Raw genomic sequence first — 72,089 nt, 5'->3', positions numbered from 1 at the left:
AGTCTCTGGACTTGGTCAAACTGGGGATACTGTAATTAATATGAAGAATCTGACATGCTTTAGGGCAAAGGCACCTGAGCAGCAAGGTTCTAATTTGGAAACATCTACAGGTTTTTGTTAAGATATTCCCATGGATGGGGTTTTAGCTTAAAAAATTGTCTCTCACAGTAATGAAGTCATATGACATTTTATTTTTGGTACAAAGTGCAGAAAAGCTGTATACTTGTACATAACGCTCAGCTTTATGAGGCTGTACATGAGTAAGAATGGCCTTGCCATCATCATCGTGCTCTCTCTGGTTGCTTAACTTCTCACATACAATCTCAGAAATTATTTTGGGCAAAGGAATTTTTCCACAAGACAGAATAAAAAATAATTATTAGGTCTTGTTACTTGCCCATGCCTGAGTTACATGCAGTTACCTGCATGCTCAGCAGCAGTTCAAATAAAAGTACAGGAAACATTTAAGTAGTGGCCCCATCCATCGGCCAGCTTAATTTTGTGCAACTACTGACATATCTTCCAGAAATCCAAAGTTGTCTTTTCCTGGGGCAAGACAAATTAGACTTTGCTATTTTGCTAACCCCAGACTCTCTGTTACAACCACATAAGTGGCTTGTATCTTGTATTTTCATAATTTGACTTAAAAGCATGCAAATCATCACAGCAGATTTAAATACTTGTCATATGCTCGTAGCTACATCCATAGCAAAATCTGTTGTCTAGGTTATCTTTAATACTTAGCAAAAGAAATGGACATTGTAGGGCATGATTTCAAACATCTATGTCTATATTGTCTAAACAAATAAGTTACAGGCTATGCTCTCAGATAGAAGGATCTTAAATAAATAATCACTCTACAGTGTCTGTAGTTAATTTCACCTGCTAATCAGCAATGGACATACACATACTGAATCTGAAGGTGGCAACTTCTAGGCTTAGAAACAACAGAAGTAGGTTAATAAATACTCTACATTGAAACAGATCAACTAAATTCTTTTGCTGTTCAAACCTGATGCCTGGATATTCTCACTAAGTCACTGTCCATATTAATTTTCAATTACTTTGCATAAAGAATTGTTTGTATAGTTATAGTAACCAGAACTTCATAACATGATGTGGACAGCATGTTCACTGGATGATTTTACCAGATATTTAAGTAGAGCCCTCTCAGTAGAAGAACAACTACTGCAACTCATTTAAGCTACAGAATGAGAACTATTTCAAAAGCATGCTTTGGGCCTGCAACAAGGGTTGCGAATAAATAAGGCTGTATTTCAACAGGATCATGAGAACAGGTGGCTGCTATATAAGCCACAGTGTTTCCCAGTCAACTGGGAAGTTATCTGAAACTATCAACTTGTTACCATTTTTAAGTGGACACAAAAGCTGTGAGACATTGTATGGTTTAGTGGGAGGTGTCCCTGCTCATGGCAGGGGGGTTGGAACTAGGTGATCTTAAGGTCCTTTCTAACCCTAACTGTTCTATGATTCTATGATTCTAGGTTGCCCAGGGAAGACGTGGATGCCCTGTCCCTGGCAGTGTTCAAGGCCAGGTTAGATGGGGTTTTGAGCAACCTGGTCTAGTAGAAGGCGTCCCGGCTCATGGCAGAGAGGTTGAGCTGGATGATCTTTAAGGTCCCTTCCAACCAATCCGTTCTATGATTCTATCCATAGAAAGACCACAGTGACATCTGAACAGAAACATTAAGACACCAGACACTTGAACAGAGTTGTCTGTTAATCTGGTTTAATTTTGAAATTGGATTGCAACCTGGAACTGACCAAAGATTACAATGAAGTTTGTTCCCAGGGGCATGTGATGGGAGAGGCTGCTGCATACAGTTTGTTCAGGATAGCTAGGCAGGTTTTTTGTTCTGGTGGGTATCTCTGTTTGTTTTTTTCAAATAACACATTAGACTTTGCTCAAAGTTAAACACTTTCCTCACAACCTGGGAGGAGCTTTTCTTGTTTTGTTCCTTTCTTAAAAAAAAAAATCCCAAGTCACCAAATCTGAATTCTTAGGATCTGTATGAAAAAGATATTATACTACCAGACATTGCCGATCTTCTGTTAAAAGCTATTGTAAAGAGAAATATAAACCCTCATGCCTCCTTCCCTCTGTTTCTTACATTTGCAGGAGCAATTTGAAGGTTTATATTTATAAATATTAATGCTGCAATTACATTTGCAGCATTAGATGTTCTTGTGTTCTGGTCCTTCCTACTTCCTAGAGAGACAGTACATCTGCCAGCATTCCCTGGTCTTCCTTTCCCAAAGACCCGTATTCCAAATCTAAAGAGCATGTTCCCACCATCATTTCTCCATGTGTCTTCTGGCCTATAGCTTTACCAGTCCTCCTTCTTTGTTTTGCTAGGAAAACACATGTGGCGGTTCTCAATAAAATGTTATTTATATACATATAAAAATATACATTTTAAACCCCCCCAATTTTAACCCCACCCTTATTCTGAAACACAGCATCACAAACCGCTTCAGCTTGTCATTTAAAGAAGGGAAAGCCTGAAAAGTTGTCTTAATTTATTCCAAAAGTAAGGTTAGTACAGAAGTGAAATAAAGCAATAAGTTACAGCCAATGGGTCTGTATAATTAAAATTTTATGTACCACCTTAACAATCCCTCTTCTCATATTTATCCCCTATGTGTGCATTGGCCACAAACATTTACATAGATGATAGCTAGATATTAATCTTTCCCTGAAATTGTTATTGTTCCTCTGTCAGTATCATAAAATTCTGCTAAGCCCAACTTGCCAAAACACCACCTAACCACAGGCACTGAGGTCTCTGTTACCTTCTTTCCCATCAATATGGAGAAGCACCTGGAATTCGGATTCCTCTCTGGAGATGCCTTTTGGTTTTGAGGCTTAAAGTTAACATAACTAGGGTGATTTAACATTATCTCAGCTAAGGTTACTTCAAATGAGGGACTTCAAATCTATCCCTATAGGGTGGTGGGTTGCACCAAGGCCAGCTTCTTGCAGGGTGCTTTGTCAAGGCATGACAGCTGCAGCAATCTGATGCATGGTGTGCTGTTTCCTCTGCTGCCACTCTTTCTAAAGGCAATATTCATCCTTCCACTCAGAAATGAAAATGAAAGCTAGTGTGTGACAGAAGGTACAGTATGATGCAAAGCCCTTCATGTCATAGCAAAAACAGCTTATAGACAGCATGCCAGTGATGATATCATTCACAGACAACAATTAATTTGGAAACTGGAAGGGAGAAGCCAATATCCCTAGTGTTACATGATTTTGTACTGAAAGGCACTTGCATAAATGTACACATGCACAGGAATGGAATTAAACGCACTTAGTTTTGGGGCTGAACACAAGAAAATGTACAGTTGGGAACAACTTTGCTTTGGTCAGTAGACAAGATAACTTGCTTTATTCTTGAATTTGTTATTGAACATGCATTAACATTTCCTGATTTTTGCAGACTTAAGCAGCAAGCTGGATATTAACAGAGGGCTTTTTTTCTCCTTGAATGTGCATCTTTTCTGAACTATTTATTGCCTTGGTAAAAAAGAAAACCTTAAATTACTATTAAATACACCTTTAACTGAACCAAGGATACAATGTGATGAGCAGCTATGTATTCTGGATGAACTCTGAATAGTTGCTTGCAGTCACATGTTCATCCCTTCACCAAGACAATCTACTGGACTTCAGGGAGCATATATATATATATATATATACACACACACACATATATTGCGCTCTGTGTATATAGATGCTGCATATATTACTGCTTCCTTAAAATAACAAGCAGAGTCATGAAAAAAAAACAAAGATGAAAGACGTAATTGCTTAGTTTGAAAATTAAACATATATTGAGGTGGAAGAAATTCCCATTATTTACTTAAGGCCTGATCCAAAGCTCTTTAAAGTCAGGGGAAAGAACATCAACTGCACAAGGATTCAAACTGTGACCCTACAGCTCGATGTTTCAGAAAATTGTCTGGGAAAGGAGCACAAAAAAAGCCTACTTAGAAGTGGGGAGGGAAGTGGCCTCCTTGATTATCCCAAACCATTTTTACCTGTGGGACAGTCTTGATCTTAGCTTACAAGGACATGCATTGTTTTATCACATCTGTGCAAGAATGATCATTCTAAAACACATTCTAAAACACACGTGGATCAAGTGTAGGAAAGAGCTAGAGCAGGATATAAAGCAATTTGGGTAATATTTACATGAATGCTGTAACTAGGATAGGGCACCTAAAGGAGCTGTTTGTGACACCTTCAGACGCTCTGTCTCAGCCCATTCTGCAGCTCAGGCCAGTGGTCTTTGTACCACAGGTTTGAGGGCATCGCTGGTACACCATGCGCTTCTCCAGGCCCATGCTGCTGAAACACAGAGAAATTATCAGTCCAAAGGAAAACCAATACTTCTCAGGATTTCCAGCATTCTGTCCCATATTGTCTAATATTTCCACTGCAACTAAGCAGCTCATCCAAAATATAGGATGAGACCTTTTTAATGATAACATTTTTCCTCCATATATAATGACATTTGGGTTTTTTTTGTCTTTTTGTTCTTATGTGTGTTCTCTATGAGTTGTAAATTAGAAGATTCTCTTTACTAACAAGTCCATCCATTATTCTGACTGTATATTAAGTTACCATTAAGTTTAGCATACCATAAGACTGAAGTCCAAATATTACCTCTTGAGAACTGATGCTATGTGACACCAACACAGAACCCTCCTATAGACATTTTAATATATTGGAGAACATATAGCTTTCCATTTGAGATCCAAGAGAGACAAAATCTGAGTTGAAAGGCTGTAACACGCTTGAACAGAAATCCTAACAAAATGTCTCTTGAAGCTTTCTCCTCCTTCACTGCTACATTATTTGCTCAATGACCATTGCAGATCATGGCTCTGCTGTCTGCAATCAAACCAAAACAACTTGCAAGTTTATCAAGACTTTGTATAGTATGTATCCTTGGTCCTATATTTCCCTCAACAAAAAAGTACAGCAAAAATAGCACTTTAGCCACCATTGATTCAAAAAGTCTGGCTCTGTGTAACTGACAATCACAAATTTTAACCATTAATAAAATTTAATTTGTTGTATAAAATTATGATAGTGAACTTTTCCTGCCCTGTTTTGATTGTAAGTCATCTGAGGAAAGAATAAAGAAGGAATTTAGTGTTTGCTTGTAAAATCACTGGAAACAGAAACCTGAGCCAGCTGAAGTCTTACAGCAAAAAAATTTCCTCACCACCATATTGCTACTGTTTAATTGTTTATTACTTTGAAAATGTAGTCCCAATAGTAATGTTAAAATCTGGTTCTATGCCAACCAAGGCACACAAGGTAGAGTTGGAAAAGATCCAGTTAGTTTACAGCATTGATTTTGCAGTGTCAAGCAGCAAATGTTTACTCTAAATACAAAGACATCATAATATCTTGTTTAAATTAAATGCTGAAAATATAAACAGACTGAGACAATTTTTTATTTTTTTAATATTTAGACTCATGGTAGTGGAAACAGCTTGCAATATATGGGTAAAACTAAACAGATACAGTGATATTATTCTGGGAAACCTAACTTTTACCTTCAAGAGCCCATGTCCTGGCAAGCCAGCTGAGAAGTTCATCTGCTTAAACTTCAGAAACCAAATTTAAAGAAAAACTTCCAAGAAAAGAAGTCAGCAATGCAAAGCAGGTGTGGGGAAACATCAGCTTTTGCATAAAGAGCAATTTTCACAGGAAATATAGGCTGTTTGACTGCCAATTCTATTTACAGTATCCTCAGGTTTAGGCCCCCTCCATATTTTTACTAGAAGTACCCAGAGTAGTATTTGGATGCCCAAATCAACTCCATAGCTTTTTAGAATGTAAAGGAGTCTCCTAGGAGACAGCTGTGACATTTCTCTCAGCTCTTGATCTCAAAAGCCTAGTTACAAACAAAGATGTTGTTCACCACTTCTAGTAACAATTCCTTCCCCCAAATGCTGATATTACCATCGCCACAATTTTCACTACAGTGCATCAGAGCATGGTGACTTGTACTCTATATGCAGAAAGCAGCATATTCTTTGAACATCTATTTTTCTCCCAGGTTGAACAGTGTGCTAAGGAGTTCTTAATGTAATGTCATGTTCTGCAGTGCATTTCATTCAACATGTTTGGCACACATTCATTGGTACTTTTCACTGAGCTGTGGCTTTATTTATTCTCAAGTTGCTGTTTTACCCAGCTCCTCATTCTTGCCCTCCTTTCTAGGATAAATCCTAAAGGAATACCAAAAACCCCCACAATCACTCCACAGTCTTATTATTCTTCTCCCTGAGCCCTTATCAGATGGCTGGTGCCTTGCTGGGAATGGGCAGTACCATCCCTCAAAGGTAACCATAACTCACATGAGAAGCTGGGCCGAAGCAACTCCTCCAAGCTCCAAAACCAATGCACACAAAGCAGCATGACCAAGACTGCAAAAAGCCACTCTCTACCCTGCAGCAGTGCACCTCTCCCAATGCCTTGTGGGTCTGCGGCAAGCAAGTCTCCTGTGTAGTCTCTGTGTCTCTAACAAGTTATTACATAGCCTTGTCAAAAGCAGTGGGTCTATTTTCTGTTTTGAATTTAATAGTGTACCCATTTTCTCTACTTCTTTTGGGCAAGAGAGTATATTCTTTTGCATGAAGGCTAGCACATTTTTATAATACTTAAGAAATTACAAGACAAAGTTACATATTTTTAGGTTAGATTGTATTTTGGAAAAGAATTCAATCTTTTCTTAATGACGTTACTAGAAACATGGCAGTACATGAAATGGAATGTAAATACCTGAAATTTTTTTAACCATATTATTTTTAACCATACCATTCTGAATGATCTGAAACTGCTTTCCAAATTGATGTATGAATAACATGGCTTAGCTGCTAAAGCCACAGGAGAAACTGCTGTACCACAAATGGATTAGCACAGCTTTTTTTCCTGACAGAGTGTGTTTGTTATGAACTCTTCAATAAAATATTGTATTTCAAAATACTGGGCTTTAAAAAACACATTAGCAAAGGCTCAGTCTCTGTCTTCCAGCCAAAAAAGTCCTCCAAACTGTTTAGAAGGGGGTATTGTATTTTTCCTTGGTTACCCAAAATACAGTATTCAAAGACAGCATTATTCAGAAGCTATCGAGTGGGAACAAATGTCTCTGTCTTCAAGTCCCAGATGACTTTGATGACATTAAGAGAAATGTAACATTTCAAATTGCTCCGTCAAAATCAATTCCTATAAATATGTTCTTAGCATTATAAGAAGTGGATATTTGAGCCTGTGTAAAGAAACCGCTCATAATAGAACACAGAAAAGAACTTACAGAGGATTCTTCACAGTGGCCGCTGACTTTACAGAAAAGTGAGTTTAAGATTCAGGAATGGAGAAGGAAGGCAAAAGAATCACGGTATATTGTTATCAAACATTGCAACATCTGCTGAGTCCAAGGTACTGTCATTTTAAGCAAAAAATATTTATTTGGATTGAGAGAGAAGATACCTTTTGTGGAGATGCACCCTCATCTTAATCTGTGCTTCAAACACACAGGCTAAAGATTACCTTCAGTACTGTTGCTGCAGAGACTTTGGTAAAGCTGCCACAGAAGGTTGCACAGACTGATTACTGAACTCCCATGGCTGCCTTTGGCTGTCTTCTGTCCTGCAGCACATAAAGATGTTTAAATCTGTGCTATGGGAGGCCAAGGAGTTGCCCAATGCCAATGCAGAGTCCTGACATTCTTGCTTTCTTTCTTACCTTGCGTGTGCATAGAGGCAGGAAGCTGACTTGACCTGCAATTATAGGGGTTTATAGCTTTCTTTCAGCACACCAGAAAATAAATCAAAGTCAAAAAATCATACTATTTCAGCTTTTCTTATAATAATCTTCTTTACTGGTTGACAGGTACTAGAAAAATAAAAAATAAGCCAGATTTCATAGAATTGCAGTGTAATGCAGAGTGCTCTATCAAAATATAACTCAGTAAAGAGCAAAGACCAAAACTGACTGCTTTCTTTGGATTTAAAATATGCAAGCTACCACAGTTTATACACCCCAACAAAGTAAAACGTTGAAAAACAGTGTTTATTTGCAAGCTTGTAATGTTGCAGGTGAGGTGACACATGAAGTTCAGTTCATGCTCCCACACTTAGTTGGGTCAAGCTGTGAGTTTGCTAATCACACAGTGACACCCACAAAAGACGTTTTGGACTTGTGCTGAATTTTGGTTGGTTTTTTGGGTTTTTTTTAATTATTTATTTATACATAGCACCCTGTGTTTTCCTGCTGTTCTTGTTTAGAAGAACAGTATTCTTCTTGCATTGTGATTCAGCATTGTTCTTGTATTGCTGATCTGTGTGCACAGCATGAATCAAAGATGCTGAACAGAGGCTAAAACAATTTGAATAAGTACCAAGACATGAACAATACTAATACTTAGTCCTGCAATATTTTGTTCAGTCCAGTTTGATCCACAAAGCAACCATTATTATAAGTTTAGGAAGTGACTGGTGTAATTCAAGTAATTGAAGTTATACATGAGCTTCAGGGCAATTGTACTCTTAAGGGCAAATAGAATTTTCTGACACTGCATCTCTTGTGAGAAGCTGCATTTAACATCCTCACTCCCCTTAGGATACCCTGTGTCTTTGAAAACAGGAAAATACATTTATTGATGTAAACAACCTCCCCTGTTCCCTTCACTAACAGGAAGGATTAATAGCTAATCATATTTTGATATTAAATTTAAGAATTCTCTGCAGGGGTAGAAGTGCATAGTCAGTTGAAAGTGTCAAGATGGAGGGGAAAAAATGGAAATTATCTATTCAGCTTAACTCAAAACCAATCAGAAACGTAGTTCATGTCTGTATTACCTTAACTATTAAGCAAAGATCAAAAAATCCAAACAAAACCATGGAATATTAGAGACAGACCTTCCAAGGTGCTTCCAAAGATGCATTTGTTAAGGCTGTACACGTGCACACTTCTTGCCCAAAAAAGCTCATGATCAGATAGATTGAAACAGTGCACACCCCACACACAGCAGAAGCTGATTTTTCATTTTAATCAGCTAACGCACAAGCTAGAGCACCAAAATGATGTATTTGTATTTATTTTTCTTTTCAGTAGAAAAAACATAATTGAAGCCAGAATAAGCTATTGAATATTCTACTTACTATTTTTTACATTTAATTGACAAAATTAATATAAGTACATTGTACCTTGTCTGGGTATGTCTCACAAAAGAAAAAAAAGACCAGAGGGAAATGCTGGCCAGGGAAGTAAATCGGACTTTTCCAGCCTCATCAAAGTCAGGCATGGGTCATAATCTTAATGCAGAAGAAATGCTGTTCTGTAATAAGTATGCTGCACAGGACAACAGACAAACAGGATATAAAGAAAGATGAAAAGAAGTTAAATCCTGAACATGCTCTTTTATAAAGGAACTCATCAAGTTATTTATAAAGTTTTGTTCATAGATTTAGACTTTAATTTCAGAATTTGCTTTGTGAATGAGAATTACAGTTGAAGAGCTGTGAAGAAAGGAGTCGCCTTGAAATTGTATGAGGGAATAGATACAAGATTTCTCCATCTGCTTGCTTGTATGGGGTCTCAGTTATTTTTCAGTAAATAGGTAGCTTGGCCAATTCTCATTTTTCCTGTAATTTATCTCCAGTTAAGGCACTCCCTCTCTTTTTTTTTGGTCTTCCTTTTAAACCCTTTTTAGTCACCAAGATTAGGACTGGTTTTAGTCCAACCTTATGAGAATGCTTTCATGTTACTTGTATTTGTATGCAGTAATTACAAAAAGATTTTCTTAACCCTTACCCACTGATCCCTAAGAAGCCTTAAGAGCAGCTTTTCCATGAGAGAGTCCAGTCAGCTGTACTTGCAGACCACTTTCTAATGTTTTTTCACCTTATGTCATTTGGACTTCCCTTTCCAAACAGATACATTTCAGTAAGTGGCTCATTAGCATTACATAGGAGAAGAATCCTTATTTTTTTTCCTTTTAAAACCACCGTATCCTTAGCTATCTATCTCTGGTGTTTGTACTGATATTACAGCCACTTCAGTAAATTGAAGCTCTTCCACAGATCTCTACTCCAAATCAGCGCCAGCCTCAATTCTTTGGCTGAGGCAAATGCCAGACGTTGTTTATACAGTGGTAATCAACATGGTAAATTTAGAATATACCAGAATAAATTATGATAAATTTGCTGCCTCAGGATAAAGATAACATACGGTTGGAGTCAGTGGTTATCTCTTAAAAAAGGGGAAATTGATGAACAGACATTTTTTTTCCTTCCAGGCTATCATAATAAATATTTTTTCCCCCCTCTGGGATTTGTAGAAAAAGAAGATGGGACATGTGGATCTCATGAACTCTGATGCTAAATACAGCTACAACTTCTGAAAGACTGTCTTCCCTATATTTCAAGTTGAACTTCACATTCATTCCTTAGCATTAAGAGTTGTTGGTTTTTTTTTCCCCTGCCATCTCTCCAGAGGTTAGGAATGAACTGTGTGCCATCAGAGAGCAAAGCAGTACAGTACGCAAGCACCTGATAGCATGGATGCTTTTCTTCCCTCACCTCAGCAGCATGTCTTGCAATTGTTACCAGAGGGGATTCCAGAATCATCAGCTAGTGGAAAATAGGTGGTGATGGGTGTTGGTTTGGGGGGCTTTTTTGGTACCTTTCTTCATTTTGGTGTTTTGTTTTAATTTATTTATTTGTTGCTTTAGTTTATTTGTTGTTCTGGTTTTTTTTTGGGGGGGTGCTTTGTTTTGTTTTGTTTTTTCGGTTGGGAGGGGGAGGATGCTGAGCTTTTTTGTACATGTTTCTTGGTTTTTGGGTTTTTTTTAATTTAAACTAAGAATATTTATTTAGAAAAAACATTTTTTCCTTGACCCTGGGATTGCACTTCCTTTTTCCTTAGTGTACAAGAGCTTTTTAATGGAAAGTTCATTTACCTGGAGAATGAGTTTCCAGAAAATATCCGTTCCAAACGCAAACTATCTCCAGAGTGGACTGAAATATCTCTCGCAAATATTTGTACTCGGTCCAATATTTATGGGAGGAAAAAATACATGCTAGTGCTCAGTATCTAACTTTGGCAAATCTGCTGGGGAATGAAGATAATTACGACCTAGTTAAATCCTAACTACCTGGAAGCATGGCAATCCTCCATAATAGATATTATCTGTCTGTACTGGGAAATCTTAGTAAGTAAAACACTGCAGCTAGAATCCACTTAAAGAGAGTGTGCAGTCAACCTTTTGTTAAACTAACAGGCAGAATTGAGTTTCTTCAATTTCATTTTCCATGTCTGCCTTTCAACTGCACCAAACTTTATGTGTTTAAGTCCAACAGGCTTTAATAGGATTTAAATGCACACTGCTTCACTGAGGAGGAAAGGGATTACTCATGTGCTTATTCACTTGAATTACGCTTTTTGCTGAATGGAAGAGTTTATGTGCTACTATTCTAGTGCTGAGAGAAGATGTGAAGGTAGAAGTCTGAAGCCTGAGCACACTTTGTTGTGTCTCCAGGTCATGGCAAGGACGATGAGCAAGCAACGCATCTTCATCTACCTCTTGATACATTGTTAGAGCAGGGGAGATCCTATGCAGAGCAGATGCCCCCAGGCCAGGAGGTACCCATCTATCCAGGTATTCACAAATGTGCCAAAACCAAATGAGCCGCAGTCAGACTGTGCTGCCCAGAGTTACCCAGAAGATAAATGGCATACTGCCAGCTGGTTACACAATCTTAGAAGCTGCTGTAGTTTTATTACACTACCAGAATGATACAAGAGAAGGAAAATTCCAGCATCATGTCTGGTTTTGTTGAATAAAATAATACTTCCCATTTTCCAAAACATCTTAGACATTAAGAAAAATCTTAGCAGCACCAAGTATGGTACTGGTTACAGTATCAGGGGGGTTCTGGTGAGAATCTGAACAGGACCCACTTGTCTTGCTGTGCAGAGGGCTGCTGTGGTGAGCATCTGTATTCCTGGCAACCTGAAGGTTCAGAAAACCCCATCACTCATCACTAAGCCCATTGGAGAGAAACTAGAAGCACTTACTCCCCTGTACCTTGACCATTTCAATCTTTTCCCACATGCCTCATTCTCTTTTGTTTTCCCCCCTCTCACTCACTGCAGCCATACAAACGCCATAACATTTCAGAAAGATATTTACAATCTCAGGCATCCAAGTGACCAGCATTTCCCTATGACCTTCTCACCCTATCATTTAGCTGTCAAGTTTTTCTATGTTATGTTCTTACAGAAATTTTTTCTTAGGCTGATGGAGCTTAAACACGGCCATTCCACTGCTCAAAATGGGAAAGTTTACATTTGGCTGGAGTGCGACTGCACTGTGGAAGCAGCATACCAGGTACCTGGCACAAGTGCCTAACCCTGTAAACCACAGCTTAACCTGGCAACACAGAGCACTTGGGAAACTTAACACATTACTAATCTGTAAAGATGACTTGAAATTTTCATTAATTCCTGCCTTTAACCAGGTAAATTATGCAGATGGCTACTACCACTCCTAAAATGAAGGCATTTGTCCTTTTCATCATATTGAAACTCAATAGAGAGGTTTAAAACATATAACTTGATAGGGTGGGGTTTTTTTCTGGTGTTATTTGAGAAACAACCCTTGCATTTGGAAGCTGTGTTTGCACTTAAAAAAAAAAACTTTAATTCACACAGAAAAAAATACCACCATATGCAATCTGGAATATGGTATAAATGAACTACTTAAATTGTGTTTCAGAGATGATTATTGCATTAGCATAGGCAGGGAATTCAGTTGAAAAATGCCTCTAGAGAGAATAAAAGTAGTTAAAAAAATCTAGTTTTAAATTTTTTTGCTTCCAAAAGCCTATAGGAATGATGAGCTTTGAAACACTTAAAGAAATAATGCAAGGCAACACTGAAAATTTGCACAGAGAACTAGGAATTCAGACAGCCTTTTTCTGATTCAAGTGTTCATTTATGCATATATATATATGTGCATATATGCACACATATTTTGGTAGGTAGATCAATTTGCATTTAAGTAAAAAAACTGGAATTGCAAGCCACTGCTGGTTCTTACTGGATCTACTTTCCATCAGGAATCACTGAGATACTGCTGTTTCCTGGGACACCAACTTAGCTCCTGTCCTGGAGTTGTCAAGCCAGCATGGATGAAGAGTTGGCAGATAGCCTTGATACACTCGCTGTAGTGTATTGTCTGTTCCATCAGCTGTGTTCGTTTTTCAGGGTGCAATCATTGTAATTGCTCATTCTGCAATTAGAAGTTTCAGTGTGAATAAGCCACACTCAGTTTGAAGAATGACCATTCACATTGGTTTCCTGTTTTACTTTACTGCTTGAAAAAACATGGCAGCAACTCAAAGTCTAAACCCAGTATGGAGCCTCCTCATCCTAGCTGAGGTAGATCCTCCTGTGAGAAGACAGACTGAATCTTGAAGAACTTGCAGTCTTTCAGAGGGATTTGCAGACAAAAGCCAGGTAAGTGTTTTGCTTTTCCTGAATACTCTCCATAAATGTGTACAGGACACAGAAAAAAAAGTGCTACTGTGCAGCATGTTATTTTATGGGCGGAAAACAGGCAGAAGAGTATTTAAAAAGTAACAATCAAAGTATTTTAATAAATTTGAAATCTGAACCTAACTGAACTGGCCAAGGTTACACAGGAAGGCTCTGACCGAATGGGAAAATTAATGCGTGTCTCAAAGTCCCATGTCAGGCTCTTAGAAGCTCACCTTTTCCCACTCAAATTGTGCATTAAAATACTCAGAAAAGCCTCCAATTGCAGGAAGCCTAAGTTTCAGATAGGCAGTTCTGGTGACTCTGAAAAGATGTACCAAGTGTAGGGGACTTACCAGAAAAGAAAGAGTTAATTCCATACACACAGAGTAAAGACAGAATATATATCAAAGCTTTCACACTTTTTTCCATTCTGTATTTTGCTCTGTACTTTAAAAATGTATTTAAACTGAAAGACCATGTATGAAAAGGAAAACTTCACAAGCAGATAAGTCTTCTAGAGCTGAATGTCTGCCAAGACAAAACTGTGTGGTTTATTTTAAAAGGAGGAGTGGTTATCACTCAGAACACACCATTTCTGTTTAAGCAGTGGAGTCAAAATTAATGTTTACAGTTTTTACATGTCATTAAAATACAACTTTCTAGAAATAAAATCTCATTTGAGCCTATTCTGAAGAAAAGAAAAGAAGTCATAATTTTATATTGAGGAAAGTTTTCAGTTCAAAAGGAAGTATATTTTTAAACACTTCTGTGGAGAAAGGAAACTCTGATACAAGGAGCTCTCACATGCGGGTGTTACATATTATAATCTATATTACAATACTGTATTATCCACAGAAGACCAGGTACAAAGAAAAACTTCTGGACTTTATTCAAGTTTGTGGGCTTGATTCTAACTTTATTTAGAGCCTCCATAGACATGAGTACTTCTACTGGCTTCAGTGAACCCTTAGACATTGGCATAAGTAAGAGGTATTAAGACTCTCACTTATTTTTAACTCTCAGATGTGAGTGTGCAAGGTTAAAAGCTCAGAAAATTGTTTTGTATTTACCATTATCAATCAAGAGTCACAAGAATTGAAGACCTCACATTTCTTACAATTTATCTCAATGTACCTTGCCGAGATATGGTTTAGTGTGAGGCATCCCTGCCAATGGCAGGGGGGTTGGAACTAGATGATCTTAAGGTCCTTTCCAACCCTAACTATTCTATGATTCTATGACCAACATGAATTTCTCACTCTATTTATAAGAGCAGAAGCAGATTTTGCACCAGGGGCAAAAACGGATCAATTCAGAGGAAATCAGGAAGAAATGCAGATTAAGATCCGTGAAAGAAAGAATCATGTCAAATCCATATAATCTCCTTCAAATACCACCACCAAAACAAACAAACAGAAAAAAGCACACTTGTACAACTTCTCCTTTTCTAAGTACTATTCACTACTGAAGTATTGTAAGGGTCTTAATTTATGTCAGCTGGGGGGGAATCTTAGTTACTCAAAGAATTTATTTTAGTCATATAATGAGGAAACTTAACTTCATGCCTTTCTTCTTTATGTCTAAAAAATGAAATCATTTCCATCACTCCTTCACTAGTCAGTAACGAAACTCATTCGTTCCAGACACTTGAAAATCTTTTGAGAAACTCAAGCTAGTGCACAGGAAAGGAGATAGGGGGTTGCCACTAGGTGGCAATAGAACCCCCTTAAATAAACTACTGTTAACACACGCTACGCTGTTCAATAGCTATCAATTTCAACTAAAAGTGTTGAATCGAAAGGAAGCAAACAAAATTTCCTATTAATCATTAAACCCCTTAAATTTTCAGTGCAATTTTCTCTAAGATTAATAGGAAACAAGTGATGCAACATTATATTAATTTCTCTTACTTATCTTTTTATTTTCTCCCAAGATCATTATCTAACGTGCCCCATAGTAGAGAAAGTATTTTCAATTATTATTGCAGCACTATAGAAAAGTATTGTGATAATTTCTGTTGTGCTTAATAAATTTAGTATTTTGCCATCACTACAGAAGTCAGATGGCTGAAATTATTACTTTTCTGAGTTTGGAAAATATTAACAGACTAAAACCAAACTACTACTGTCATAGTTCATGATTGCATTAGACGTTTGGTTCTCAAGTTCTAAAATCTCAGTGACTCTTGCAGAGGACCTAAGAAGAAAATTAGTCTTCAAATTAGATCTTAAGTTACATATCCAAAAATATATTAAATTAAGAGGTCATCATTTCAAATTTAGCACAAGTGTTTCTATGCTGGAAAGTTCTTTTCATCTGTGCAACTCACCACTGTGCTATAAATTTCACACTGCTCATTTTTACAGGTAGGTTGTGTGTTAGCAAAAGTAAAAATCACAGCCTAAAGCACATCCACATTATAACAGAGTTAAGATTGTAGAGCTCAGATTGCATAAAGATACAAGTGCATAAATTTGGTGCTTCTATTTTTGAATCCTGTTTTGTCCAACTTCAGCATCATTTTAATACTTTAACATTAATATGTCCGTGGTTTGTTTTCATTCAGACACCAGAACCTCCTGCACTGAACTCCTCCTTGTCATTATCCAACAACTCAGCATATGAGACTTTTACCCCAGAGTGCTAGGACTGCATGGGCAGGACCAAGGGCTGCTTTCAGTTTGGTAATGGCAACCAGTGTGCCTAATCCAGCCTACTCTTTTCTCCTCCTCCACTACACCTTCTTCCTCAGGTCTCACTTATTCCCTCTGCCCTGCCTTCCTCTACTTCACAGCAATGTGAACTTGGGGTTACATTACCATGTTAATGTTCCCAGATGACAGCGTTTCTCCAGGGGATTGCCAGACAGGGAAGGGAAAATGTAATAAAACTGAACTTGAATTAATTTTTAATGGAAAAGATCAAGGAAGTACCTGTTCTTTAGGTACTCCACTGCTTTCTTTTCTTAAATAGATCTTAACAGATAGAGCAAATTATCACAAAAAAATAAATGTACAGTGGAAAAACTCAGCCTGCCTGGAGACATTCTTGTAATTTGTTAGAGAACAAGTCCATCAGAGTAAAAATCCAAACACACCACTTTGGGAAAATGGTGTGACAAATTTGAACAACCATTGTGCCAAAAATTCACACATTAATTTCATCTCTAAAAGACAGCAAACCAGAGCAAGTCATCAACTTTTGAAAAAAAAAAAGAGTCCAAATATGAATTTTGAAACATCAGACTATTTTCTGTTTACAATGTTATGTACTTGCCTTAGGAACACATATTTTTCAGCAATATTTTTGCCTACAGCTTTGAAATACTTTGAGTACATTTTCCTTACAGCTTTGAAATTGAAAAGCAATACAAAACTCTTAATTAAATAGAAATATGGTCACAGGCACGCACGCAAACACTGACTGACATCTGCAGATGTTCCTTCAAAAATGTGGCTAAATATTCACTTAGGAAAAATCTGGCTTAAAATTTGAAAACATTATTTTTCTGAGTGCAAGTGGCAGAGAGTCACACTTTTCCTTCTTTAGCAGCATAATTAATTATGGTGAGGATTTGGAGGTGACATAGTAGCATAAATCTAATTAAATAACAGCAAAAAAAAAAAAAAAGGTAAAAGGTTGCAATGAACACAGGTCCCAAACATTTAAATAAAATCTGAAGTGTTCAGGGTGTGATTTGTTTTTCCAGAATTTCTCCACAGTCAACATTTATAAACATGCAGCAAGAAGATATTTAAGGTATTCTTCCTGCTGCTGCTCTCTTGTTTAGTCTCCTTGGTTGTTCAGGCCTTGTGGATATGGAACTATAAAGCATTTACGGGCACTGGTACTAACCAGGCAAAAAAATGATTCAGCAAGGTTACAATATGAGTGATGAATGTAATAAGAAAGAAATCACATTTAAAAGGTGTTGTTTTACTGCTAGGTTATCAGGAGCAAGAGTAGCAAAAACCTATGATGTACAAAGATGCAGATGAAACTGATATGTTCTCAGATTTACATCAGGCAGTTTAAAAATACACATATTTGACAAGTAGACAACAAGCCACCCAGGGAGCTCTTTTAGACAAGAGCTCATTTAAGTCTTTAAGCAGGCTTGTAAATTCACTTAAAGTGTCACATATAAACAGGCTTTCTTTAGCCCATGCACCTCTCCTCTGTCTGGGAACACACAGTAACAGGCCCTCAGGAAAGGAAGTTTTTTTTTTGGTTTTAAACTAAGGTAAGATAATGCATTGCTAAAAATCTGATAGAATTATGCCTGTGTCAAACAACTCACAGAAAGAAAAAGAGCAAGATAATGCTGGCCTTTTATACCATCACCTCTTTTCAAAATGCTTCTCTGTGGAGCCTCTTATTCCATTTGTTTCATCCACTTTTTTCTTTACCAGAGCTCTTGAAGAAACAAGAATAAAGAGAAATAAACTCAAGTAATGATTCATGTCTCATACCTCATTCTTCCTCAGACCAGGCAGCAAGAAGCAGTGGTAGAAAACAGAGCAAGAAATAGAGAAGCAGAAGGAACACCTGTTCCCCAGCTACCATGGAAAGATGCTCCACCTGTGTAGCAATTGGAGTAATCTAAAATGGTGAACCATCTTTCCTCTGTAGGTAGGAATGGTGATCAAGTACATGGACAGTTCATCCCTGCTAAATGAGGAGTTTCTGTCACAGGAAAGGTCTGAAGTGTTTGCAGATCTGGCACGTCTTCAGCATCTTCAGGTTTCAATTTTTAGTCAGGTTATGGCATTCAATGCTAGCTCAAAGGGTGAGGAGCTTTATAATTTTTGGAGGTTTCTGTGTATGTCTCCTATCTGAAGCAGAAAACCAAAACTTTTGCTAAAGGAGAAGTCCACAGTAGTAGGTAGGGTAGGGAGGGGTACTGAGTTCTGATCAGCTCAAGAGAGAATGAAAGACTGTTAGAAAAGCAGAGCCCCAGTTCCTAAAATTTTAACTCCTCAAGCTGAGGCAGCTTCAGAGTTGACTACCACACTCGTCCAGTCACTTCTCTGCTTGGAAGGAAACATTTCTTAGAGCATAGTCCAGCTCTTCAGCTGCTGCAGCTCACAGCCCACCACATTAATTGACTAGAATCAAGCTGAAAACCAGCCCCAGCACATACATACCTCCAGAGCTTAGCTGGCACCACTCTGCATTTCACATGACCTCCTAATATGTGCTTATTTTCCTGGTGGAAAAACTCAAATTCTGAGACCTCTCTGGCGTTAAGAGGCTTTTAAAGGTTTTGGTTTCTTCCCATTAGGGTCTGATAGTTGTCACAAAGTGCAGTTGTATTCTGGGACAAGGCAGGTACGGGGATTCTCACCCAGCTCCCACTGAACATTTTACCTGCATTAAAGGATGTCTACCTGTGGCCTTCTAACCATGCAGGGCTTTGCATCTCTTGAAGTTATTTTGGGAATAACATCCTGGCTGCTGTTAAAAGGCTTTGTTAGTCTTGTCTTTATGCTCAGTGTAAAACAATGCAGTTGGCATTTTATTCTGTTTATGTAACAGTTTTTTAATTTATTAAAAGTGTTTTCTCACCCAGAAAACATTTGAAGCATTTCTCCAGATATTTGTCCAATCTTTTATTCTGTTATTCAGGGCTGGCCCAGATAAAGCTATGCTTTTTCTTGAATGAAATGACCTTTAGTTCCCTCTTTTCTACTCAAATACATTTCTTTTCTGTTTTGACTTATGTGAAAAACAACGTAATGACAGCTTCCAAAAAATTATACAAAACTGGTTGTAAATAAAGACTATTTCCAGCTAAAGATCTTGAGTGCATTCCTCACATTAAGTCATTTCCAACTAGTACAGTTCTTTAAATAGATGAAATTGAAGGGCACAGTTGCAAGACAGTAACAAGTGAAATGTGTTGGTGGTTTTCTATATAAGCTGGAGTGAGCAGGACTTAAGAATTTATAAAAGTTCAGGTATGACAAAAAGATTGTTTACATGTGAAGGAAAAAAGACATTTAGAAATGTTTTGTGATCAATTTTAGGTAATTTCTTTAGTCATTCATTGTGGGAGAGAAATAAAAACCACATACACAGCATTCTTGTTTACTTTCTGCAATATATCCATTAGGAATAGTTCCACATGATGGTAGGCTGTCTTTCCTGAAACACATTTTTAAAGAAAATTTTGCAGGAGAGAAATCATTAAAATACACCCTCCTCTAATACAGATACTTTCCTTTGACCAGCTTTTCATGGTCATGCGGACTGGTTTTGGTCTGATTTCCCTTCACATATGAGTTTTGCAATTTGCATCCTTACAGTCTTTGGTGAGTCATGCTTGATTTAAATCACTTAAGACCAAAGGTGGATCCCTGGGTAAAATCCAGGCCACATGGAAGCTGGTGGCAAGGCCCCCGTTGACTCTGATGGTGCTAAGATTTCATTCTTTCCTGTTTAAACAAAGGCTGTCCCCTGCAGCAGCTACCCCTCATACTTGGGAGAAACTCTAGCGCCGAATCAGCAATTTCACAACTGTTTCACAACCTAAAATAGGCTGAGATATTTAAAAAGTTTAGGGAAGGAAGATAAATTATTTAAAGATATACCAAATAAGTATGGGCTGAACTTTTGAAAGGTAACATTTATAGGCTGGCTGTATGGAAAAACATCCTGACTGTACATTAATCAATCCTGAATAGAGATATTAAACAAGGGCAAAATTTTCAGACTCAGATGCCTAAGTTCAGATTTAAATCCACAGTTAAGAATTTAGTTTTAAGACTACCTGGCTTGAAAAATATGGTTCTAATCCAGATTTATTGTTTCGTGTTTTCTTGTGGACTTCACAAACTAAGGAAAACTACTGAACTGACTGAATGCCTTATCTGGTTTCAAAATTAATGCTGCAGGAGAATTTTTGTCATTTAACAATAAGACTTTCTCAGACAATTGAACAACCACAACCAATTCTCCAAACAACAACACACATGCACCAGAAGTCAGGAAAGTGAATGACTGCTGGGAGAACGCTGCCGGGAAGATGGAATAAAGGAGAACTATATCCTCCTTAAAGTTCTACTTTTAATATCTGCTATTTAAAGAAACACAGAACTTGAAAGCATTGTGGGGCTTCTCTGGAATTATGTGTCCCCATTCTTCAGAATAAATACTATTTTAGATCTTTGTTTTAAAACATATATTAAACATATTGCCATACTACAGTATATTAAAGAGATTTCCCATTTTAATAATAAAAATAACTCATATTAGTTTTAAAGTTGCAAGATGTTAACATCATATGGGAAACAGTTTAAAAGACAAGTGCTAAAAATAACCTTTAAAATATAGTGTACATTGATGTTTCAAAGATGAGTGAAAGTTACACTTGGCAAGAGCATTGGGTCCTTTCATACACTGGATATGTTTAGCTTTGGTATTTTCTTAACAAATGGTTAGTATTGGGCCCTATGTCCCTGGAGGAAAGACATCATCCTGCAGTGACATGTTTCTATACAAACATACTCAAACCAAGGTCATCACTCACCTTCCTAAACCCTCAGCAACACAGGCTTAATTTACAGAGAGAAGCTGTATGAAGTGTGGGACTAGCAGATCCCAGGGTCCAGTCAAGGTCTGCCACTGAATTAAGGGAACAGATGGAGTGGCTCAAGCTAGAAGAGAATTTTTTTTCCTACTTTACCCATATATTTTCACATGCATCCCTAACTCATGGTTAACCCTTTGTCATCTAGGGAGGCATGTAAATTGAGAGACGTGAACACTGACTCACTTTTATGCAATACCTGATATTCCCACATACACAGACGAATTCAACCAGCTCCACTGTGGTTTAAAGCTCTGATCTTCCCATTATAATTTTCAGAATAGATTCCTATGGACAAACTTGCTATTCAGACTCTCTTCATCAGATCTGTAAAGGACCAACAACATCCAAACTAAGTACAGTTTATGCATGATTTCAGTTCCTCCCTTTTTCTTCTTTGTATCTGACAGGTACATATTTGAATTCCCAGGCTTTGTGAAAACGCATGTTGGCAGCCATAGACCACCACATGAAAATGGAACTATCAGTCTGAATTCTTTCAAGTTTACCAATTTTTCAAAACAATAGTTACTGATATAGCAAGCCCTGAAATACACAAACTGCTAAAATCATATTTCTTATGTCCCAGTACAACTATCACAAGTGTCTCTTCCCACAAAAAAGAAATAAGAACACTCAGTGATAAAGAATGCACACATTTTAAGTGTTTTATTTTTCTTAAATTGCATTTTACTTTTTTCCCTTTAATACTAGATAAAGCTAAAAATCAAAGTTACAATTTGCTAGCTCAATAAGGGTCAGTTATCTACCTGAGTCTGTGAATTTTAAACACTGACACTGAAAGATGGCAGGCAGCCAGCAATCTCAGCAGTTTCATTAGATATAATAGGAATAAACTCAGATTTACACTTGGGTTTTTTTCTTGATCTTGGCATCCAGCATGTCATAGCTCCTCTGAAGTGGATGATATCCTTTGCTCAGTGAATATCAGCAATATATAAACCTCTTCTTGTCTTCTGTCAAGACAGAGCAATCAGTCACAGCATGAAACAGAATTTTGGAAAACAGAGAATTCTGTCAATAAACAGGTAAAGATACAGGCCAGTTGTTACCTTACTGCATATCTGCCTCTCTGTAGGAAAGTCTGGTGGTATAAACTTAGTGTCTGATTGCACAGAAAAGGAGGGGCTGCCATATCTTATATTCCCACAACATCTGCTACTGGTCACTGTTACGGACTGGGGCTTTGATCTAATCCAGTATGGCTATTCATATGTCCTATAACTGCTTTCATAAATTAAAGGCATAGCCTTTCCCCTTGCCATCACTGTTGGTCATGCTGTTCAACATTCGTATATAACACAGGATATAGTTATCTTAGAAATATAATATGATGATGTACATTATTGGAAATTAATTTTTGAATCTTTAGTCAGCTATATGTACTTCAAAAAAGGACACAATTCTTCATCCATATGAAATTATTAATTGTCTCAAATTACTTTGTAGAATTACTTAGTAGTGAAAATTTGTTGAGAAATCAGAACTGGCTCTATCGACTGCAAATTGTGAAAGATCAGTAATTTGCATTGTCAATGGTAATGGAACTCCATCTTAATTTTCTCAGTACTGTACATTAGCAAGGAGTTATTTACCTCTCAGGAACTGTACTTCTTTGAAATGTGTTATCCACATGTAGTCCATTCTTGGACTGTACGTGCTCCCTGTGCCTCAAGCTAGCCATGAGCATGCGTATAATAAAAATGGACTCCATGTGGACAATTACTCAGTGAAGAGAAGAAAGATATTTAGGTTGCAAAGTCAAGGAGCTAAAAATTAGGAAATACCAAATTTACTGTTGTCTGTGCAATGGTGACCTCAGTGAAGAAATGCATTATTTACTGTCACAGTGCAAGAAGTCTAATTCCCTTTCCCAAGTAAAGGAACGACCTCTATCTTCTAAATGTCTTCTTGCCAAGTGCTGAAAATACATGCAGCTCAGACAGAGCCAGAAGTAGCATTTTGAAATTACTATTGCAAAGTCAAAGGAAACAGCTTGTATCCTGTGGGGGGAGGGGGATAAAACCCCTGGAGTAACTTTCACTCCCTCTCTCTATAATTTATGTTACCTTGATTTGCATTCTGCTGTTTTTCAAATGCATACGATTCATTTTATATTCTTTTTCCTTCCTTTCATCCTGCTTGCTAGCTAGATCATCTGGTGCATTCTCATCCACTGAGAAATAAGTTCTCTGGGAGGACAAAGAATGGGCCTCCCTTCACTCAAAATAATACCTCTGCACTGCACTAGCAAGTGAAGGCTTTTTCTAGCTAGGATGCAGTTTTACACATGTGATGCAGTTTCTGCTGTTCCATAGTACCAGGATTTTCTTCTGTCAGTCTTTACTCCTATTTTTTTTTTGTTCAAAAACTGCCCAGTTTTTACTCCATTTATCTTCTGACCTCCCTCTTCTTAGGTGTTTCCTTGTAGTGCTTGCTACGTAATTTAGACATCTTTTCTTCTCCCTGTTATTCCCATGCCTGGCAGTAACTTCTTGAAAGTCTAATTATCTTTATGACAGCACCTACAAAAAGAAGTTAAGCTGTGTTACTGATTTACTCCCTATCCTTAATGTGATAAACACACTAGGAGAACTGAAGCCAGTGGTAGTGTCTGCCTTGTTACAATGGGCTCCACTTTTTTGACAAGCTGGCTCGTATTGTCTTTATAAAAAATAACACAGTCATATATATAATAGAGATAAATATTAATCAGACTTCTTTTAGAGCAGAATGGTCTGAATTTTGTCATAAAACATCAAGAACAGACATTCTTAATTTTGAAGTGAATATTTAAGAGATTAAGTGCCTAAGGCAAAAATGTGATTTATCATAAAAACATGAAAAAATTTGAATTTTTTGTTTTAGTAATTTATTTTCTTGGATTTAGAGCAGGGTCTTCATAACAGTTCATTTTTAGAGATGAACAATACCTTCTTAACAGGTGGGCATGATTGTCATTCTGCGTGGACACAACAGTCCTAATCTCTTGCATGTATACCATAAGTGTAACTGATGACGCCCATAGGCGTATCAATTCACATGCACAGGTCTGTGGTTTATGTTCACAGTTAAGGTAGCCACATGAAAACCCTGGCTGTGCAGTGGCACCTGTACTTGAACCAAGGACATGAGAGGAATGCTTGAGCTCAAGGAGGGCTGTTAGATCACCCCATCTAGTTACATTACTTTTACTGAAAGCAATACACTTCAGTAAGCTCCTTCTGAATGGAGTGGAATTTGAATTAAAGCATCTAGTCTTGGTTAAGATATACCCCAAAAAGTTTGGCTGGTTTTGGCTTAAAGACCGTAAGAGATGATCTTTTTACTGGTCCCTCTTAAAAGCTAGACCTCATCTTTTATTTGGATTTGTCTCACTTTGGCTTCCAGACTCTTAAACTGATTTTGTATTTCTCTTGTATGTAAAGAATTACCAACACTGTTTTCTCTTCATGGAAGCAGTGACAACAAACAACATACAATCAAGTTGCTTGTATATTTTCTTAGTTTTTTTTTTTAAATAATACAGATTGAACATTCCAAGTTTCTAATTGTGAGACATATTATTTGTAATATTTTTATATGCCCATTTTAAGTCTTCAATTTCTATTTAGAAAGTGGACAATAGAAGTCATTACAGGCTTCTCTTTTCAGTGTTCTCTCTACACATACAAAAAACTGAGTAGCTCATTCATCACAAAATTATACTGGGAATTATTTTCATTTAGGTACTCATTTGACTCCCAAACCTTGTTCTGGAACCACTGCTTTTCAATCCCTGCTGTCGTATTCTGGAAATATGCCGTGTTTCTAGACTTTTCTTTTAAATTATGTGTGTCAGTATATTTATATTGTGTAAGAAAACCAGCTTATAGAGACGCTTAGTGTGTAAAAATATCTCCTGTATAGATCTAGGGGAGGGATTTTCCCCCCTATAATTTAAGGCCTTTACTTAATTGTTTAACAACTATTCAACTATCAGCTTTTAATTGGGTAATAAAAGGCCTTTGTTGTCACCTTATGAGACTGTCAGTAGATGAAATAGGGCAACTCTAAGGTTCAAAAAAAAAAAAAAGGGAAGAAGAAAGCGCAAGATCTAGAAGACCTTATGCTGTTTACTATAACTATTGCTGTTTACAGACAGCTCACCAGAATGCACAACTAATTTGATTTTCTTAACCTTTCATATTTCCTGAGTTCCTGAGTGCTCTTGCGGATTAACAGATGACTGAAGAAGGATTCAGTTCTGGGACAACGTTGTGTGTTCTCAGCTAGTATCAGGATCTAGCTAACAAGGGAGCAATGTTTTTCCTAGTTACGTCTTTAAAGTACATTTATCGTGCAGCTTATACTCTGGCAGAAAACCCATACCTAATCTGTTTTAAAACAAATAGATTGTGTACAGCTGTCCCTATCCAAGGCAAAATGATGATTTAATGTTGATTAAGAGAGAAGGCCTTTGAAGTGAGTGAGGCAGGAGCTCATAGTATGTCTTTAGTGATCATTATCAGTCTTTCCCTGAAGGGTGACTTGGTGCCAAAAGCCCTTTCCCCAAACTGGCTGAGGTGGATTCAGGAGCAAATGCTTTGTAAATTTAAAAAGACCTTCTCATTCGCAGGCCTGTGATGTCTTATTCCTTTAGCTGTATTAATGTCTGAGAATAAGCAGATACAGCCTTTTTCTCTGGTTAACTACAAAAAGGGGCAAGGTCCACTGCTACACGGCACTGTGGGCATCACAAGAAGAGCAACTGCGCATGTATCCTGCAGTAAAATCAAAGAAAAGTTGCTGGGTTTGTTTTTATTTCTCGTATGAACAGCTGCTTTAACAAAAGAAAAAGTATTTGGGTTTAGCCTTTTATAACTAAACACTTTTGTGAATCATTATATAAAAACATAGAAAAAGCAATCAAGTTGTGTCTCTTGCTTGTTTGTCTCACAGCTATATGCCAAACACCAGTCACAATACATGTGTGCGTATGTGGACCTACACATAAACATTGTGTATTATATACACATACACACATCTGCTTACATAGCCGTCTGAAATGAAATGAGTGGTAAGTCATTCATATTTGCATCTGTCTATCCATCTGTCTACGATTTAGTTAAAAAAATCCACAATACCAGTGACAGAGAAGAACAATTCTGTGTTGTTTCACACTAACAGTTGTAAAGAATGTAATTCTCATATAGCTGAAGGGTTGATGGCAACAGAAAGGAGGCACTAGGGAAACTGCATTTCCTTGTTTGACAACTACAATTTACATTATTTTAGGAAGATGCTGATTTTGCCTCACACACACACAAAAAAAATCAATAATTTTCCTGGTAAACGTCTTTTAATCTCAAGTCACCAGAGTTTGCAGTTTTACAACCCCCCAAATCCATCGTTACCTGTTTATTTCTAGCATTCTATAGTCACCATGCATGCCCTCCCTGAACAGTGCTTGCCATCAAAGACTTCAGAGCTACTGTTTATAGAATCTGCATTACTACCATACTTTCTCAAATACCACAGTATTTGGCAAAAGCAAAAATATGATTATAAGCATACAGTGCTCTTCTGTAACTATGACCAAAACACTTTTATTTCCACTGCTGAAAAAGGATGATTTGCTATTGACTTCAGGGAGAGGGTGGGGAAGGAATCTGATCCTTTGATGGAGAAGGGGTTTGTGTAATTGTCTGTAATTTAAAAATTATGTAAATGTTGTACTGTGAGAGCTGCCAGATTGACAATTCTGGGAATTTAAGTAGAGAGCAATAGCATGGATTTCTCAACATTGCTCCATTATTGTGTGGCAAATCATGCTAGGAAGGAGATATGTCTTAAATGTACATAACCAAGTGTAGAAAAGTGCTTATATAGCCATATTGTAAAATTTTAATTCTTCCTCAAACTCCTCCCTCCCGAATACCCAAACCAGACAAGTTTTTGGCTGAAAACATTCTGTTTGGGACATTTGAAAGAAAAATTGGAATCATAAACCATTTTTCCATAAAAAAATTTTATATGAAATTTTCAACCAGCTGTATTAACTTCAAGACTTGTCTTCCTATACACATAAAAATTAATCTTGCTCTACCTTTTTTCTTTTTAATTTGGTTGATTTTTCTGCTTTTCTGTAGCAAAACCCATCAAAACATGGAAAAATTTGCATGTTAATATGATTTTAATATTGCTTTTCAAAACAGCTATACTGTTAAGTTTTGACTATTTCATGGCTAGGTAAAGTGAGACATGAATAATAACATTTAGCATCAAACCTACTTTGTGTCAATCTCCCGTGAAACCCACAGTTGTGAATTTGACAGCTAAAGATTTCAGTGGGAACAGAATTGCAATGAAGGGCCAGATCATTCTCTGAGCCTTCTTAATCCTTGACCTTGCTAAACCTGATGAAAGTAGCAATTGATCCGATTATGGAGTTTGGTTTTATGCAAAATACAACACAAAACTTATTTAATGAAATTGTCTGCTAGGTTATGCCTAGATTTAGTTGCTGACTGATTAGCCAGTGTCTCTAGCAGGGTGTCATTATTAGATTGGGTAAAGGGAATTATATGTTTTAAAATTTATGCTTCTGGTTATTGTATGACAGTCTGTAAACATGTCATTCAAAAGTTTTGGCTTTTTTTTTTCTTTTCCTGAATCTTTTTGCACTAAAATATCAGGACTTTTTTAACAATTAAGTGAAAATGTTGGTTTTGACATTTTCCATCACTTACATATTTCTGTTTTGTTCCAGAGGGCAATAAAAATGAATGACCTGCAGGTTTGGGGTTTTTTTCCTTTCAGAAAAACTTGATGATCTGCAAAACATCCACAATTTTGGGAAAATCATTTCAGAAGATGTAAGAACCCCAGAACAACTTACTTTTTTCTACATTATAGCTTGCTAATAATCCTAAAAAATTTTGAAAAGTTACAAAGTTACAGTTTCAGCATCAAGGATAGGAAATTATCTTATCGGTGTAAGAGATAATTGTCAAAACTAAACAAAAAGACCTCAAGCAAAAATGTTTTAAGACATAAAAATGGGGTATCTGTAAACTCTATGCAATTCTGCCAAAGACCTGATCCTGCAAAGCTGCATTTGCTGTTTACTGCCTTGATCAGTTCTCTAGAAGTTAAGGCCTACTTATCATAGTAGTACACAAAATTGGTAGATGTTTAGTGGATTGGATCCTTAGTGATTTAGTGGATTGGATCCTTAAATGATCCTTAGATCCTTAAATTAGTCCTTTAGTGGATTGGATCCTTAAATGATCCTTAGAACATTTTTCTAAACCTATGTTCAGACCCCCTGTGTAAGCCTATGTGTAATTAATTTATGTTAGTCTATTATTTAGTATCTGTGTCTGCAGCTGAGGAGCTTCTCATTCTCAAATTTCATGTTTCTTGGCTTGCTTAAAAAAATTCTTTTGCCCAGTTTGCACAATTGTTTAGTTTTTAATTCTTTAAGTATGTTTTGGGCTAAAAAATAGTCCCACATTAGCCATACAGGTCATGCAAATTAAAAATATTTATTTACAACAGTAAAGAACAGTAAGAATATCATAATCACACATAGTCAAAACCTGATCACTTTCTTTAAATACAGCTGAAAGAAAAAAATGCATTCATGCTTGAAGCAAGAACAAACTGGCAATTTTGGTATCTAAGGAAACTATCTGAACAGACCATTGTAAATGGTATGAACAGCATCTCTGTGCTTTAAGTTTTCTGTCACCATACGATCCATTCTGAATGTTAAGCTGAGTTGATTCAAATTTTGAAATCCAAAATTAGTCTTTTTTAAGTCCCTGACTTAAGGAGATGCCCATGTTCTTCTGAGATAATGTGATTTCAAGATCCCAAGAGTAACCAACATTTGAAGGAATGAGGTTAATGAGATCAATTTATAGAAAAAATGCATGATGCTTTCTTTAATAAACCATTGGCCAACATAATAAGGCTGACAACAGGGTCCCTCATAAGCAGAGAATTAACTAATTCTAAAGTAATTAAGAATTAGCAGTGTGGAAATCTGTGACTTTCATCAGATATTTCAGTTTCTTCCAGATAAAAATGTCAGTGTGGATAACGAGCATGAATTTAAGCACCAAAACCACACGTTATTATGAATCCTAAATAATTAGAATGAATGAGAGAGCACCATCAACAAAGAAAACGCACCAAAAGCTGACATGACTCTACTGTGTTTGCAGAACTATGAAGTGCAATCAGAAATCAAATGCCAAAGGACTGTATGAATCACCTGAGAGAGGGGGAGGGTAGAATTCAATTAAAAATGGTCCTTCTTGTCCCACTCTATATGGAAGTTGTTCTTATCTCCATTTTCTCTTTCTTTCCGCTTTTGCTATTTATAGTGTCCTGAGGACACACGGGTATTCACAGAATTTCAGTGACAGTTTTGCTGCTAAGTAGAACATTGCTTAAAATATCTTGCAATATTGTGTTATTAATGTTTTTCACTGTATCTGTGGTATTCAGAATAATAATAAATTTGGAAACACAGGCTGAAGTATATTGGTTACGAATCAGTTAAAGAAAATGAGCCAAAAATAACATCTGCACCAGCAAATCTGCACTGCTTAGCATACGGTTTTAATTTAAAAATATTTACTCCTAAATTTTGAGAGCTGTGAGAAGTTTTAGATGTGTGCTTCTCATTAAAAAGATCCTGGCAGATAGTGGAGGCCAAATATTGGCTCTGGAGAAAGAAAGGTTTAGAAAGACCTCATATTAGGCCACATTGAGCCATTGATTTTTTTTTCTTTTTTTAGGCAGAAGTCTTCATTGGGTCCTAACAGAATTTTCTTCAATAATTTCACATTAATAATTGAAACTGTCATTTGACTTGTCAGATAAATGTTTAGCTATGGTATTAGCTGGTACCTGGACATCATACAGTGATTAACTAGAGTTAGACCAGTTTAGTTCTTTTGAAAAGGTTTTAGCAAAAGTAAGTTGTTAAATGTTAAAAATATGTCCTTTAAAGGCAGTGTTAGGTATTTCAGTTTTTTGTTACTAAGACTGGTAACATTACACTTCATTTGCTAGACTCTTTCTAGAGGGGCAGAGGTCTCAAATGCTAGAAGCAACTCAGCTCACTCTGAAGGGGAATGGAGCAGTAGGACTGTTTTCAAACCGGAGGTGTGGGAGGGACATCGTGTGTGAATGTGCAACTGCACTGTTATTTGCATCTGTTAGTCCAAACCCACAAACAGAAGTCTTTGTTGTAGGTCACAAGAATCAGCTTTGAAAGTGTCGCCTGTGCTGTTGATGTCTCAACAAGAATCCATCTATTTACCATCTGTTGCATGTTTTTTTATATCGAAGGATTCGGACCCTTAAAATTCGTATGTATATTTCACAGTGGCCTCAGTCACTTTGACAATAATGAACATCACTCGGGACACTCTTTGGTCTTCCAAAAGACTGAGCTGAGCAGCAAAGCCTGAAATATCTCTTATTAGATTTTTCCTTAATTTAAATGGCTATGTTAAACCCATGTTTAATTTAAAGATTCATTTAATATGCATAACATTTGTGGGCTGGGTTGTAGACTGACTGAATCACTATTCTTTTACTTTAAAATTACTTTTTAATTAAAAAGAAAAATACAAGAGAAATAAAAAGAAATTGACAATGCTATAAAAAGATTTTTATGTGACAGGGTAAATTTAAATATTTCTGCAATTAAATATTCCTAACTACTTGGTGATTTTCTTTTCTTGTTTTTGTATTTAATTTTTCTATAAACTGTTTGGGTAAAAATTATTTTAAATTGGCCAGTGATAAAAACTGTCCAGCAACAGAAAAGTCCACATCTGCTTCAACAGCAGACATATAAAACCTGTGTGACAAACATGATCATTAAACAATCTGATTTTCTTGTTGGGAGGGTTTAATGCTGTTGGGTGTAGTATTAAAATGTAGAATTTGATAGTGCGTCTTAAAATTTTAATGATGTGTTCTTGAATATAAAACATGCTTCCACCAGTGACTTTACGACTTCTCCTCTGCATAATTAGTGGTATCTGTTTTATGAGCTTACTGTTGTTGCCTTGATCCCATGAAAATGTGAAACCACTGTTATAATTTACACCATTCAAGAGCTTTAAAGATACAGGCTGCGATTTCTTCCCATTTTCTCCTTCATGTTACCTTGCTTTTAATACCCAAACAGAACTTTATGTGGTCTTCCTGAAAGCTGGGAAAGGAAAAAAATTCAATGACAGCATTTAACTCTGAACATTTTTCGTAACACTGTATTTCTTACCTCAGCTTAAATCTGCCTTGTTAGCTTCTGTTAGAGGATGAGACAACTCTCCTATCACAAAGCTGGGAAATTTAAGTGAATTTATTCTTTGAGGAATGCTCAGAATAAGACGTGACTAACCTCTAGTGAGAAAAGTAATCATCTACAATAACGATTCTATGATCAGAATTGGCTAACTTCTGAGCCACCATTTATCATATAATCTCTCCCCATTCTTCTTCCTCCAGACTTCAGCAAGCACCCACACAAATAAAGCATTTTTTGATTTATGAGAGAGAACACAGCATTTTGCTGAGAAACTTTGACCAGACATTAGGCAAAAAAGGACAGCATATTCTTCTTTGGTTTCACATCTGTAAATCAAGGCTGGTGCTGGTTGAAACAATGGTGGGTTGTTGTGGCATTTCACTGTGGTGATTAATTTTCTTCCACTCAAACAATATAGCAAGGGTCTGAGCAATATTTGCTAACATACATTCCAAATGACTACCGTGCTTCTGGAGGTTGCTCAAAAGCAGAAAAGGTGTCATTACTTATACTTTGTACAAGGGCCATCCAGAACCTGAGTCCTTTCCCTTCAGAATTTAAACAAAATAAGAAAGCATTGACCACCATGGAGCAAAGAGTTTCAACTTTCAACCCAAAAGGTGGAGTTTCTAGGAAGTTGTGCAAATGTGCAAATGTCATTCACAAAAAAAAAAAAGAGTGCTGAAAATAGGCAAAGTGTCTAGTAATCATTTGGTAACACTGTTGACTATGGCACCTGAAACAAACTGAGTCACTAGTTAAACAGCATCATTTTGCTATTCATATAGGGAGGAAATACACAAAGAAAATGGGCTCAGTGGAAATTGCAGTTTCTGTGAAACCTGTGTAAAGCACTAAAAAAAGCTATTATTATTTTCTGTCAATTGAATTTCCTTTTAAAGAGCACTGGTTTGGTTGCTTATATCAGGAAGATTTTATCATGTTCGTCTGAGGATTATAAATAGAAAGGCATCATTGTCATAGGTGCTGTCATAGGAGTAGCACTTCCTGCTACATTTTCTATTATTCTCTGCAGTCATTCCTTTGATCCAGATATGGTACATCTGGTGACTGAAAAGAAATGTCATCCATCCAGAAAACCTGGCCCTGAAAAGAATTTGGGCACAAGGGTTCTGGGTAACTATGCTCATAAGGCATTGCAGCATGATAAGCAAATGCAGTCAAAACAATTCAGTATTTTAAAATCATGTTAATTTGGAATTGTTCCTAAAAAAAAAAAAAACAAACCAAAACCCACAAAAACACCACAAACACAAAAAAACCAAAAAAAAAACCACGAAAGAAAATCCCCACACCACAAAACATGATGTTCCAAATTTCATTATTACTTAGGATGAAAATAAATATCAGTGTTTCAGAATGCCTCAAGGGACCAAGGCTTCACTGCTCACTCAGTTCTAATGCAAACAAGGATTCAGGTCCTGCTTATCTCAGGTCTTCCCATTTGATAAACATCAAGCAGTCCTGGCTGAAAGATCCTTGTTTTTCACTGCCTTTGAAAGTGTCTGCCACAGAAGGTCTTATCTTTCACTCCCTGCAGCATGGTTGGGTAGGTGGAACTCTGATTTAAATCAGCCCTTTTGCTATGGGGCTAACCAGTTAAAGAGTTAAATTAATCTCAGTATTTGGCTCTCACAAACAGTTCCAGTTTTGCACTCCCTATTTGAATTTTACTGGATTTTCTTCTGAAGAACACTTCTTTGTTGCTTACTTCAGTGGGAGGTTATCTCTTTCCTTTGAAGGTTATATTGTGATTGGCAGAGGGTCAGGAAACTTCAGTCACATTGGCCGGCTACGGAAATACTTTTAAAAATACATGTGAAAGACAAATGCTAAGTAAAGAGACTCCTTAATCAGCAACAGTTCCATAAGACTTCAGACCCAGTGAGGTACCCATGAATGTTTTGTTTACACAGTTTATTAATATAGACATTCGGGAGCAATGGGAGATTTTCTGTTGACTTTGATAGTCAAGCTTAAGATGTATGCAAGGCTTACACTCTGTTGGCAGGACGTTCACAAAACAATAGTCTAAAAAACAAATACGCTATACGACCACTGTCAAGATTGCACGTAGATTAGCAGACTTTTGTTATTAGACAGTGCTGTTGTGCTCTTGGAGTCTCCTAAATTTTGTCTTGTATTCATTAGGCTTGCTAAATGTAGTACCTTATTACTATATGCCAGCCTCAACAAAATTAACATAGTACTGTTTGAAATATTGGAATGTTTTAGGTTGGAAAAGACCTTCAAGATCATCTAGTCCAACTATTGTATATTCTCTCAATACAGAAAGTCTAAGTTTCCTAATATTCTAGTAAGTTCTAAAAATTTATAATTTTTAGTTTTCTAATTTTACTCTTAATTTTTACCTAAACATACTGAAAATAATTTATACATAGAAACTTAAGGATGAATTTGCATTATATGTTATATGATCCAAAGTACATATGCTTTTGTTGCAAAGCCTCTGAGGAATGGGCCTTGCAGTTTCTGATGTATAGCTCCAAATGCACTTATAAGTGGATAATAATATTAAAAGTGTTACGAATAATAACAAAGCTGGCTAGGAGCCTATTCTTTCTGGATAAATTCATTTTACTCTCACCAGCAGGAAAGGGAGCTCTGTGCAATCACCAGAAGGGCGCATATCCCTTGGATTTAAAGCTTGAGTTGTCCTCATTTGATTCAGCTGACCTTAATAGCCATGTTTGCAGGGAGCTCAATTAGCAGCTGGTTGTAACATACTGTACCATATGTGCTGGATCTCTAAGGCACAAATAGGAGCTTAAGGACAAAGGGTCAAGCTTAACTGTCATTTTTATAAAAATTCATTTCCTCCAGGCATTTAAAAAGAAAAATGGTAGAAAACACTTTAGAATAATGCAGCCTTTGTGGGAAATGGCAATTTAAGCAGTGGCCCATGTATTTCACTTTCAGTAGGTCAGAATGCTATACAGTACTTAATACATTTCTATATTTTGCACTGTATCCCCACTGTCCCCTGTTGCATAGGGCACAGTGAGTCCAACTATTACTACCAGGAAATCCTTCTTTGCTTTGGTGTTTTGAGATGTGCACAGACCTGGGACAGGAAGTTAAACCTCCATAACTCACAGGTTTGGTCTCAAATCATGCTCAGTTTGTTTCATTAACAAAATGAAAAAAAGGCGTTCCTATTTTCTCCTGGTTTCATCCAGTTACTCGCTCAGCCTCAGCTCCAATTTATTGCCTGCTCAGCTGTGCCAATGCAACTGTTTATATGGCTGTGCTTTATGTCAGATCAGTGCAGTGCTATGACGTGTTACAAAAGACATCAAAAAAAAAACAAAAAAAGGAAGAAGTAATTTTCCCTTTCACTGACTGTCACTTTCTTGTATTTGTTAACTGAACAATAGTCTTGGGAAATTATTCCTTTTGGAATTACTTCCATTTCTCACTTCTAGTTAGTGCCATGACTTATTTTTCTCATTGCACTCCACACTTCAGGGATTCTAATTAGAGGAATAATTCACTGGTGAAATTTCAGCACTATCAACATGCAAAGTCGCCGAGGTTTGTTTGGTTTAGCTGTATCTTTAAGCACAGAAAACAGATAGAGATGTCCTGACCTGCAGCTTCCATTCAGACAGTGGAGGGAGATTGCAGTGATTAGTTGTCTACCCAGCTCCAGCCTCTGGCACCTCTGACTACTCAGCAACAGGCTGAGATTTAGTCCTAAATTTAATAAAGAAATGTCCTATTCCACAGGACAGACTTTCAGCTTTTCCAGAAGTGACGTAAAGGAATATATGATTATAAGTTCCAAAAAGAAAAGTTTACTACCAGGACAGAGATAATATATTTATGGTTGAAACCACTAATGTGCTAATTCTTACCATAGTCCTCTTCTCCTTTCCCCCTACCTTCTCAGCAGGTCATTAGTGTTCATAAATGAACAACATCTAGCAGCAGGGGATCGCTGGAGTTCATGTAGCTCCATACCAACATGGCTCTTAATTTGGATGAGATCTGTGATGTACGGCCGCATTTAGGACAAGGACAAGAAAATGAAACTTCTCATCCAAAATCTACTAGATTGGTTCAATCTGCAGAGTTGCACTGGTGAGCTGGACTTTTCAGCACATACTCAGGCTTTTCAGAGGACAAGGAAATTTTGGTTGAGTAAATCAAAAATTCTAGCAGCACATGGACATTAATATGAAGCAAGGCTGCAGCTCCCTGCAGGAGAAATGGCGCAGCATTGGGGCCCAAAACCCAAAAAGCAGCCCTGGAAAGCCTGAATTAAGCCTGATCTGCCAGCTGAAGATCTGCCTTTTCTGAAGGCAAGAGACATGGAAAGAAGACAAATAAATAAAACTTTCAGCAGAAGTATGTGGTCAATCACTTTCAAGAATGCAATTGTCTTCCTGAGAAACTTGTACTAGGCAAAAAATAACATATATCAAAAATCCAGTCCTTCCTGAATGCTAGGTTGATTCTGGGTCATGCACAAGATTCATGTAACAGGAACAAAGTAACAGGACTTTGGTTGTAATGAGGAAAACATAGTGGACATATATGCTCCTCTTATGTGTGATGCTTTATGAATAAATAGGGTAACGGGACACTGATGCAGATACCTAAAAGCAGTATGGGGACTCACTGTAAATTTGTTTCCCTTCTGATACTGGTTGTTTTTTTTTTTTAAATCATTGCTGCTAGATCCCATGAAGCAAGAAATATGCAGAGAAATGATTGAAGATAATTTGGCTCAAGATTAATCAAGAGATGTTTGGAGTAATTTAAGACATTATTGCACAAAGCAACTATCTATAGACAATCATATCCTTTTCAGATTCTGTCTGTTAATGAGAAGCTTGAATACCATCAAGTCATTTGAGCTCCATGAAACTCAGGTATGGAAATCTGCTGAGAACTGTAAACACACTGTAAAGAGAAACTGAGGCACAGGGCAAAACAGTCTCTTTACAGTGCTTGTATTCTTTGTTTTTTTTAATTGTTGTTGATAAAGAAGGCACTAATAACAGCATTTATGGTCCTGTTATAAGAACCTGAGTGCTTTGCTAACTTCAAAATCCTTAGTTTCTGTGTTACAAAAATGTATTGGAATACTGTCTGGAAGATCAGGACTGGATTGGGACCAACATTTTCTGGATCTTCATATCTTCAATGGGTAAACTAGGCTCCAGAGCAAAAAACTGTAGTCAGGATTCTGCCTTCTGGTAGCTGTATCCATGGAGTATTGTGTTTTCCCGTTTCCTAAATAGCCTCAAGTGATTTCAATTTGCTCATCTTTATTTTCCCTTCCTTTTAAGCAATTATCAGTTAAACGATTATTCACAGAATAAACTATTTCAAACAAATGGTTGCAAAGCCAGTCTGCAGCTGAAGTGGGAGAAAAGGACAGGTCAGGCAATACTGGCAGCCTGGCAACACTATATTCAAGTCAGGTTTGGTTTAAAGCACATTATAATTGTAGTTGCATCACAAACTCTGTGGTGTTTGCAAGGTGGCCAAGCCTGTCTTCGCAGGCATAAGTTCCAAGACATCAATAAAAAATAGAGACTTCATTTCAAATACTATTTAATGCCATAGAGTTTTTTGGCATCAGCGCCAAAATGTATATTAAAAATTGAGATTCATAACACACAACAATAGACAATTTCTATTAATACCATAACTTTAGAGTGTATGGATATAAAATTGTAATTAATCTGGCTTGAAAACATATTCATCTTTTTATTCATCCCACAGAGATCTTTCAACACCAGGACATTCAAATCTTCCCAGTAAGCAAGTAGCCGACATTTGTCAGAGGCACCCTTTGAAACCTTCACAGCAACCCGAGTTCACCCCATTGTTGTATGAACCTGGATGAGTTTCCACACTTGTACTCAGAGAGAAAATATAGTTGTTGGCTGGACTCTTACGATTTCCAGATGTCTATTGACATGCTACTTTGTCCTGTCACTTAACCTCTCTGCCAGAAAAACTAAGAAAAACAGTCCAAAATTTAGGAAAATCTAACATTATATTTTGTTGCTTCTTCAAACAATGTAATGTATGTGGTTATATAATAATATATAAACGTATACTTATATATATGCACACTCGCATATATACAAACACATTTTGGGGGGAGTGGTTATTCAAGTAAAGCAGACTGTACTTCTCAGCTTTATTCTAATTTTCCTTTTTTTTCCCACATCATTGAAATAAGCAATTTAAATCATTGTCACTAATATTTCGAAACAAAATTTTGTGAACACAATTACGAGGAATGACCCCTGCACTTACTGATCAACATAAAACATGGAAGTCTTCTGTATTTCTCAATACGGCTAGAAAATATGGGGAGAAATTTATTTATCTGTTTCTCAGGTTTCTAAGTGACTGACACTCAGAAGACAAACGGTAATAGAACTAGATTTTGTGTGTTCTGCACAGAATCTATTTTTTCATTCATATAAATTAGGTTAAAGTGGACTAGCCTGTACAGGAAGAAATAGTAAGCTGGTTTAAAGAAACTTAACTCAGCTGTCTTAACATTATGGGACAAAGTCTCCATCAGTTATACACATGCAACTTTTATCAGTTTCGGGGGAAGCATATGGCTCTAAGCACAGTTCTCATATTTTAATTGCTGCCAAGTACACATGCGCACAGACACACACACACACACAGCCCCCTTCCTTCCCCTAGTTCAAAGCTAGGAATGAGATGGGTTTGAGATTTCAAACATTTTCCTGCTCTGACTCAGGGCAAAAAGTTGAAATCTCATAAATTTTCATCAATGTGCATTCCAAACAAAAGCTTGGCTTGAGTTAATTAAAATATTTTGGTAAGATTTTTATTCTTTTTAGGTATTGCTATTTGTCTTAAAATGAGGCAGATTAAAAAAGAAAAAAAAAAAGTATTGCCTATTTTTATTTTCCACCTACTTTTTTTGTTTTGTTTTAAAAAGCATAAATTGAAGCTGATATTTTCTATTGGGGTTTCTTTTGTCTGTTTTTTAGCTACATTAGCACTTCTTTGTAAAGAAGCTTCATCAAAAAATCTCAGCTGTTACTCCTACGTTAGATCAAGCTTAAAAGCAAAACCTTCCATTTTTTTTTTGCATGGCAAGGACTTAAGACAGTTTCTCTGTAGTCCTGGGAGCAGAGAAATGTTTAGAGAGCAGAGAGGCGGTGCGATGCGGTGACTGGAGCAGGGCAAGGCTGTAGTCTGCATTCTTTTCCTTATTCTGCTGCTGACTGGATGCACAATCCTCAGCAGATTGCATGGTTTTAATGCCTAAAGGTCAGACCTGGATGCTATAAGTGTTTTGCTTACAAAAGGACTCCTATTGTGTGTATAACCTGTGCTAGAAAAATTATTCTTTTACCAGTGTAATTTATTCCAATCATTCACAGGTCAAGAGTGTGATTCCCAGGACCATACCTCTTTCTGTCCCCTATAATTACCTGGGCAGAAATTTGTACTGCACATATAATTAAAGTTTTCTCTCTTCAAGGATGTCAGGAATAAGAACCTGAAACCCATTTGTGCATTGTGGATCTGTGCCGCTGCATAATTGTTATCATGTTTCTCAGCAGCACCAGAATGCAAGCGGCTGATTTTCTGAAGTGATGACCATCTCTGCTTGCTGTCTGCTGTGATGTGAGGAGTGGCTGAGCAATGCTTTAGGAAATCAGGCTGCTCAAACATGCTACTGTAAGAGGCAGCAGTATGTAGCAGTTTAGTTGCCTTTAGTTTACATGGACCTCTGATAAAATCCATGCACACTGAGGATGGAGATTGTGGGGATGGTTTTCCTGGTTTGTTTTTTTTTTCTGGTGTTAGTAAGACCTTCAGATCTGTTATGCCTATTTTATGTTGTTTTGCTAGTTCTTATTCTTTTGAGGAAATATAGGCTTGAGCAACAGAATCTAAGCTCTTCCACACCTCTTAAAATATAGCATTTAGAGAAGTTTCCAGTAAAGGAATGAGTGTTGTCAACTGCTTATCACAAGGCATTGGAAAACCCCCTGAACTCCATACACACAGAATAATTACATACAAATGCATTCAGGAATCCTATGGAAAATATAGTCCAGTGACCTGGCATAGTTACAGCACAATTTAGCAAGTATGTTAGAACAAATTACTCCTTTTAACCATAAGCCATTCTGTTTCACGCTTTTAATGAAGGCCTGTGCCACACACTAGAATACTTCTCACCTCATTACTACTCATAAAAAGCAATGATCCATTCAAAGGCTCCTCATATCTCCCATATGAGATGTAAAAGAGCCCACTCTTTCTCAATCTGGCACAAAAGAAAAGAACTGCTTCTTTCTTCAGCCTTTGATGTTGATCATTAGGATGTTTACTAGATAAAAGAACTGAAAAATTTATCTGCCTAACTTCACTGCTGTCGTGTGTTAGCATTCTGCCTCCCGGCCCTCGGGTCCCTATTTATAAATGTAAATCTCTTGTTGCTGTCCAGGGAAGGGAAAGGGTTTCAAGATTGCTCATGAGTGATTATTTTGCTCTTTCTCTGTACATATGCATATATTTATATATAAAAAGTATGTGACAAGAGAGAAAAAAAGGGTGGAGAGAGAAATAGTCAGTGAACTTAAAGAATATAGTAAGGCAGTAAACCAGAAACTATGAACTGAATAAAAATTAAATGAGACATTCTGTCTGATAAGCATGTTTAAAAAAAATAATCAGGCTTGAATTTCAGCTAGTTATTACATAAACACATGCACACATACCACACATGCACTGCATGTATTTGTGTGTCTTTAAAAATGCAAGAGCAAAGCTGCAGACAGTTATTTTGTCATGGAGGAATGTTCTTATTTGTTAGCAATAAGACCATATCTATTACTTTATTTTTTCTTTTGCTTGAAATAGTCCAACAAAGGACTCTATTTTGGCAGCAATTTTTCTATTTCAGTATGTCTTAGCAAAACACTTTCAAACAGATTCTGCATTGCCTACTCCAGCACTGAGATAGCAAGTGACCAGCTCATGGGTATTTCATTCAGTGACACAAGGTGATCTAAAGTCTCTGCCAACCTTCTGGAGTTTAATCCATCCTCCAAAATGGGGTGGCAATGGCTAGAGAAGAGTTGGGGTATTCATTCCAGTGGGATGCTGTTCTGGTTCTGTCATTGGAGATGACCCAACCCAAAATCTGTAACCACAATAGTTCTTCTAATTGCTGTTTAGTTCAAAGGAGCCTGGGTTTCTTTGAGAGTTTTTTAATTAGTAAGGGTCATTTATGTGCACTGACCTAAATCAGAACCACAAACTTTAAAATTTCATATAACATTTGTGAAAAACTGAAATAACCAAGGCCTTAGCAAGGTGGGACATATCTTAGCCATACAGTGTAGCCATAGCCAGGTAAGGCACATAGAAGGAACAGGGTTCGCCTCTACCAGCCAGGGAGGATCTAGAAACACAAGACTAAGACCTGTCATTCTCAGTGAGGCCAGTAGCTTGCTTAACCTAATATTCTGTTCCAGCCAACAGTGTGTGATGCTTCAAAGAAACGTGTAAGCTACCCCATAAACACCAAAAGTAATGTCCTGAGTAATAAACGGCTTGCAAGAAAGGTTTCCCTCTTAATCTCAAGCAGTTAGTTATGCCAGGAAGCTCAAGTATTTTAAATCCCGTGTATCTTATCCTCAGTAAGGATGTATGTTTTATTATCTGTATAAATGTCTGATCATATTTAAGTTCTGGAAAGCCTATCTTCAAAGTGTTGTAGCAGCATTAACTGATCATACCTTAAAAGGGGAGGTGAGCAAGTACGCTGTTGCCATCTCTCCTTTTTCTTAAATATACAAAAAGTAAAGTATGGACTGACTCAATTCTGTGTCCAAAGACAAACAACAACAGAATTATAAGCCAGAGTTAAAATACTGGATATCAGGATGCATAGCTCTCCATGCCCACAATAGACTAGAAAGTTCACATACATATTGTTCACATTTGACTAGGAAATGTAAGGGCAGTATTTTCTTGATTATTTTCTGCTTATCGACAACTTTAAAGTAATTTAGTAAAAATATCGGTTTTTAAAGGCCAGATTATGGCATCAAGACATCTCTCTGTAAACGTAGCCCAGATGGGCACTAAATCTGTGATGACTTCTCACAATTTAATGGTGTGGGCAGCATTAAAAACAAACAAAACAAAACAGTATATTGTTACAAGTTGTATTGAATAGGTACTGCCTTCTGTTGCATTTCTGTCCAGTGACTGTCACAACAGTGCTTCCATGAGCTCAGAAACTCTGTAAATTACAGTTAGACAAAAATAAGCGTGGAAAAGAAAAAAGGATCCATTTAAACTTTTTAACAGGTATGCTTAACCCTTATTTTTTCAATGTTCTCTCAGAAAACAGTATTCAATTGCCTAGTGCAAAATCACAGATGATTGTATCAAATACCAAAAGACATACTCCTCCTAAATTAAATTGCCTTTCTTCAGGCACTTATTCAGAAACATGAACCTGGCTTTAAACATTTTAAACGCTGTTTAGCTGCATTAAAGCAGTGGCAATACACTAGGAAGAACAGGATAAAAACCCCACATTTACAAGTGGGTGACCTCTGGAATAACAGCTACAGCACTTTGTTTTATTTGGAAGCTTAAATCAATACACACATACCTGCTTGGAGGCTTATCTATCTTGAGAAAAGACTCCTACAAGTGTGTGGTAAAGGGGAGGAAGACCGTATCGGCAGTAGGCATGTTGACAGTATTATTCAAACTTCTCAATATCCTCCTGCATGTATAAATTTGACTCTTGTTTATAAATACCACTCAGTTATAATTCACAACTCCTGTTAACTTAACCTGTTGATTGTAAAATCTGTCCAAAAACATCAGAGAACAATTTGATCTGCCATAAATACTTCTCAATACCAAACACAGTCATGGAATTTACATCTTTATTTGAAAATCTACATTTATTTTGTAACGTGGTGGTGGTAAGAATGACAAAACCAGAAACAGAATAAGCTTGAACCATTTCCAATCACAATTGTAATTCACTGATAAAAGAAGAAAAATTCCCCCAAATCAGTACAGCTATTGGCCAATGGTCCTCCTTGCTTTTGCTATATATCAGACTGCAATCAATTTTTAGATCAGGGTAGGTTGATGAAAAATGTTTAGGGAAAAAAAATCAAAAATTCCTTTTTAACTTTACCATAGCTCAGTTGTATACCATCCTGAGAACAAGAACTCTTCATACTTGTTGTTTCAAAACCAGTACATTTAGGTCTCAGCCTATCCTTTTTATAGCTGACGTGTATATTATTTTGTAACAAAGAAACCTGTCAGCTGTATTGGACTGTTTATTACTTTGACAACTTGATTTTGACTTTTTCTGCATGATTTGCCAAGATTAGGTTTTATTTACAGGGTTTTATGTTCTAAGATGAGGTGAAAGTAAGAACAGCAAATACATCTTTTTCTCTGACATCTCCAGTAATTTTACCTGGTCGAATGTTTGGATACATAGAGCTGCAGTAAAAATGCATGATTAGTACACTCCCCTGTGGATTATGAACGGAAAGCATGTGTTGGGCTTACACACAGCCTATGATTTACTCACAGTCATATATAAAGGCATTTGCTCTCTCTCCAGTGTCTTTAGTGCTCTTTTCTTGTTACAGAAGACAGACACCAACAGATAATGAAACAAGACTGTTCTGCAAAATACAGATTTGTCTTTTGAACATACCAACCAAAGTACTAGAACACAACTTTTAAAAATATTATTGAAAGAGGAAAATATCTGTGACCCTCTTTATACAAAATATCACAGTGATGGATTTTGTAGTGTCAGAAATAGTTATGTAATCTGTTTTCAGGATAATGGGTTTGAAGTTTCATGTATGGCATAAAATGATAATTCGTTATATACCCCTCAGCATGAAGTGGATTTTAACAAAGGCTTAATAGAAACTCCAGATTCCTTAAAAACACACAGTGTAAATTCAGGGTTAACAACTGAAATGATGACATGATAACTATTCAATTCATCCTAGCCTATGGCAGTGTAAATAGCATTTTTACCATGAAGTTTGTTATTTTAAAGCAATCTCTCACATCAGATTACTGTTCATCACAAAGCTGCTCACTCTTACTTAGCACACTGAAAATGGAATAATACAGTAATTTGAACAAACGCATCTCTTTCTGAAATGTTCATTTTAATGAGTGTCACCAAATCTGTGGCGTTACCTCAATCATACGAGCTTTCCAGCTTGTCACACAGCTGAGAAAAGCCTGCGTGTTGCAGGCGGGGGTGTGAGTGCCTCAGTAGATGGCACCCTTCTCTCTGACTTGGAGGGGACCCAGAACTCAGTCCTGCTGCTGGCGTTGCCTGGTAGCTCCAGGCATGAAAAAGTAGCCGGCAAATAACATAAGCAAGGCTACTGTGACTTTTCAGTGAAGGGGCTTTCCTGCGGCGGGTGCCGAAGCCTGTCCCACACATGATGTGCAAGAGCTGTGAGACACCCCAACAAAGTCGACGAGGAGTTGATGGAGATTAGTGAGACTGCTCACAGTGCAGGAAGTTAATCACAAGTATAAGCCCTTGCAAGAGGCCGCGTTGGGGCAAAAATTTATCTACTGATGGCTATAAGGCATGCAGCACGTAGCTTAGTACAACATATATATACTGCAACCAGGATTTAGGCCTTATTCAGTCATACCGTTTTTAAAGGCTGTAGATTGAAGAAAATGGTAATACATCAACTTGTTTGCTGTCTCTGACTGAATTATTAAGAGTTAGGGTTTATTAATGTTCAAAGGAAGTCTCCTACTTATCCCTGGGTTACTGAAGATTTGAAATTAGAATCTCTTGAAGTGAAGATATTTTTAGAAGTAAAATAGATGTGCAATTTGTTATCATTTGTTTCTTATGGTTTTATTGAGCTCTACATTTACCAGTCACAGGTTTTTTATTTGAGACAGTACACGGTTAATGCCTTCCTGACGGAGGTACATAAAATAATCAATAGTTTGTGATCATCTGGTTTTGGTAATAAGTGCCATGACAGGTTATATGTAAGGTGAGCACATTTTCAAGATAAAAAAGGGGCACTTTTGTGGCAGTATTTTCTACAGCCATGAAGTGCTCTGTATTCTGGCTTCTTTCTTTGATCTGTTCTGCCTGGGTCAGAAAAGCTTCACCTGGAACAGATCAAAGAAAGCCTGAGCAATGCCTCTTCCTCTTGAACCTCTCTCTCCTTCACTTCCCTCTGCTCTATGGTGCTGGAAATCACAAAAAAGAAGGGAAATTAAAGGATCCCTCCCCCACAGGCCACATCTCTTCCAATCTCAAGCACAGAATTTTATGTCTTCATCAGATCAGACCATCAGGCCACCAGGCTCACTTACGTTGTGCAGGGCTGTCACTCAACAGGTTATGATGGGCTTTGGACAGTGAGTGCCAAGGAGCACATGCTCTCCCTGTGTTCATGGTCCTGCATCATTAGTAACACTGTGATGAACTTCCACAAAGTGACTGAGTTAGGTGGAACCACTCACACACATAAAATCAGACACATGACATGTTCAGTGTGAAACAGGACTATAAAAAATATGCAGTGTCTGTGCAAAGATATGGCTGATAGGAACAAGGGGTAAGAAGAAGGGATGGAGACAGGGGGTTTCCATCATTAAAAAAGCCCCCACCCTCCAGCAAAAAATAAATTATGCGAATGAAAATGTGACACTTGAAATTTTAAGAAATTTGAAAGAGCTCAGATAGTGGAGTATCTTTAAAACCCCAACACTGCATCTATGAAATAAACCATGATTAAGGGTTATTTTAGGAAAAATAAAAATAAATAAATAAAAATAAATAAAAATGTCATTTATAAAATACTGTGAATTTTCCCACTGAAATTATGAAACATCCTATGTAAAGATTTTCTAGTAAAAACATTCCAGCAGATATCAAATTAAAATTAAACTTATTTTGGAAAGGAGATGGGAATAAAAAGAATCTTTAAGCAAAAATTGTATTTTAATGATTATTACAAGGAAAATGGTTAGAAGACATTAGATTTGCTAAAAAGTATAATTTCTAGAAAATATGTTAAATAATATGTTCAAATATGATAAAACCAACTATACTGACTTAGTTCTATATTTGCTATTTTAACAGCCAAATAAAATAGAAGTTCATTCAAATGAAAAAAAATAACAAATTTAATACTATTAGGGTGCATCTGACCTGTGAAATCCATAGAAAATACTGTAATATTACTTTAAAATGGCTTTGCTTCAGTGAGTCATCCAATAGCTTGTTTGCTGGTGATAGATACCAGGTATGTCTTGCTGACTTCTCCTTGGCTTCAAAGGAACATCCGTGTGACATGGCAGCACAGGACAGATCTGACTGCTGGGTCAGCAGTGAAGCAGTTAACCACAGGAGAGGGGAATTGTCTTCAGGAAAGGGAGTTGTCAAAAGGTTTGTCACAGCTTTAGAGAGGAGAACACAAAGAAATGGACCTTGCTTTAGCTCAGCTATAGTGAAGGCAGGCTTTCTTTATATTGGCAGTTGGTTGTATTTCTGGGCATCATTTACAAAGCATCCTCCAACATTAATATAAAAAAAATTTATAAGCAATGCTTCATATGTATAAATCATATAAACCACTAATTTAAAGTTATTTTTGTCTTTCTTGTACATTAAATTTCAAACTGTGCAATACATATATATTTAGCGTTATGCATAGAAATCACTGGACAAAACTTTGCTCCTGTTTATACTGGTGTAAATACTGGGAAGCTCCTTTGTAGCCAAAACCACAGTTTGGTACATCCCACCTCAGGAGTCAGTTATCTAAAAGGGTATTGTGAGATTAAGCCTCATTAAGCTTGTAGCTTTGAAATGGCTGTCAGGAATATACAAATTGCAAGCATAGGAATGAAATTGCACGCTCCATAGTGATATAAAAGCCATTCCCAGATGTTTCCTTTTTAAAAACTACATGGACATCCCCGGCCTGGGAGGCTCAGACTCATTTAGAAGGCAGCAGACCATGCAGGTGGTACTTGGGCTGATCTAGTTAATTTTTACAAAGCTGATAGTTCAGCCTTCCCTTTCTTGAACAGCTTTATTCTCATTCCAGCTTCCTTTTGTCTGCAAGGGAGGGAGGAGATAGAGCTGTGTCCACTCCTGATCTGAAATATGTTCAAACACAAACTCTGTATTGAGGTTTATCTGAAAGATGAGGTAGGTGAAATACTTGCAAGTACTGGGAACTGTATTTACATAAATGAACTCAGGCTCACTTCTACTGTAGAAATCCCTGGGACTCACTATCTCAGTAATAACTTTTTTCTCTAAACCAAGAGTTGTTCCTTTCCTCTAGGAGTCATTTCAAAGGACATAAACTGCAAAATTTATCAGAATAAATTTAATGAATGATATTGTGATATCTATGGAAAATGTACCACTGACATGAAATTTCATTTCCATGTAAGAAATAATATTTATACCAAGATATGAATGGATTATTTTGACTTTGAGTAAAAACCTAGTAAGACAAAGACAGAAAGAGAAAAGATGTTCTATAACAATCTCTCTACAAATCTCTTTTTCACTTATTTCCTCTCCTGAAATACAAAGTTTACTGCTCCACTTGCTTCTTAAAGACTGAGTTCAGCTGTTCTAATGATGCCATTTGAAAGCCCCAGGAAGATCTGGCTTACTATCTGTGTTAATATCCTTTACCTCAGTATGATAGAGAGATAGCAGATGTCTGAACCTTCATGAATTGGAATGCAAACCTAGTAGTATGGAATATTCCTTACCTATATACACGCAACTCAAATTTATATACATACAATTGGAAACTGTGAGAACACTTGTTATTTTGTTGTTTGTTCAGGACTGTAAATCTCCACAAATTTCTGTAGCAGAAACACAGTGCACCAAGCAGCTAGCACATAAAATACTTGAGCATTACAGAGAACAAGGATGTGATCCAGAACATCCCCCTGCCAGGAAAGACTGTTTCATCCTGGCCCACAGTTATGCTCCTTCTTGCTCTTTTTGATTTCATCAGTTTTGCATTTCTGGGTCTCTGGTGGCCCAAGCTCACCTGGAAGTTACCAAGCTGCTCTCTAGGCAAAAGACAGAGGGGGCTTGAGCCTTCTTAGTCTTGGGATGGATGGCAATCTTGCTCTGCCTCTCAGCACTCGGCTGAAGCCAATAAAAGGGTTTAGGTACCTTCTTTGACCCTTGCTTGGAGTGGTTCAGTTTCCTAAACTTAAATTATTGACATGTAAGACATAAAATAACTTATTCCAGAAGCTGAAATGCAAGCCATTCCTTAGGCATTTCCCATTGTCCGGTTCCAGCAATGGTTTAGCTGCACATTTTGAAAAGATATGGCCATATAGAAACCCTTCCATGAGTTTGAAATGAACGTACTTTCCACACCTTTTGAGCAGCTCACAAATTTTACATAGAGCACAGCAACACTGCTCCCTCAGAAGTGCAATTGTGAGCCTTTATACATCAGCTAAAGCTCCAGGGGACACTTGTGCCACTTTAAGGACTTGCAGGGACCTGAGAATGTGTTCATGAAGTCTATATATGTTTTCTGAGAAGAAAACCTCAAAGACTATTTTTGCAGTTCCTCTTGGTTTGTGATTGACATATCACCAACCAAGTAAAATCTTGATGTGTTATTTTCACATATTAAAGTAATCGGTATAGTTCTATGGTATTGCAACAGTTCAGACACTTGCATGCCAGAAGTCAGAGTCTGAGAAGCCTTAGCTTGTACTGTTTCACTTTGGACTTCAGGTTTTGTCTGCTGACTGATGGAAAGAGGCAATCAGGGGCTTGCATCATTTCCAGCGCAGAGACTACCTTTGATTCCTGATGTGGGTCTACTGCTGCCATTGTGTATTATACAATAAACTGTTTACATAGCAGCCTTTTGTTACAGGTTTTAAATCTTCTCAGGCTGCCAGTGCGAGGTGGAGACTGCCAGCTGGCAGACAGAGAGGTGCTTGTGCTCCAGCTGTTGGAGGTAATTAACAGCCTGAACTGTCAGAAGGTGACAGCCGGCAGAAAGTTCCTGCCCTGGGGTCACAGCTGGATTCCGGCAACTTGCTCCTTGATTTACCAGTAAAACTAATAACATGAGTAATATTGGTATTAAATTATCAAACAAGGGGGACCGAGCCCAAGTTATATTTTTTACCCCCAAATTAACTGGCAAAGAAAATTGGCATTAATATTTTGAAGCAAGGGAGTAAGATTTACTCACTTATGGGGGAAAAAAGTCCCCAAAAACCAGTATACCAAAAATTTGGTGGACATAAATATTAGGATGGTTGCAGACCATAATACTATTGGGTTGACACTTTCCTGAAATTGTAGAAAATAGAACTAATATCTAGCATTAGCAATCTGGGCAACGATTATTAGCCACAAACTTTTAATTTAGGTGCTATACTCAAAATGTCACATTAGATTTACATTTGCTGCAAATAACTGGCTATGAATAGAAATGTAGAAATTATTAATTTTGTTGCAATAATTACTTATTTCTTTTAAAAAATATTGTTAGTTCTTCAGAGCATTGAATCATGTGCTTAGCTTCAACTTTAACCTAGAGCATAAATACAGTGAATTAAGTAAGCCATAAGTGCTCCTTTTTTTTCCTGGAAGCCAAAATATTAATTCTTGGCACTTTTAATTTATAGCAGTAAAAACACTACATATTTGGTCAGCTGAATATTAGGACACGATTGACATTAGTGTTTGTGGATCTTTGTGCTTTGAAATTATAGTATCTGATGATGACATTCCCAATGCAGTTAATGTTGCTTATGATTTGTGATATTCTCTCCACTTAAGTTTCATTTCATAATGTTGCAATGTTCATAATGTTTGTAACTTTGAGGTTCTTTGGGATGGACTGAAGAACTTCCTGTTTGAGCTGGATGAAAAAAATCCACAAATCTACTGTTCACTCCAAGCTCCTCCTTTTCTGTTCCCTGGTGCACTGCTCTATGAGTATCTGTACAAGAAATCATAACTGTCAGACCCACAGCAGTCTTAAGAAGAAGCAAGTAGAGAGGTTTACAGTTTCTGCTCTACATAACCTCTGGTGCTTCTTTTTAAATAGTGACAAATGTTACAGGAATGTCTCATAGAAGTTATAATTTGACAATATGCATTCTTAAATTCCTCTGTTTAATGAGCTCTGACCCAACATGTCAGGCCTTTCAGTTTTGTGGAACACAAAACCCAGTGCCACAGACCATCGCATTATGAATAAACCAAACCAAAGTTGTTAAAAATTACTATAGAACTACTTAAAATTCAGAAAGAAGGGTTTTGGTGATGATTTTCTTGACAGCAATGCTAATTGGCCAAGAAGCTATTCTTTCTGCAGAAAACAATTCCTTACATTTTGTCCAGCCTGATAGGGTAAAAACACCTTTTTTATCAGTGTGTCTTTTATCTTTATGATATCCTACAGCTATCCTCATCCACTGTAAGGTGGTGTAAATTGGCTTCTGGGAAGATACGATGATTGATGTTACCTGTACGTTTGACTAAGATGTTAATTTGCAAAGAACTATCAATCACAGGAAATAAAATTCTTCAGCTGTGTATCAGCTCTTATGGTGGTTTATTCTGTGATCCCAGGAAGCTTTAAGATATTTTCCTACAGCCATGAATGATAACCAGCAAAGCAACACAGTGATATTTTCCCACAGCACCTTCACACACACACATTTGAAAACTAAGTTCTAGCTGTGCTGTCCTTTTTTACCTAAACTTTGATGTGTGAGTAACAATGAATTAGGCTCTTCCTGTTTAGGAAATGCTTTGATATGCAAGAGAAATAATTAATGCTAATAAGTTTCCAAAATCATAAGCATTCTAAGTAGCAAGAGTAAATCAGAAACAAGTAGAAACTTCAGAAGAGACCAGAATGTTAGCAGACAAACCATTAGAATAGATAAAAAGAGAAGCTGAAACATTGCTCTAGCTTGCTGTTATATGTCTGTGCCTAAACTGAGTCTGTTGCACTCTAGTCTCACCTCCTTTACCATGCAGACTGGAAGGTGTGATAGCTTCCCTCTTCATGGATTTCGTAGTGCGTGCTGAGGTTGTGTTTCAGTCTGAGGTCATTGCCCATGCTCTCATATCAGTCCAGGGACGGGATGGGCACCCAGCGTTCAAGGTATGTATAGAAAACTCTAGTACTCAGTACATGTACTGAAATCTAACCAAACACATACGTTCCATAGATGGCTATCCATTAGAGTGCACAAGATTCCTGAGATGCACTCCACACTAAACTATTCAGCAGGATGGGGAATGGGGAAGGATTTTGCAACATTTCAGTGCATTGCCCTTTTCCAAAGCACATAGTTGGTGTGGATCAGCCCTGAATTCTTAGGGCCATTGAAAGATCACTCTTAGAAGTTTTACTAGCATTTATAACCATGTCATGTTTCAGTACAATTTTTTAAACACCTGATTCCACACCCTTTTAACTTAATGAGAGATTTCCCTTTGAAAGCAATGTGAACAAGACCAAAGCCTAAGGGAATATTAACCAGCCGAAATACAAATTCAATGTGGGTAATGTTACCTTATGTATAAGTTATCAGCCCATGCGTTCATACATTTTACAAAACTTTGAGAAAAACGTTGGTCAACTTTCCGTTCCAACTTTGTCATCCAGTTTTCTCTTCAAGAAGAAAAAAAAAAATGGACGAAAAGAAAGGATTTGAAAATTAAATTTTCATACTACAAAGTCTGAATTGACAGTAAATTCCAGCTGGAGGAAAAAACCTTACCCTGTGAGTGCAGCTTTCAGACCACACAGGAGCCTTTACAGAGAAACACAGAGTAACCCACTGATATTAATAGGAGAGGTGCTTACAGACCAATAAACTAATAAATACACATAAGAAGCCCTTTTTCATTCATTCAAACTAAAAAGGCTGAGAAAGCTGAAAGCAGAAAATAGTTGAAGTTTATAAAAACTACCTCAAATAGATCAGTAATACCTAATCTCTGAAGTTTTCAACCATCTTCTATCCATCCACAGTTCCCTACATTTAAGTTAAAAAATCACTAATTTGTCCTAGTCCAAATATTTATTTGCAAAAATATTCTGCGTGACATATTCTTTAGCTGATATTATTTCCTGAAAATAATATTAGCAATTCATATTGCTGACAATGTTTATGTTCTTCCTTTTCCATCACTTCTTTTCCCTCCATTCTGGTGTACACAACCCTATAGGCAGTAGATGTCACTAATATAAATACTAGTTTCTTCATATTGCCTTGATCCTAAATCTGCTACTACTGTATGTTGCAGCCATGACTCCTTCTTTCCAGCACTGCCCTGAGGCTTGGACAGCTGACTCCAGAATTTGTCCTGACAAATGAGTGTTGCCCAGTGTTCTGAGCAGGTGGCTCTTCTCCTAGCTGCTGAATTTTATAAGCAATAAATTAGCTTGGTAGTCAACAGGAATAAAGAGCCAACAGTACTGTTAGCAGCACTAGATAATGCCAAGATGGGTAAAATGTTTAATACTCTTTTGATTCATGGATCACGAAAAGTAGTTATCTGAAATTACATGAGTCCCCCGTGATTAGCATTGACAACAGCAGGGTAAAACCTCAGGCTACAATGAGTTGTATAGGACTTCACACAGATATTTAAATGGTGAAGTAATCCTAGAATCATTAGAAATTAGAGAAGCTGCAGAGGTCAAGGTTCTGGAGCACCAGAAAAGGACAAACATGGTGCTTATTCCCAACAGTGGGGAAAGGGAAAGCCAAAGAACCATAGAAGAGCTAGCCTGACTTCAGACTATTGAAAAATAAACAGCATCTATTCTAAGCGCTTGAAAGATTAACTAGTGATAACTAACAGCCAAAAATTATGTACTGTATCTTTACTTCATTAAAACAGTCAATGCTCTTTTGTATAACCTAATTGGGAAGAAAAAAATAACAACAAAACAAACAAAAGCCAAAACCTACAACAAATAGGAAAGTAACTTTTCTACCTGACACTACGTTAATGAGGGTGTTGAAGAGACTGGAAAACAGTATGCTGAAAGGGTAGGGTTCTACTGAAATCTATCTTGAGTCTGGTACTGTGCAGCCATTTCATTAATGCCTTAGGTGGTACAACATGCAGTAAGTTTATTTAATTCTCATATGATACCAAGCTGAGAGGAGTGCAAGCGTTTTTTGTGGACAAGGTTAGAATACAAAATAATCAAGACAAATGGCAGAAAAAACCTATAATAAATAGAAAGCGATTCAATCAAGACATATCAAACATTTAAGTAGAAGCGATCAGCTTCATGAATGTTGTATGAAAAATGGCTTGCTTAGATATCAGTCCTACAGAAAAGGATCAGGATGTTATAGCTTATCATACGAGTCAAAAGTGTCTTAACATTTCAATAACCAAATAAACAAATGGGAAGTATAAACACAAGAGCTGTATGTACAATACCCAGTTTTGCAATTGCTGTATCAAGACTGGACGAGGTTTGGCATAGGACAAAAATAAAAAAAGATCACAGGTCAAGAAAATGTGGATTTCAAGGAACAGCTACAATGGATTATTTTAGAGAAGAAAAGACTAAGATACATGACATAACTATACAAAAGATTACTGCAAAGAAAATTATATTAAATTACTCTTTGTATCTACTATAGGAAGGAAAATAAGTAATGAAGTTAATTTGCAACAAGGGTATTTAGATTGGAATTTTCCCCGTTATCTCTCCACAAGGGTACCGGAGTAGACAGAGGAATAGATTACATGAGGAGGTTGTGGGATCTCCATTTCTGGAGTTTTAAAAGAACAGGCTAGGCCAGCTTCTGTCAGGAATGTTTTAGCTCTAGTTTACTTTTAGAAATAGTTTGGAGAGCAGACTAGATGACCTCTGACGGTCTCTCCTAGCTTTACTTTTTATGAAGTGTGTCTTCAAGTTACTTGAAGAGTTGAATACATGTAGCAAATATATTTCTCCTAATATGCACAATTTATGTGTGGATTTCAAACCAAAACAAGCAAAAATGTGAATTCCTACTGGAATTACAAGAACTGTGTAAATTATGCACAGTCCTGGATTACTAAAAGGGATTGTTCATCCAAAAACCATGAACTCTGTCTAATGTAAAAAAGGCAGCCAGAACAAATTTATGAGGCTAAGATGTAATCCCATCAGTCAGGCACAAAGCTCTCCTTGATTTCAGAGGGACCAAGACTTGGATAGTCTTTTTTTAAGGTCTGGCATTAAATAATGCAAAATATGCCATGTCCATTGTTATTAAACTGATATATATAAATATTTCACATTAATATCTTGTCAGATTGTCATTTGGTGTAATTTCAATGTGGCTAGTTTAACAAAACAAAATGCTACTAGTCAAGCAAATCTACCTGCAAGAAATATTTAGGAAGAAGTCTGAAATCAGAATTCCCTATCGCCTTTATTTCTTTACAAAGTTGTATAGATGAGGAAATAGCACCAAAGACCTATTGGTAATAGCTATTTCCTAATTGCAGTGGGAAGCATCCTGCATGTTTAAATAAATATTGTTAACTCTGACCTCTTGGTTTGCCAGGACTGATAAGGCAATTGTTTGACCTATATGAAGCACATACAGTATGCATGGACTGAAAGCAGCAGGAAAACAGGAAACAATAAATCAGAAATTAGGGCACTGATTGTTGTAGCTAATTACATCAGACTTCTGCTTAATTTCTCACTCTGTCATTCTAACCTGATTTTCTTGCCAACAGACTTTGCAAATTGCTGGTGTCACGTACATACAGCAAACAATAATCTTTAGTTACTATGATTGACAAATGAATGAGAAGGAGAACATAGTTTATTATGGAAGAATGAACTGTGACACACACCAGATACCTGCTCAGATGCTTTTTTAATTCACTTACCTAGATATACTGCATGATATATTTTGCCAGGACCACAGGTTTTGGCATCAGAGCAGCATAATTGAATTTGTGTCATGGTTTGATAATGCTGGACAAAGAAGGAAAAATGAGGCTATAAAAGAAGAAAAATGGCAGAGATTGATTTCCACAGCAAGAAAGATAAAGTGGTAGCTAGAAAAATTAAAGCAATTCTGAAAATAATATGATTAGAATTAGGCATATTAATCAGCATATTGTTTAATTTTGATGTTCTTCTCCTAATACTACACACCAGATAACTAGGTGTCCTTATTATTGTCTCTTTTTACATTACTCTACTTTCAAACTATAACATTCTTTGTCCTGTTTCATTTCTGCCATCAGCATCTTCAGATGGCATAAATTAGCACAACTTCCTTCAAATCAGTGGATCTGTATCAGACTTTTTCCCATAGCTGGGAATATTTGGTAGAACATAAACTATTGATTTTTAAGTGTTTAAATGACAATTTGTCTCTTAATCCATGTAAAAGTCATTAGCACGCTCATTAATAGACTCTCTTTAAGGTGTGTGTTTTTCTTTAGACCAGCAGATTGCTGACGTTGTTTTGAGAGGTCAAACCACACTGTGACACTTACATGACAGAGAAAGATGCAATTTTCACATTTCTTGATATCTGGTAGAGTCCTATCAGCATGAAGTCAAAGCTAGTAGATCCAAATGGACACACGGGAGAAGTACCAGAAGGATAAATATTGTACAATCGTTACCTTTAACAGGCTGTGCCTTGTGTATTATGTATTTTGAAACTGCCCTTATGATTTAGCAGAGGAACATCTGGGAAGAAAAAAACAAACCCGAAGAACTCCAGCCCAATATAATGCTTTATTCATGCAGTATGCCCATATATCATATCCCTCTAATGTTATTTCAAGTATTAAAAATTATTTCGTCCACAACTATTTTCACATCTGCTTCATCCTTTTCCTTTGGGATTTTTATTTGTAACTTTTTAAAAGCAAAGCCCTAGAAAGCAACCAAAAGACCAACATGCTGATGTTTTTAGCTATGCATTTCCAGAGGTCTTCCATTCTCTTCCCAGAAGGTCATCACATCACCACAACTGACTGCCACCGTGCAAATAGTTCATATTGGTCTGCAGTGCTTGTTAGGTGGTATTGTCTTCTTCCTTGCCTGAGACTCATGTAATTCTCCTTCCTCCCAAATTTCCTATGCTACAGCAACAGTGGGAGGGTCCTGTAGTGCTCTCTTTAGGGGACAATTATACATTCAATAACCTTTATGTACCACATTATGTGTTTCTATATGCAATTAGAGATTAAAATGCTCAAGTTGGGGTTTGAGTTACATTAAGTTGCAATAATTTGTAATCCTCAAATCCTTATTTTTCTAAAGTATAACACATTTGTTTAGCCTTTTCTGCCTATCCTCCAATATATTAGTTTATTCAGATTACTGTTTTGTTGAAACTGTTCCATTTCTTCTGTCCCTCTGGCTTATTTCTATTTTTTGTATTGGTAGGTTGATGATCAGCTCTTTTAAAACTGGAAACAAAAAACAAATATCTGATATACTGACAGACATACATGTATGCAAATGTCAGATTTAGAATAATATTTAATAGACATTAAACCTTACTTGCAAGACTCTTGCTTTACCTGTAGCAACAACAATGCAACAGCCTTGTTTCTTTAGGAAAACTGTTGCCTTATCACTGCAGATAAAGCAGTAACACTGCATGACAGCATACCTTGCTGTTGGCTGTGGTGGGCCACATTGAAACACTTCATGTTGTTGGGAAAGCCAGCTGAGAACACTGAGGTACCCACTGGTCTTTCCATAATGTAAGCACCAAGCCAGGGACTTGCAATACAGTAACCTTAGGAGATGCTAAGAGTGTAGACGAAGCCCTGTGAAAATTCCAGTTACTTTCTGATTTCCCTCATGTTATCTTGTCAAATTCCTGGCCTTGTTTTGGAGGCAGCCAGCTCATCCATCTCCATATAGAAGACAAGCACAGTCTTGTTTGTAGCATTGTTATCAAAGACTAATGCATGGATAAAGCAAACAAACAAACCCTAATCCAAAGTTATTTTAACTGCAGCACTAGAACTAGGAAACCTGCTCAATACCTCTCTTTACGGATGACAGCTAACGGGACTGTTGATATATTCGAAACATATTCTTAAAACTATGTGATACAGCCAAGCTTTTATTTTTAAATGGGGGGCTCCATATCACCTCTGTTTTGATTCTGATGTGCCCTAGTTGAAGAAGCTCTAAGAACATCACAATTTTGTTCAATATTTTAACTTCAAATAAAGATACAGACTAACCAAATTTTGAGAAAATAGAGAACCTTCTTATAACAAAGTGTCCTTGCATAGCCTAGGATTTAAATAGTGGAAAAGCTTTTAAATTAAGTACACAGAAATACAGACACCACACAGGCACCATTACCTTTGTTAGAATAAAATAATTCTGCAGAATACAGCAGGAATTCACTTCATTATTTTTCCTTATAGCCATAATAGTTTTATTTTGAAAATTGATTCAGCAACATCAGAGTCACTTTTCAAAACTCAAAAATGAATGAAAATTGAGGGATTCATACCTCTGCTGGTTTTTTCTGTTTGCTATTTATCTCCTACCTGTTTGCCTCTTACTATAGATTACAACCTTTAACATTAACACACAAAAATTTGGAATCTGCCCCTCTGCATCAGACTCTGTACAGAAGTCCTATAACTAGACCACCCCTTCACAGGTAAGAAAAGCCATTAAACCCTGTGAATTTTCACAGTGGATAAGCCTAGATTAATTTGACCCAGGTGTTTGTCTAATACTGTGCATGGGAACATTCACAGTGTCCCCTAGCAGTTTCTCCTGTGGTGGTCCAGCCTTAGTACTCTCTGGACTCTAATCTAAAACATGTAAGAGAACCAGCTGGTGCAGGACTTTGTAGACAGATTTTTGTTATGCTGTTTGTGTCACTTTGATGTATTCCTTTGCTTTTCATATGAATACATGAAGAAGTAGGAGGGAAAACTGATGAATCATGTGCTGGAATTTAAGTTAAAAAAATCAGTCTCTTTCTTATTCAATTTTACAAAAACAAGTCCTTGATTTTATATTACACAAGCAAAGGGAAGTGTCATTATGAGCACTGCAAAAATTTAGAACCAAATCTGCCCTCATATGCACCTATGCAACCCTTGCTGAAGCCAGTCATTTTGAGCAGATGCAAGAGAGGTCTGAATCTGTTCTATTAGTCTTTATTTGGATGTTCCACATTTAGGTCAGTTTATACCTTATTTTAAAGACTAACAAATAGATGAGCATTAACTGCTAAGTAATCGGATGTTAAGTCAATATGTGTATGGATGTGAGAAACCTGAGTTATTGTACCAAAACTGCTCATAATATAAGACAAGGTATTTTATTAAAAAAAAAAACCAAAACAACACATTATTTCAGCACATTTTACCAGACTGAAATACTGAGAAGCAACCCTTGCAGTTAATAATGAGTCAAAATGTGAATTGCTCATGCTCCAAACCTGTGCAGCTGAAGAACATTTCTAAAATTAACCATGGCTAAAATATAGTACATGACTAAAAGATGCTCTCACAAGCCTAGCCCATTGGAGACACAACAATATATTGGCAAGATCAAGAGCTGTAACAGTGTGGGTAGACAAATTTTTCAAAAGGGCAAGATAAATCTTGAAGGTCTCGTTATCCTCTCACAGCAGTACAGATTGGCAGCTAATAGCATTAGGCTGGTTTCAAACATGTATAACTGAATTGGGCCCTGTATAATCGGAAAGTTGGCATATCACAGACCAATTTTGTTTGTATGAATAACGCAGTGAAAATCCAGGGATACATCTGGAAACTCACACTGTAAGTAAGATGAGAATCAGGCCATGCCTGAAAATTGTAATTAGACATAAATTGAAAGAAAAAAACAATATTTTGAAGTGTCTAAAGCTCAGCTTACTATGTCTGTCAGATGAATAGCTAGAAGACTGCTTATATTCATAGGCAAAATAATGCATAATTCTGTAGTCACACTTGTTTTAGGACTGTTTGCGAAGACGTAATACATACCATCAAGACTCACATTTTGAGCTAAGTTTCACACTGTATTAGTATGAACATAAATGGGACAGATCAGAATTACTCAAAACTGTGAACAGAACTATCTCGCTAATCACAAACTCAAGTTGAGACAGACAGAATGGTGAAACTTAATTTTAAAGACAAAGCTAGTGATCAATCACTGGGTAACATTTAACTTAGACCAATTATTTGCATCTACAGTATTACATCTTTATTCATCAAATTAAAATGTATAAAACTGTTTACAAACAATGAAAAAACAAAGCCATCCAAATGGATTTCCGGTACTTCACAGATCTGCCTCTGAATTCACAGATTTGTTTAGTCCTATCCTCAACAGCTCTAAGGAGCCACTTTTTTCAGGAAATATTTCAGGAAATTAGTGATTTTATTTACATATTGTTGAATTTCTTATAAGTCAACTATTTTGAAGGAAATAGCAATCTTTTCTACCTGGTCTGAAAATCTATTTCCTGGAAAGATTTGTATTCCGAATTTATACCATCCCTTCAGTGTTATGTCTCATCCTGCCTCCAAGATAAGATTCCAGGCATTGCTCAGATACTTGGATATAATTTATTGTAGCCACACAAAAGTCAGATCTAAATCCTTTTGGACCATGATGCCACAAACTAGCAGTTCAAAGTTCAAAGAATGAGGCCGACAGATGCAATTAAGTTATCACTGTTGGGATAACTGTAACCCTTGCTGTGCTTTTCGCACTTCTGGGATCCTGAAGGTTGTGAAATGTTAAAAAAAAAAAAGAGCATCCTCCTCAACACAACTTATATTTTCATTGCATAAATCACAGCAGTTGGAGTAAAATACATCCAGTGAATGATTTCCTGTCACTAAGGAAAAAATCCAAAATCTTGTTTCCTGATGACTACAAACTTCTCTTGACAAACCTCCAGTGCCAAATGTGGTTTCCATTTACTGTTTTGGGATTTATTTGTCTATGCCAAAGTTCAGGTGTGCCAGCTCTTTGTAATAAGCCATTTGGATGAAAGCTTGGCTGGCTCAAAGGATTCTGATGTATTTTATTGCTGCCTTTTAAGATTATTGTTCAGAAATACCAACTCTAATTTTGAAATCAATTAGCCATGCAGTCTGATGAGGTGTTGGCCCAGCTCAGGTTCACACCCGCTGTCCGCAGATTATTGTTAAGTTGAGTCAGGTCCTTAGTGCTGCTCTGCGTTGCAGGCATCTGGTGTACACATGTTTGATGTCCTCACAAAATGACGCTGATGGCTTAAATGGCAAGGCTCTAATGAAGAAAGCCTAGCAAGTTTGCTGCTGTTTGCCAGCAAAACATGACTTTTACAGGGCTGTGTAAAATTCTTTTTTCCCCTCGTTTAACTCTTCCATGTCAAAAGAATATAAATCTTCTCTGTAGAGTGGAGATTCAGCAAAGGTGACAAGAGTGGGACCTGAGGGTCCACCACCACCATGCAGTAGGAAAATCCCTCTGGCCTTCTGCACCTTCTTGGCACCTGCATGGCCTGTACAACTATGTGCTCAAAAACGGTGCCTGCAGAGGGAAGGTCATCTGCCTGCACCAGCCAATCTGCTCCATGAAGGGCAACGACATGGCAGAGCCAAAAAGAGAGGCACCTAAGCTTCTCTGGGGAAAGGCGAGTGAAGAAACCATCCAAAATGGTTTACAATAGTTTTGCCATTACAAAATGTCATAGTAATACAAAGAAAGAATGAATGTATAAGCTTATTTTCCATCACATCTTTGCAGCCTAGGAAGCTTTTCTGCAGGTTTCCCAGTTTTGTGCACAAGATCTGAGAATACAATCTCAGAGACATAAATACAAATTAAAAATAACCCAAACAAACAAACATATAAACAAAATCCCCCAAACCAACAGAAAAACCTGGGGTCCTTTGATGTGTGCAAGGGAATTAAGTACTTATTCCCTTAGATTAAGTACTCTTTTTCCCTTTTGAAAATAATGTTTTCCTTCTTTTAACCAAAAAATATTCCATCAAATTCCCCAAGATAAGCAACTGAATATCAGTGATATCAGCCATACCAAAGGAAGAGTAATAGCAGGGATGTGTGATGAGTTATTTGTATCTATTATCTCAAATGATAGATGCTAAACCACTGATCTAATGATCCCAAAAGAATTTACAAGTATCGCATTGTGGCTTCAGAGTTGGAACCATTTATCAAAATCAGCCTTTCATTCCACCCATCTGCAATATTTTGGGGAAGGGTAAGTACACACAGCCTGAATTTGAGCCAACTTTTTTTATTTTTTTCCAAAGACAAAAGTGTTCTGGTTTGGTTTGATTTTTTTTTTTATATTAGCTGTAATGGTCATGTCGTCATTTAGAACAATTGTCCTCTATGCTACAGGAAAAAAGAAAGAAATATAAACAATCTAACTCAGGACTATCAGGTATGAAAATGTATCTGGATGAGGAGGTGAATGTAACAGCTGAATTCTCTCTGTATAGAATACATATGTATGTAACATACATGTATAACAAAAAGTATAAGGTGTCTGTCTTACTGGTATAGTGACCTGAAGATTCAGAATCAACTCTGCCTTTACATTAGAAGTCAGGTTCATAATTACAGAGTGAGTATATTTTTTCCTCTTCTGAGGGTTTTTTTTCCTGTGTAGACACACCACCAGCCTCATACAGTTTTGTATTGATGTAACCTGCCTTCAAGATCAAGTCTGAACAATGCCAATTTACAGCTTCTAAAAACAACTGTGTTTCAGTATTCTCCCAGGTTGCACTTTCACACTTATAGGTCTGTATAGCCCAGTATCCCACCACCAACAGTGCTCACACAGGGATATAAAAAACAGACACAGAAAAATCTGATACAATATCTCAACTTCTGGCAATTACTGAGCAGTTTCCTACATGTTTAAGACACTGATGCATCTGTCTTCCAAGAATCAGCTTGGTTCTCTTTGAATCCAAATATTTTTGTATTTTTGCCTTATGTAGCATTCCGCAGCTAGCAACTCCATACCATAGTACTCTGTGACACCATGTAGTTATGGGGGGAGAGAAAAAAGGCCTTCTCTTGTCACTGTTTTTGTGGGTTGAGTTTGTGTATGAAGAAAAAGTAAATAAACAACTTATATTCACTTCTTCCACATGCTTCTTGATTGTGTAATACCTCCTCTATACAGATTGTTGTCCTTTCAGTCACTAGTTATTCAGCAGTTATTCAATACATTAAATCATCCCTTATTAGCCTTTATTCTTTTTCTGGTTCTGTTTTATAATTGTGGTGATGGGATGAATAGACTCTGTACAACAGATTCCTTTTGTGACATGGATCTCAACATTCTGGAAACCAGAGCCTGCAGATCAAAAGTTTTGGAAATCTTGCCTCCAGACCAACAAGATCTGGCATTGCTCTGTACACTGTAAACAAAAAGCTTTTCTTTGGGCTCCTGTGAGGTATGTTAAGGGAAGCCATATTATCTGAAATCCCATAAATGATAGGTAATTGAAGGGAAAAATTAAGTTCTGCCAAAATTCCATTTCTTTTAAGTGATTAATAAATTTCATTTTTGTTGGAGCCAAAAAAGCAAGGTATATAAACGGAAGCAGGTTGGCTGCTCCTGTGTCAACACTGGAATAGTTTAGTCAGTTTAACCCATTTCTGTTATAACTACAAAATATTAGCCTTTTTAATTAGGTTTATTAAGAGGCTTTGATATTTTATTAAGAGTATATCCTATTGCATAGTGTTTGGTTAGTTTATATTTCATTTAAATCCATTTACTCTTCTATTAGCCAGGCATGTGGTTCAGTTGATACATAACACCAACATAACTGGCAGACTTATTGATTGTCTTATGACAATATTAATGCCAGCAGTGCAGACCAAATTGCTCTGCTCAAAGCTGTTTAACATAGCAGATACTATCCAATTACATAAGGCTTGAGGGTAAACTTTGGTGAAATTACAGAAAAACCATTATGATATTTCTTTGGAAGCATTTTTATACAGTTTGACATCTGAAAAGCATACTTGGTCTCAAACACATACCAGGGAAATCACCACTTGACTACCTCTGTCATGAGTTGTTGCTTGGCTCATTAATATTTGAATCTTGGACTCCATGAGCTTTAGAATATGTAATGCACCCTACATATAGTGGTCTATAATAATCTTGGGGTATTTCAGATAATTTTAATACATTTTAGTGGGAAAAAAAAATGAAATTCTTGTCATAAGAAAGTTCACTTTATAAATGAAAATAATTTCCTTACAGTTAGTGGCTAAATCCACTGTCTCCAAAGTTCAAAACACGTCATGCCATTAGGAAAGACAAATTCTAGAAGCCTTGCCTATCTGTTACCTGTTGATATTTGAACAGATATGCTGGTGAGATTGAAGCCAATCTCTCAAGTGGTTCATCCCATGCTTACTGCTAAATCCAGTGACTGGATTGCCTGCAAGGTAAACATAACAAAGCAAATAAGTAAAGTTACCCTTTTCCCCAGACCCCTGTTAATTCTGCTAGTCTGCAAAATGGAGTCAGACATTTGGGCCGAATCTCAGAGTAATCCTAGTTTTGGCCACATAAATCTTCTTGGGTTTGTTGTTTTTTTTTCCTAAGAATTCTCCTTCAATGGGCTGTTGATTCCCTTATTTCTGCTTGGGTTTTTTGTCTACATTCTTATTAATTCCTTACTTTAATCTGGACTCTTAAGCACTATGTAGCCTACGACATTCCTAAGTAGGTTTTATTTCTCATCTTCCTGCTCATTGTTTCCCAACCAAATGTTTTTCATGAGAAATATGACATTTTCAATCAGAATAATATTTCATTGATTTGGGGTTTTTTGGTTTTGCTTTTTTTGAAGCACTGATGACACTGAACTACACAGATGTTATGTATCATTAAGTCTTCCTGAAATGTTCTTATTACTCTCTTTCATAATGGCTATTATCACTGACGTTACAGTGCTCCTAACCTAGTAGAGTAAGAAGTTTAATCTGCAAACCACTTCCTCTTTCTTGAATTTTAGAACTGCTTTGTAAATAACTGGTTGGGCTTCTAGTAAACTTCTACTTGACTTCAGTTAGTTTGAGCAGCTCTTCAAGTCTTGTGTGGCCAAAGAGACAAGCTATTTCTGCCTGAGTAGGATAATAAGATAAATACCAGGCAGTAAGCATTAAAAGGAGACAATCGTGAAAAAAATGAAACGAAAATTTATTTACGGCAAGCCCTATATAAGCTTGACCTTGCTCACATTGTAATAATTTCCAACCCTTCAATGACGTAAACCTGTATAAAGCCTCATAAAAATAGAAAATGTGAAGGTTACGTGGCAATACACTGACAAGTTTTAATACCACCTCTTTCATAGTGAATGGCCAACATAGGTGCAGAACTGCCTGCTACTGATGTGCACTTACCAAAACGAGAGAAAAAAAGGGCAAAACTCTACAGGTATAGAACATAGGTCATGACACACATTGAAAAGTCATGACCTTCAATATTAAGGCAGCAACTCTGTCCTTAACTCTCTGTACATTATGAACAACAGCAGCTAGAGTAAGGAACACTGTGTCACCATAAATTGAGAAGTCAGAGAGTTTTCTTGCTTGGCCCCACCTTAATGCTGCGCAAATGCTGTTTTGTTGTGTTTTTAATACAATAAAGGACTAATTCCTCAGAAATCAAGGATATAAGTCACGTAAATGAAAACTTGTAAATTATGTCAGTAATCCATAACTCATACAACTGATTTGGAAACCAGAGCCTTATGGTTCAGAAAGAAGTAATTGCTTTATTAACTCCCATTTATCAGTATGAAACTGGCTAATTTAACTGACTGACTGATTTATATATTGATACTTTAAATTTAGCTCAACATCCTAATTTAATAAGGGAATCACATATGGATGTTTAAAAATATATTGCTTTCTAGTTGGTTGATACTCTAAGCATGCCCTTATTAAGACAGATTATCTCCTTTCCCTTGTTCTTTTAAGAGAAGGACAAAACAAATTATATATCTCATTCATTCTACCTGACAGAAAGGCCATGTTTCCATATAACCCCCTCCCTAGTAATACATTGAATGCATGGCTAACCACATCATTCATTCTCTTTTAAACGTCCATGATGTCATAGTCTTTTGCAGTAGCAAGGGTGTATTCCTGCCTGCAGACTTTTGGAAATCACCACAGGGAGTCAGACTACTGAAGCACAGTCAAGCAATAAATCTACCAGGTACACTTGAAACAAAAGTTGAAAAGAAAAACTGATATGTATTTATACACCTCTAACTCTTCAATAAGTAAGGTCTTGTGTACGCTTAGCTGATCCTAAATTACATGTTAAGAACTGGAGGGTTCTCAGTAACTTCCTCTAAATCATAAAATCAGTGCAGTTGTATGTTGCTTACTTTATTTAAAATTATTGATATTGCCAACTATGATTATAATCTTGTCAAGGGAGAGACATAGGTTAGGATCTTAATGAGCACAGGTTTTAGATATTGGTATTAAATAACCTGTAGCTATAACAATCATAAATTATAATCTATTTACGCAAGATTATAGACAGTATATGATGTACAACCATGACTGTATAATAAACAACCTAAAGGTAAAAGTATGAACATTTTATGTATTTAATTTCAAAATTTCAAAATTAGCACTCCTGTGAAATAAGGCATTATTATGTTAAGGCTGTGTGTAGATTAAAGTCAATAGCTCTGCACCAGTTTACTTTCTGATAATTTCTTCAGATTTGTATTGATAGCTATTCAGACAATTGCCCAGCCAAGCACAGATGTGGCTTTCAACTAAGACTGAAACTATGTGGGATTTTGACCACAGAATCAGCTAAACTCCAAATAATAACAAGGTAGGTTTAAATATCAGATAACAATTTACACTAAATTAAGGCTTGAAATGTCCATCTGTATTTCATGCTATCATCCAGCAGATTTTTTTCCAGAACACCTCTTAAAAATCTTGTTTCTTGGTTAGGAAATCAAAACACTTTTGTTTTCTAGTGTTTTCTAGTGATTTGATCTCAAGATGCTTCCTGACTTCAATCCTTAATAGCAGATTATTAGAGCAATGGGAAAATCCACTTTCTGAAGTCCAGCCAAGTTCTAAAAGAAAACTTTAAATTTATTTTGGAGCCTACATTTTCCAATATAAACCATAGTATGTGGGTTTGGTACCTAGAAATTATACAAGTGCTGTTTTGCAATACAGAAAATCTACCTCAGTGCCAACACATTATAGGCCTTTCTCGGTGGTGATTCCCATTTCACGTATCTGGACTTAATGTGCTTTACCTCTGCTGAAGCTGGAGTTAGACAGTACAACTACATACAAGAATTAAGCCTTCCATCTTTGTTTTTTTATGACTACAGAGTCATCTGATCAGCAGGAGGGAAAAGAAATTGCAGCTTAGTATACTAGAAGTAAAACTCAGTCACCAGGGTTTAAAATCCATGTGTGCCCCATAGTATGCCTTCATCTTTGCAGACTCATAACAATAAAATCCTATAATGTAGCTGAATTCATTATCTATTATATTACCTTACTCTTCTTCTTTCACTCTCTCCATTTTATACAGCATTTATTCTTCTCAGCCATCTGTTACACACACAGTTCCCTTAACATATGCGGTATGTCCTTCTTTGGTGAATGTGAAAAATAAATGTCTGATTAGAACCAGAAAGCTATTAATGAAACAAAATGGTCATTATTCTTATAAAATAATCACTGAAATGGACTTGCTAATACTCTTCTTGAAGGGTTTTTTCTCAGTAGTAATAGGCTGATTGCTGAGATGGATGAGTAATTGAGAAATCTGAAAGATGTTCAAAAGGCTTAATGGTCAAGAGAGATGCTGAAATTTGGGCTTTTGTTCTGAAGACAGCAAAAAGTCTTTGAGAGAAGTCTATAATTTACCAGAAATCCATTTGATCTCTATTTGTAACAACTTCTGTTGTCTTTATATGCAAATTTAGCATGAGAGTGCAGTTCAACCAGAGGTAAAGCTACAACAGTACTGGCTTCAGATATACTGAAGGCTTGCAAGAAAAATAACAGTTCTATCTGTTCATATCTCATCAGCAAACCTCTCACTCACATTCAAGTGTTCTGCAGTTCAAAGCTGGTTCTGCAGTCTCACAGCACTATTGCACTCACAGTGCAACGGAGTCATCTTGTATTTATCAGGAGTGAACTACTGCCAGCAGCCGAAAGTTTGTGGTTTTAGTTAAAATACTTAAACGTTGCCCATCATGTATTCACTCTCTAGATAGATGCACATTTTTCTCCTTTCCTCAGCAAAATTGTTTAAGGTCAAATCAAAATAGTTTATGTCAATAATTAACTCTGTTAACAATAGCACATTGACAAATTTTGTTGGTTTTTTTTCATGCTAGGATTGCTTTAAAGCACAGGGTTTTTTTTCTCAATTTCTGTTCTAAAAACAGTCCAAAAATTGACCCATGAAGACTTTCCAATTGTTCAATCATTCTGTTTAATTAACTGGCAACAGTGTTGTTACAATTAGTAACAAATCTGTCCAGGGAACTTCAGAACTTTTTTGAGTGTATGGGCTTAACAGGATTTTCAGTTTGCTGTAGCTTTGTTAATCTTGAAACAATCTTTTAAAATTAATGGGATACCATCCAGAGGGAGTATGTCCATGTGAACCTCATGAAGGTCAACAAAGCAAATTGCAGGATTCTGCACCTGGGTCAGGGCAACCACAAGCACAGCTACAATCTGGGCAGAGAACTGAATCAGAGCAGCCCTGAGGAGAAAGATTTAGGGGTACTGGTTAATGGTAAGCTCAACATGAGCTGGCAGCATGTGCTTGCAGCCCAGGAAGTCAAACATGTTCTGAGCTGCATCAAAAGGAGCATGACCGGCAGGTAGAGGGAAATAATCCTGCCCCTCTACTCTGAGGGGTGAGACCCTGCCTGTGGTACTGAATTCAGCTCTGGGGCCCCCAGCATATGAGGGACATGAACCTGCTCAAGTGAGTCCAGAGGAGGCCACAAAGATGATCAGAGGGCTAGACAAGCTCTCCTATGGAGACAGGCTGAGAGAGTTGGGCTTTTTCAGCCTGGAGAAAAGACCTTATAGCAGCCTTTCAGTAGTTAAAGAGGGCTTATGAGAAAGATGGGAGAGACTTTTTAACAGGACCTCTAGTGATACAACAAGGGGTATGGTTATAAACTAAAAGAGGGTAGTTTCAGACTAAAGAAGACTTTTTTTTACAGTGAGGGTGGTGAAACACTGAAATGGGTTGCCCAAGGAGATGGTGGATGCCCCATCCCTGGAAAAATTCAGGTCAGGCTGAACAATCCAGTGCAGGGACCTTTAAAAGTCCCTTCCAACCAAAACTATTCAATGATTCTATGAATAACAGCTATTGGCCCAATTAAAACATTGGTATGTAAAGCAAAACGCAGGCAGTTATTTTCACTTGCTCTACAATGTTTGCAATAAAAATCTATTGCAAACGGTGAGATACGTTTTCTCTCTAGACTTGCAGAATTCAAAATAGAAGGAAATTTGGTGAAAAAGTCTCATCAGAGAATATATCTGTATGTTAAAGTTTTGTTAAAACAGGCACATGCTCCAGAAAGTGTGAAACAGCCACTTCTGTGAAAGCTTCGTGATCTTAGTGCTTTCATTACGTCTATTTGCAAATTATGTCCTACATCTTCAAGGATGCCCACATTAATTCTCAATGAAGAAGCAGGCACACAGTTTCTCTTTTCATCCACATCCTGATACATATTCCATTGAAATTAAACAAAGATGTCATAGGCTTCAGTGAATTTTGAATGAGTCTTCAAAGGCATTTTTAAATATAGGAATGCTATATATACCAATTGGCTTACTGATTTAAAAAAGGAACCTGCTCAACTGAAGACATACATATATTGTAGAACAGCCCAGGAGAAAAAGAAAATCACAACTTTACAATATTTGTTAGCAAAAAAAAATGAGGGTATGAAAAGAAGAAAGTGGATCAGCTCACTCTGGGTCTACTTCAGGACTTAAAAGAGAAAAGTTCAAAACCTTGCTTTACCAGAGTCTTCCTATGTGATCTTATACCACACCACACTTCTGTGCTTCCAGTCTTCTATAGGAAGGAAGAGCACTTCTGTACTCTTGGGCCAAGTTCTGATTCTGTGTTACAAGTACTTAGGGTGGAATGTAAACATAGGCAAAGAAGACACATACCTACATCAGCCAACAACTTCTGGTACCAAAAAAATCACAGTTCCACAACCTGCATTGCCAATGCAAAAGCTCTGGGAACCTTATATGGTTCTAGCTGCTGGGGACCAGAAGCAATTTTGGGGACGAAGGAGGGATCTTCCCATGTCTTCTGGAGAAGCAGAGTATCTGGCAGCAGCAGTAGCCCTAACTCCAGTCCTTTTCTGATCTGTCCCTGATCTTGGTCCTGAATATTCACTGCTGGTCTGAGAAGAGTGCACCACTGTGTTTCCTTAACTGGGACAGGCCCTCTTCTGAGGATGGCAAACTGAAAGTCCCACGAGCTTAAGGAGAAATGAAATGTAGAAGACTACTCTAACCATTAGGCAATGACAAAAATGTACACCACTGTCATCACCATATATGCCAACTTTCACTATCGGGGAATGAAGTATAACCAGTGTGAGTTAAATGAATTCACAAGACGCCTATCCCCTCAGGTTCTCCAGAGAATTCAGTCACAGGGATGTTTTGTCTCATAAATAGCTATGGCCGTGATGTGAATGACAAATTGCTCTCTCCAGCCAACAGAGGGGCAAATCTTAGCACAAGCTTATATACTCGAGCAGCATCACTTCAGAAAATGTGGTGCTCCTGTACTCCACTGTGGTTGGAGACTCTTAAAAGTTTATTTGTATCTGGCATTTGGTTCTTCTCTTAAACATTCAGAGTTAATTTAGTCTTTAACTTATATTTTTGTTCCAGTATCTGTGTACAGAAGTAGTTCAAACATATATTTTTTCTTGTAACAACTTTACCATGAATTTCACTTGGAGATTTTCTTGTATAGCTATCTAAGTTGCTATCATGTCTCATTTTGCATGTTACACTGTTGCATAATTTTATAGAAATATTCATGTATTGCGTTACATATGATAATTCTGCATTTTTAAGATAGAATCCAGGGTACACCTTTTCCTTTAGGTTTATGTTGATAATATATTGATATTTTCACTAATTACAGCAGACTAGCTTAGATGTGTTTTCACAAATGCACATGAAGGGGTAATCAACATTTACCAGAAAAAATAACTCATGAAAGGAAAGAATCAGCCAGGGATATAACATGTCCAGACAGTGCAGATTACCAGTGTTATTTTCTTTCAATTTAAAATTGGTTTATTTTTTATTTGGTCAGTATCAACACAAGTCATTAGCCTTGAAATTCACCATCTAAGAACTAACTCACTCTCTAGAGAGTCTCCAAACAAGGAATAAAAGAAAAAGTTAATAACTGAAATAAGTAATTAAAAAAATAAACTGGGGAAAGATTTCAAGCACAGTGATCCATTTCCTGCGTTGTCTGGTTTTTATGTCAACTCTAACCTGTATGCATCTTGTTGTCTGTTCCTTTTCATTAAATATAATGAGCTTTCTATCTTTCACATAGGAGTCAACACTTTCCAGCATGGAACTGTTATTGATATATATAATGGCCAAATCTCTGTCCTTCGGATTCCGTAGGTCGTCCCTGTTCCTCCCATGATGACCCAGTAGCCCTTGTGGGAGAGACTCCTGTGCTGTTGATACTCCCCCTGCTGACAGAGTTCAATCAGGGAAATGCATTGCAAGGACTTAAGGGAATAGTAGAAACTACTTGGAAGGCGTTAATAGAAGAAATAGAAACAGGGTAGAAAGAACTGGGCAGTATCAGGGACCACAGTGGCGAAAGATCCATAATCACCAACTCACATGCCCTTAAGGGGATCTGAAATTGAAATCTGATCTTTCTAAGCAGCAGGCTGTGAAGAGTTTGAAGTTTATCTTATTTACATTTGCACTTTAAAGGGGGCTTTTTTGAAAGAACTTACATAAGAGCAAGAATTTATTTACAGCAGGGAAACTCATGTGGGATATGAGTGTTCAAGATTATAGCCATGGTATATACCAGGCAGATAAGGGTCTGAAATAGAGGGTCCAGTAAGTATCTAAAACAACAACTTTGTGGTAATTTCCATGATGATGATATTTTCTTCTTCTCTTCTTTACAAGTTAAAATAAAAACCTCTCTGATTTTTTTCTACATTTGTATCTCTTTACTTGCTGAAATTTTTGTCAGAGTCACCCTCTCTGGCTCTCTTCACTCCTTTCCCGCTGCTCAAAAAAAGTTTCACTATAAAACCAGATGAGCTCACAAACCTCACAGTTCTTTTACTTTCTGTCAAAATCTATGAAAACTAAAGCTTCAAGAAGCCTGCTTTAGTGAGTCACAAACAGGATGACATCTACCCTCCATCTGCTATCATTAGTTTGAGGCATAAAGGACTATGTTACTTTACTAAAGTCCAGTAGTGTTGATGAATTTCTTAAGGATCATGCTTTCAATTTCCGTGCACTTTTAAAAGCTTAGGAAATTACACAACATTTCTACTTCTCCTACAGCATTCTACCACATTAAAGAAACACTGCATCTGACCTCCCTGGCTGTGTTCATTACGGCATAGTCCTCAACTGCATAGACACCCTGTGCTCCTGCCTCACACACTGATCAATATATTTGCCTCCCAACAGAGAACCACAGCTGTACAGTGCTACAACAGATAGTGGAACACAATGCATACTCCAGTTAAACAAAGTTCCCCTGGAGAACTGAGTTTATCCTCATTTTTGACATAAAGGACTGTAGGCAAGTAAGCAACCTAAATTTTTCACAGCTATCATTGCACTTTTCTCATTTGATAGGAAAAACCAAAGGTGGGATTTCTCAACTAACTAATATTTATTTGGGGGATAAATGACACCCTATTCCTCTCTACTGGCACTAATGTCAATGTAAACACTCTTATCTTAGATGCAGACATTTATTTCTGCTGTGCTTTCAACTGTAGATTCTGAATTTCAGAGGTGAACACTCTCAAGCATGACTGAAGCCCTTCTCAAACACAACCAAAGCCAACGTGTCTATGTTGTCCAGGCACAAGGTACTTTAGCAACACTCCAGTATCCCAAGGATCCAGAGGGCATTTGTAACTGTTGTAAAAGGCAAAGCACACCAGAAAACTCAAGCTAAGCACATTTTGTAATCGCAAGCTAAATTAATTAGTTGGCAGTGTAGCTATCGGTTATTTTCTATTTATAAATCATATATAAAGGATAAGGATAAACAGAATATTAAGAATAAACAGATAATGATAAACCTATACTATTAAC

Source organism: Pezoporus wallicus, unplaced genomic scaffold (genome assembly GCF_028554395.1).
Source record: "Pezoporus wallicus isolate ANWC-B61680 ecotype Strahan unplaced genomic scaffold, APGP_CSIRO_Pwel_v1 contig_2384, whole genome shotgun sequence".
Taxonomy (NCBI): domain Eukaryota; kingdom Metazoa; phylum Chordata; class Aves; order Psittaciformes; family Psittacidae; genus Pezoporus; species Pezoporus wallicus.
The sequence above is the reverse complement of the archived record's forward strand: the minus strand, read 5'-3'. Positions refer to the sequence as shown.